The sequence below is a fragment of the Telmatherina bonti genome (genome assembly GCF_933228915.1).
Source record: "Telmatherina bonti genome assembly, chromosome: 1".
Classification (NCBI taxonomy): domain Eukaryota; kingdom Metazoa; phylum Chordata; class Actinopteri; order Atheriniformes; family Telmatherinidae; genus Telmatherina; species Telmatherina bonti.
Genome location: NC_136619.1, coordinates 36,398,071 through 36,470,159, shown reverse-complemented (window position 1 = coordinate 36,470,159; position 72,089 = coordinate 36,398,071). Strand labels below are relative to the sequence as shown.

The 72,089-nt window shown below is 37.3% G+C and overlaps 1 protein-coding gene across 1 annotated transcript; it reads right to left on the bottom strand.

Annotated features, from left to right (window-relative positions):
* Positions 1-28,937: 28,937 nt before the first annotated feature.
* lingo1b (leucine rich repeat and Ig domain containing 1b) lies at positions 28,938-45,691 on the bottom strand (the record flags this gene model as incomplete). Its single annotated transcript, XM_079238564.1, has 2 exons — positions 45,607-45,691; positions 28,938-30,797 (listed from the first exon to the last, which is right to left on the bottom strand). Exons 1-2 carry the CDS (start codon positions 45,616-45,618, stop codon positions 28,938-28,940), a joined length of 1,872 nt encoding a protein of 623 aa, XP_079094690.1. The 5' UTR covers positions 45,619-45,691.
* Between the last annotated feature and the right edge of the window lie 26,398 nt (positions 45,692-72,089).

Here is a 72,089-nt window from a genome sequence, read left to right as displayed (position 1 = left end):
TTTTTTTTTCAAATAAATAAAATTAATTCACAGTAAAAAAAGTTTTATTGACCTTTTTACTTGTCCTCTTGGGCATTATAGCAGCAGAATGATGATCTGGCTACGGTGGTGTTTTTTCCTCATTGAAATGAAAAAAAAAAATTAGGAGCAAAAGAAAATTTTACGCATTATTTTATTTTTAGTCTAAAAAAATCAGCAATATCGAAGAATTGTGAGAATGGCAATTTAAATCAAAACGGCCCCCCAAAAAAATCAGAATCGAATGGAATCTGAATGAAAGCATATCGTTACAGCCCTAAAATCTATAATTCTGGACAGCCTTTGGCCTTGATTACAGCATGCGTTTATGGCATAGTATCAAAGATTCTCCAATGTCACAAGATTTAGTTCCATCTAATGTGGCATTGATTTATCATCAAGCTCTTGTATTGATGACGGGAGAGTCTGATCACTGCTCAAAGCCTTCTCCTGCACATCTTAAAGATTCTCACGAGGTTTAAGATCTGGACTCTGGGTGGCCAAACTACTCTTTTATAATTTTATCTTGATGAATAATAATGAGAATAACACAAAAACCCATATTATAGTGTATAACTACATAATGCAGAAACACACAGGCAAAGTAAAACAATAACACAAAAGAGCACCAAAGAATATCAGAGACCACTCTGATATGAGTTTTATAGTTTATGAAATAAACTAGTAAATATGTACAGTATATGGTCTGACAGAGTGGGTTTCCAGTGTATTTATATTCAAAAATAGCAGAAGAGTGTAAAATTGAAATTGGTACACACATAGTGGAAAGTCTTGCCCAGGTTTTAGAAAGATGGCTATAGAGAGATTGTGCAGGTGTAATAGGAGCAATTTTCATGTTCATTGTAGAGTCCTACAACAGCAGGGAGGAAAGACCTGGTATTATCATCTTGGAATATGCCCCTGCCATAAGGGAGGAGAAGTTCCATTGATGGAATAATGTGGTTATTCAGTCTATTCAGGTTGGTGGCTGACCTCTTTCTCTTGGCACATAGTGTTGAACCTACCTGACCAACTGCAGCATGATGTCTTCCTAGTGCCTATTGGGAAGTCACCATGCCTATAGGCACTAGGTGCTCATCACCCTGGAAAAGGGTAAATCTGGACTCATTAGACCACATGACCTTTCTCCATTGCTCCAGCATCCAATTTTTAGCTCCCCAGCAAACTGCAGCCTTTTTCTCCAGTTAGCTTCAGGGATTACAGGTTTTCTTATGGCTACACAGCTGTTCAGGCTTATCCCTTGAATTTTCTTTGCATTGTGTGTGTGGGAATTACCAATCACTTCTTCCTCATAGACTATGGTTCCCCAATTTCATTCCAGTTTTTAACGGTTTGTTTGACAGTTCTTTACCCAATTTTAGTTGTATCTACAATCTCCTTAGATGTAATGCTGATCATTTGACCCTTCTTTAATAGATATAACTGTGTTCCTCAACTACTAGATGTCTTCTTCTACATGGTTGTTTAAGAAATGGGAAGCCATCACATCAGTTGGAGTAAAATAACTTGTTGCTAGCTAAAAGACAATTACCAGTTGAAAAAGCTACTCGACTCCTGAGCAAGTCTGTATCATTGACCATCTTATGTGGTGTGCACATTTAGACACAGGATTCCATGACTTCATTTCACCATTTCACTTGTGGTAGAAAGGTGGTGACTTGGTGGATGATTATGTCTGAAATGATTTCACAAACAAATTAAATACAGCATATTAAGCGATATATTTACATTAACGAATGGAAAGTAAAAAAAGACAACCTACTTCATTAATGCATCCATAAAGGTTAGGGTTGTCATCAGGGAATCAATACATAAACTGAGTATATGAACACAAATAAATAAACACCATGAAACATCAAGGAAAGGTAAATCAATGAAATAGTCCATTTGTTAACTCACAGCAGTTCCTTTGTGGTCTTAGGTTTGGAGGGAAAAGACTGGATTCATTTGATTGGTTGGATTTCATAACTTCCTGGTTTATCCTATTGGCTAACAGGTAATGGTGGGAGTGGTAATATCAGGTAAGGCGGTGGCAAACAACTTGTGATTTAACACCAGTGCGGTAATTATTTATTCGAAAGGAGGTGGCAACTTTTTTTTTTTTTTGGTACAAGAAAAAAAAAACAGATAAAAATAAAAGCAATTTTGATAGAAAACAAAAAATAATTCCAATGATAATGAATCCGATGACATAAAAGACTAATGGAGGAGCAACCGGGTCTTAATTACAAATTAGATGGTGAAGCATCCCACATCAAGGGACCACAGCTTATACAACATATATATAAACATGTGTCATGTCACAAAGGATAAAAGGATTGTGTGAGAGAGTGTGTGTGTCCGTATGTGTGTGTGTTTTCAGAGATTTCAAAGGAGTCAAATTGGTCTCTGCACATTTACTAAAGCAAAAACGAGCTGAGATCTCAAGCAGAAAATAATTGGAGACACCGCATCTTATACGATGTATTTATATGTATGTATGTACGTCTTGATTGTTTCAAAGGATAAAAGGAGTCTGTGTGTGTGTAGACAGAGTTCAAAGGAGTCAGACTGGTCTCTACACATTTGCTGAAAGCAATAAGGGTCCAGAGCTCAAGATAATTGGAAACTTTATCCCTAAAGGTGAACCTGACATGTATGTGACATTTTCCGGGAGACTGCAGAGGTGCAGTGTCAGTGCTAGTGTCACCTGCACAGCAAAATGACCATGTAGCCAAGTAGGTGGCTATCACAAATGTAACCCTTTCATGCACTAATTTTTATACGACATAAAAAAAAAAGAAAAAAATCACTACATCATTTTCTTTTGTGTTTATCATTGAGACAAACACTGTACACAAGGGGATCGTTCACTCCAGGAAATAAGCCTGCTCAGTCTGCAAGGTAATTGTTGTGGTGATTGCCCTTGTCTGGGTGGCTGACTGCAGCATTGCAGCCCCATGACTCGCCTGATCTGGGTGGTTTCCAGTGGCAGCAGTCTCTGTGGTCATGAGTGTGCTGGCTCTTGGTCTGAATGAAATTTCAAGGTTTCATTTCTCACATGAATGTTGTGGGTGTGTGTGTGTGCTGATGAATGCATGTGAAAGAGAAATCATAGTCAAGAGTATGTTTATTTGGTTGTATACTTGGAAGTGTGAAGACTTGTGTTTCTCTCTGTTGAACAAAAGGGTCTTGGCTTCTCTCCTTTTGTTCTCATTTCTTTATCCAAAAACAAACGTAAATTCCATTGCAAGGCATATTCAGACACTTTTTTTTATGTACTTCTTGTCATGTTTTCTATATTTTAAGTCTCTGGAGGGAAGTTAGATCAATTGACCTGCCACATGCAGTTCTGGGAGAAATGAATAAGAGGCTTTTTCTGTTTTTACAAACATACTGAAGCTTTTCAGACACTCTTTCTTCATTTTAGCAGAGTAGATGCCACATCTCTTTTTGTTTCTTTTTATTCAGACAAATATGATAATAAATACTGATAAATGTACACGTACATCATTGCCAAAGTCAGCTTCTGGTCTGTTTAGTTACAAAATGGGAACCAGCACTTTTCTGGCAACACAGTTCAGCAAATAAAGATAAATTTATTCTAGATTAAATCTAGAAAGATTTATTTAATTCTGTAGATTTAAATACCAGCAAATAAGTACTAATACATCATATTATAAAGTGATTAGAAGTCATTTTTAAACTTTTGTTGGTGCATTTTGAATCTTTGTTTAGAAAGCATGATTGCATGCAATAATTTATTCCATTCTGGTGTTTTTTTATTCCGGCCTTGAGCAAAACTTCCAATCCATTTAATATTAGACTTTAACAGGGCATGAAAGCACAGGACTTATTCACTATTCTTCATAAATTATAGTTATTTAAGAGTAAAATCATGCTCTACAATATTATGATTGGCCTGCTTGATTAAAATGTATGATTTCTTAATTACAAGGACATTTAACATTTGTTATGATGAGCAGTTAGGTACTTATTACATGCAAAAGGGAGAACATGACCCATCTTCTACATTTTTATTATTGATGCAGCAGGAAAATTAAATCTTTGTCTTTCTTTTTTTTCTTTCTTGCAGAATGTAGGAACCATTCAAGACACATAGTGAATTATAGTTTTCTTTATTAAAAACATCCTTTACCTAGTTACCGTTGCTATGCAAAAGAAAGAAAAAAAGCTGCTGCAAAGTAGGTGTGTTTAGGTTTAACTTCAGTATCCTCTACCAAATTCTGACTGATTTACAGATTTGTTTTAAATTCTGGGCTGCACAGTATATTTTTCTGTTCTTGACATTTTGTGATATAAAATCATCACAATGTATGATGTAAAATTCTAAGTTTGACATATTGCATGTCAAGCGCCCAGTGTTCTTGGAAAGGTGAAGACATATTTTCTTGCAAAAGAAATGCAACAAAAGAGGGAAGATCATATGAGCAACAGCCGAGCCAACGGTTCTGCCATGCACAGTACCGCCCCTACAAACAGCAGGAGGGAGATGTGACTCGTATGAGCATCGCCACTTTACAGTAGACATCACTCTCAGGCAGAGCTCAAATAACACAAAGGCTTTCGGGCATGCATCCAGCCTTCGGAAGTCATGTGCACATGGATATATATGGCGGTGCTGTCAAAAAACATTCTGTCACTGTATGCATCAGAAACAAATCATACAGAGTTTGAAAAATCCTTTAACAATAAAAAAAAACAAACAAACAAACAAACAAAAAAATCATAAAATGAATTAGTTGCCACCTGGGCTGTCCATGGCATAAGACAAAAGCAATACTGCTGTTCATAGTGCCAAAAGAAATAAAATAAAAAAACATCTTCTTTGTAGGACTTAATACTTTTTTTTTTTTTTTTTTTTACAAAGCTACTGTTACTTTCATGGACATTGATTTCCTTTTTTGATCAAGATCAAGAAAGCTGGTTCTGTGCTTGGAGTAACTCTGGAGCCACTGGAGCTGATTGTCCAAAGAAGAATGCTGCACAAGCTGATGAAGATGATGGAGGATTCTTCACACCCTCTCCACAACACAGTGATGAAACAACAAAGTGTGTTCAGTGAGAGGCTTCTTCAGGTCCGATGCAAGACTGAAAGATACAGAAGATCATTCCTGCCATCAGCCATCAGCCTCCAGAACAAGACCTCCTCAAATTGATTATTATTATATACTACAATATTGAATTTCCCTTTGGGGATTAATAAAGTATTTTTCATTTCATTTCATTTAACAATTCAGTTGCATGTGCTCAAATGCTGACTATAAAACGTTTTGTTTTACAGCCAAAGCTTTTGACATCTCAGTTTTCATGATTCCTGACAGTTTTCTCCAGTGCATGGTAATGCCTTTCGGCTTGTGTAATCCTCTTGCTACCTTTCAGAAGCTTGTGAAGGATGTACTTTGGGTGATGTGCAAAAGGGCAGAAGTGACTTGGATGACATTGTTGTGTATTCTGATGGCTGGGCGAGCCATCTTGCTGCTTTCAGAGAACTTTGGAAGCCCAGACTTCCCTCTCCCCAACCATGTTTGCCAACTTTGCGGGGGATCCCAAAGCTTTCCCAGGCCAACCGAGTGATATAATCCCTCCAGCATGTCCTGGGTCTCCCCCTGGGTCTCCTCCCAGAGAGATGTGTCCAGAACACCTCACCAGGGAGCAACCGGGAGGCATCCTGACCAGATGCCCGAGCCACCTCAACTGGTTCCTCTCAATACGGAGGAGCAGCGGCTCTACTCTGAGCCCCTCCCGGATGACCGAGCTCCTCACCCTATCTCTAAGGGAGAGCCTGGCCACCCTGCAGAGGAAACCCATTTCAGCCGCCTGTATACAAGATCTCGTTCTTTCGGTCACAACCCACAGCTCATGACCATAGGTGAGGGTAGGAACGTAGATCGACTGGTAAATCCAGAGCTTTGCCTTCTGGTTCAGCTCCTTCTTCACCACGACAGACCGGCACAGAGTCCACATTACTGCAGACGCCGCACTGATCCGTCTGTCGATCTCACGCTCTATCCTTACCTCACTCGTGAACAAGACCCCGAGATATTTAAACTCCGGCTGAGGACCATGGTCCTGAGGACCATGGTCTCAGATTTTGAGGTGCTGATTCTCATCCCAGCCGCTTTACACTCAGCTGCAAATCACTCAAGCGAGAGCTGGAGATCACGGCTCACCCAATCCTGAGGGCACCAAGCCGGATCCCCTCAACACTTCTGCTGCGCCTAGAAATTCTGTCCATAAAAGTTATGAACAGAATCGGTGATAAAGGGCAGCCTTGGAAGAGTCCAACCCTCACTGGAAGCAACTTCGACTTACTGCCGGCAATGCGGACCCTGTACGACAGGTGTCACAAAATAAAATATAGAAAATTCTAAAATAATTTTGGATGCTTGATCAGAATTTTTACAGCACTTCTGCAAGCTTACCTTTTCTCTTGTTCAGGAGAGTGACAGGGTAGTTGGGCCTTTTCCATTCTCCTGCCAAATAGTTACTGTTTGGTTTATACATGGATATAGACCTGTATATGGATGGTATGCTTACACACTACCGTCCAACAACTTCTGAGTTTTCTTCCACTTTCAGTCACATTGCTAAAATAGCTGAGAGATCTGTGCTCTCTCTCAGCAACAAGTAATTGGCAGTCAGTGCTATAAGTAGTATAAATATGGTGTGAGCTAGTGGCAAAGAGTTGTGATAATGATAGTTTTGTTTTCAGTCAGCATGCCGGGAACAAAGAGAAGTGGACATCTGGAGTTACTTCAGAGTTAGTCAAAGTAAAAGATTAAGAGAGAAATAAAAGGTCTTTACCTCTACTGAGCCATTAGTAAAAGTCACTAAGAGAAAAATAAGCATGTCTGGTTATGTTTATTTGTCAGGTGACAGAATCAGATCTGGCAGGCAGTTCAGAGAGAGACAGGAGGAGATGGAGAGGCAGGCGGAGAGACAGGTGAGCTGTAGTACACTCTGTTGTGACTTTGGCTATGTAACATATCAGAACTGAATCGGTCAAGTGTTTACTTGACAATTGCATAATATTTTACAGACTTCTGGCATAGTTTGCTGTGAAAAAATAAATAAATAAATAAAATTTTAAGGAGTCAAAAAAATCAAGTATAGATTTTCTTTCTCAATATTATTACAACGCTAGGTTCCCTTTTACAATAATACTGTCGTGATTTGGGTTTTTCCCTTTGCTTTGTTTTCCGGCTTCCTGTTTTATTTTGTAGTTTTTCCTGTTTAGTTCCCTTGGTTCTTATTTAGCTTCTTAGATTTTCTATTGATTTAGTTCACCTGGGTTCATTTAGTTAATTTGTTTCACCTGTGTCTCGTTTTGTTCTGTGTATTTATACCCTTCAGTTTGATTCCTTGGTTGTGGGATCATCTTTGTTACTTAGTTTTTTGGTTTTTTTTGTTCCTATTCTCCTAGGTTAAAATAAATTGGTCTTGAACCTGCATCTCTGTTCCCTCGTCTCTGCATTTGGGTCCACTCCTTCACCATCTCCACTGCCCGTTCCTGACAAATGCCTTTTAAAGTTTATGTTTTCCTTCACAGATTTCATTAGGCTTATGAATCGAAGTAGTAGAAGTAGTAATAGTGGAAGGAGTAGTAGTCGTGCCAGTCCCTGAGTAGAAGATTTGCTCCAGAAGTGCTGCCATTAAATGTTCAGTTGGTGGTTCAAATCCTTCTTATTTGTTAATGCCCTAATTTGCATAGATAAATGCTTAAAATGTGCCAATGAAAGGTGGAAGCTGAAGGGCTGTGGGCACATGGACAAAGACAGTGGTGTGACAGATGAGGAAAAAAAAAATGTAAAAAACAAAAAAAGTAAACATTTAAAAAAAAAGTTTACTGAAAGCTGATTGTTCTCATTTTAAAGCACTGCACAAATAATTCTCTGAGATCCAAACCATATAAAACATGTTTTATGTACACACAGGTTGTTATTGCTTGTAATCTTGGAAGTCAGTCTGCAGTCTGGTTCCATGAACATGTCTGGACACACTTTATTGTGGCGTAGTGGCTAAAAGCAGGGACAGGTACACTGTAGACTACATTTTTAATACAGAGCCCACTGAAACTTTTACAGTTTGTAAAGAAAATTACCTGCTGTGACTTCCTTTCAAGGTGCAATGTGCCAAGTGAGCGGTGAATCAGATAAATGGCAAAGCTATGTTTGCTAGGTGATGCTCTTACACAACACCATGTCAGCCTAACATTGTTGATCAGCTTGGATGATTTCCTTTACTTCACTTTGTACCAAACAACCCAAAAAACAACATGAACTGCTTTCCTAAGGTCTTTTCTCAAAGATTTAGCCTGATTAAGATCAACACTTTGACTTTTATAAAACATTCCAGTTTCTTTCTTAAACATTTTTTGAAGGGAAAAAAGAAAATGTGCAGCATGACCCACTTTCTCCTGAGGTTCAGGATCACGAACAGGTGATGTGACGCTTTCCCTTAGAATAGACTAGTGTAATCCAGAATTCATTCGTCCATTAATGAATGCAAATATGTCATGTCCCAGATGCAACAGAATAATCCAAACCATGTTTACAGAAGAAGGTTAAGGTTTCACTAGCATTAGCTGTTGAACTCTTCTGTATGTTTTTACATTGAAAGACTGATGGACTAATAGACGGCCTGTAGAATCAAAATGTAAGATATGCTTTTAAGTATTATTATTATCTGTACTGAATTTCTAATAAATGGCTATATTCTTCATAAGGCTTATTTAATAATGGGAGAATGGTGAATGGTGGGATGATTAATCTAATCTATTTTCATGACAATGAATGGGTAACTTTAATTTCATGATCTTCTAAATCAAAAATCTGTCTGACTCTGGAGTCCAAACACTTTAAAGATAATATTGCAACCTTTTCCAGCCAGATGAACATCAAATATCTTTCTGTTTTTATTCATTTATTTATTGTGTGTGTGTGTGTGTGTGTGTGTGTGTGTGTGTGTGTGTGTGTGTGTGTGTGTGTGTGTGTGTGTGTACTGATGGTGGTGGTGCCACAATGCACTTTTACAAATATAGTGGAAAGATCAGGCTTTCACTAAGATAAGTGTTAAATTTTAGTTTTATTCACTTCATCTTCTTTTATGTATGTTTGGTTCTTGTCTCAACCTTTATTATATTTTCTGTCGAAATCTAGAAAGTTCTCACAAACTTACAAGCACCTTTAGCTGTCTACGGCAAGCGGAAAGGCATTTTTGCTAAATATGTAAGCATTATATATCTACTTATATTGCATTGTATCATTTATGCATATTGTTGAAACGTTTCATAAAATTGTTTTGAAAAAAGTCAATTCCAAAACAATCAAATTCTGAGCAAAATGCTGCCAGTGGTTAAAGCATGCTTATTTTAATGGCATTCTGAAAACAGTGGCCCTAACTTGAGTCATGCCATTAAGTGAACAAACACCAGAGGTAGGTGCATTTAGGAGAAGGGAAGAAAGTGCCTAGCTTTTTCAGACAGGAGCCACTCAGGACAGAAAAATGAAAGTAACAGAACTGGTGTAAAGGTAGAAGGTTTTCCATTCCAAAATACCCTGAAGCACACAGCTGTCTGCTTAATGCTAGTTATTCTAAACTGTATTAGTTTAGACACAAGACTGAGTCCCAATAAACAAACTTAACATAAATCAATAGCAAAAATGGGTGTTATGCTCCCTCAAGAAAGTAATATTAAGCTTAAGAAATAGGAACCATAACATATAAAAGAGACCACCGCCAACAAGCAACACTTGACAAAAGTTTATTAATAAAAACCACGGCAACAAACAGAGAAGGGAGCCCCAGCCGAAATAAGCAAAAGAAGGAAGCAGTCTCAAACCAGCCACGCAATGGGCCGTAGGATCTGGGCTGCTCCCCAAACAAAAAGATGATCAAACTTAAGAATCAAAACTGAAAACTGGACTACCGGAGACTTCCAACTCAAAACAACCAAAAGGAACCGGTGGTGATCTCTGCCTGAGCACTGCACACTCCTGCTTTTTGTCCATCCCAGCATGCCACTCCAGCCAATCACTGTAGTGGAAATAAAAGACATAATGACACAAAGCTGGAAACGGTAAGGTGAAACGGCTAAACATGGCACGGGCAAAAACGGGCATGACGTCTAAAGTAAAAGTTATGTGATTAGCCACCCTTTATATTATAAATATATCTATACATAAACTTCAGACATGTAATATTTTCTCACCCTGCATGTGTGGTGGTAATATATGCCCATGGTTTATCTCAGAAATGCAGTGAGAGGTTGAGTTTTACCTGCCATTACAGCCCTGCTTCATTTAAAAGCAGGATTTGTTATGTTTTGCAGTTGTGTTGGGCTTTTTCTGAGGTTGCTTGACTTACTAAAGGATCAGATTGTACAGATGTTTCCACTCAAAGAGCTGTTAAATTAAGGTGATTTCATATGCAATACCATCTGCTCTTGACCTCAGTTACCTCACTAGGAAATCTGGTGGGGTGTAATCTCACCGCAGTCTATTCCACTATAAACCTTGATCCAGGGTGTGTTCGTGACGATACAGACCGACGACAGCAAACACAACATTTCTTGTCGATTCTGTACCTTGTTATCAGACCTTTGCAGAAGATTGTGTGTGTTGGTGCGGAGATCGTTGAAAAAACAGCATTTAACCACAACCTTGAAAACACATATTGGCAGCATGACATAAAGGTGAGTGGTTAGGGGGGATCAGTTGGAATTTAATCTAGCATGTACTTACCAATGTGAAACGCTGTATGGGAGTGACAACCGCTACATGAAACTCCACTTAACCACGCTTCAGTTAGAAATAGTAGATTTCGACCTGTTATGTTTTACTCAGGAGGAAAACACTATGGCTGAATGTGAATGAACGTAGCATTTTATAGTGCAACATACTGGAATATGGTCAATGTGATCACAGCCTTTAAACAAATATAGATTGTAGGTCATACAACACAGAAAGCATTAGAGGAAGAGCTTCAGCATTTCTGTTTGCCTAATGGAATGTCATATTTTCCATTTACTTATCTTATATATATTGATAATAAGTCTTGCTATTTGATGTGCTTCTTGTGTTTCCTGTTCATGTGATCTCATCGTAGTGTCTGTGAATTGCATGGTACATTTTGTTTGCATTTTCTGTTTTCTACACATCATTTTAATAATATACCACTTAATTCCATTATTGTTTTTATTGTAAAACAAAACCAAAAAAACTAATGACGACCTTTATTCATCTGCTGTCCCTGTAATATTGACCTAAATACTAAATATATATGTGGTTTACTTTATGTAGTTTATATTTATCTCATTCTGCGTTGATCTCCTGTGCGGTTGTACTTACCCTTAAAATGTCTCCATGTAGCATATCTGCATGCAAGTATCTATATTTTGTAATTATATTAAAAGATGCCATAACATTTTACTCTCTCATCTAGTGATTGTGAGAGTAAACTGCATGTGAAAGATAAAATAATGCTTTTCTATTACATAATACCTTACTGTATGTTACAGCTTTATAGTTAAAGGCCATACATACTGGATTGTTATAGTCATGTTCTTTTGGTTTAGTTTTTTGTAGTCTTGTCATATATATTTCTGGTTTATTGATTTATTTAGTAGTTTTTTCACCATTATGAGTTCTATTTGACTTCCTGCTTCTGGTACATTATTGGCTACACCTGGTTTGATGAGCTCATTGGCTTCACCTGCTCCCTGTTTAGTCACGTGTTTATACATTCTCCATGATTTCTATTTCTCCATGGTGCATTTTCATTTCATGTCTTGTCATGTTGCTGTCCGGTTCCCTGTTTGTTTTTAGTTTTTTGTTTGTTTTTTATTACTATCATATTGTTGAACCAGCCGGACATAGTGATCATGGATAAGCAGCAGAGGAAAGCCATAGTGATCGATGTATCCATCCCCAGTGATGGAAATATCAGGAAAAAGGAACATGAGAAACTGGAGAAGTACCAAGGCCTCAAAGAAGAACTGGAGAAGGTCTGAAGGGTGAAAGCAACAGTATTGCCCATTGTGATGGGAGAACTGGGGGTCATGTCCCCCACACTGGAGAAGTGGCTCCAACAGATACCTGGTGAAACATCAGACATCTCCGTCCAGAAAAGCGCAGTCCTAGGAACAGCTAAGATACTGTGTAGGACCCTCAAGCTCCCAGGAACCTGAGCTTGAGAGATGATAAATACATGAATTATATATTTACGTATATATATATATATATATATATATATATATATATATATATATATATATATATATATATATATATATATATATATGTTAACAATGACCTTTTTGTAATTATATCAATGTCATTATTCTGTAAACCTAATTAGGAGGTGTGAAAAAACGTTTTAGCAAAACATTTTCTTACAATCGCAGGAACATATGTTAGTCACAACCGTATGTCTCAGCAAGCCCTGTGGTTGGAAATGCAGCAATTATCTACTTGATCGACCCACCCCTCCTTTTTCCTTATGAGAAGTCTGTGGCTTGTTAAACAACAGACTTTATAATGACATCTGCTCAACTACATCTATTGAAACACTGTTTTGAGGCGTATTTCACTCATGCCAGACAGCATTAGAGAAATTCTGGGTCAGCTTTATAACTACTAAGGCTATGAACACATCTGACTGTGTCAACTAGAGAATGTTTGTGCCGTTTAGTTGTTTTGTTTCCCTTTTTCTAAATCCCAGATTGAAAAAAAATTCAGAAGCTGGCTTTGAAAAATGGAATTTTAGCTCCACATGACCTTGATGTAAACAAGCAAAGCAAAAGATAAAAATAAGAAATGTTGATACATGGTCCACACTGGACAAACTCAGGGCGATTTCAAACTTGATCGAGAGTCATTATTTCATTCATTCATTCATTCATTCATTAATTAATTCATTCATTCATTCATTCTCTGAACCGTTTAATCCATTCAAGGGTCGCAGAGAAGATGAAACCTATACCAGGAGCCCTTCGGGTGACAGCCATGGTACACCCTGGACAGGACGCAAGTCCATCACAGGACCCTGACTGAGATTGTAGCTGATCAATCTTGGTATCTTGGATTTCTGGGTGTATCTTAGCTGGTGTGTAGACGCTGAGTATGATTGTAACATCATACTGACTATTGTTTGTATTAAAAAGCCAGCTTCCTTACCAGAGTCAATAACATCTATGGTATGCAGTCAATAACAAAGCTCACGCCAGTCCAAGCTCTCCATGCAAGAACCAGGCAGGAGCCCTCCCTGCCAGAACCAAAGTCCATACACACATGTTGCCTATTCCCAACTGGGAGTCCATAGGTGGTGCAAGACAATGCCCTATTCCTGTTCTGGAGTCTCATCACCTCAGATAAAAAAAAAAAAAAACATGATCTCTGAGCAAGTCAATACGTTACTGTGGTTATTTTATTCTGGTTTGGTTGATACATGTCATAACCTTAAAAATAAGAAAGGCTTTTCTCCTGGTATGAAAACTTTCTTTTGTGTACATTGTAATATGGAGGCTTCTCTTCCATGCTGTGGCCCCAAGTGCATTTTGAGTGTGAGTAGGCTTTAAGCTTTAGAACAGCTTGATCTTTTACAGGGTTGTGTTGGGGCTGGACCCCAGGTTCTATTGGATGAGAGGTGGAGCCCACACTGGACAGGTTGTCAGTCCATTACAGAGCTGACAATCATGCACACTCACCCCTGATCCAATTTATGCCCTTTTTCCTCCCAAAGCTACTTGGCTCCACTTTGTATGACTTAGCTCTACCCTTCTCAGTTTAGGTGATATTAGATATTAAATAGTTGTAAGTCATGTAGATAATACAGTAGCTAATTTAACTCAGAACAGCTCAATCTCTCCTGCTCCTGGTGGGTACCTGAGGGATACTCCATGAAAGTCTCTCAGCAAAGAGAGACTTGCCAGTAAAATTCAGACTCAAACTAGAACCATCTCCTAATTGAGTATAAATGTGTTTCATGAATGCAGCTCAACCTTATTTAATGAAGTTTATTCAAAGCAGACATGCATCGTCTCGCTTTAGTGCATGCACCTGGAATACCTTTACAAGCTCTAATGAATGCTGAATGAAAGGTGTCTGAAATGAGTGAGACTAAAGGAAAAGTCGGAGCACTGTTGTTGTTATCAACAGATCAAACGTTGCTAATGGATCTGTGTGAAGAAAGCAAACAAATTTTCACCAAAACCAGCCAGAAGTGCGGCTATTCACAGAGAGGAGAGGTGATGTGGGATTTTCCGACAGACCAGATGTATTGCTCTTGTAAGTTTCCATGCTCAGATTTATTCCATTTGTAATTTCCATACATGAGTGGTAGAGCAGTGGTTATAGTAATGGCTTTGAACTTGGTAGGACCAGGTTCAAACATGTGGATGATCAAACATTGCAACTCATAATGATATTAATTATTTTTCTTTGATCCTCTAAAGTTATTAAAATTTTATATGAAATGTTTTACATAAATAATCTTTTATTTCCATTTCACTGATGAGTAAACTTTAAAAATGACCATGTGAATACAGTAAGTTAGTTCTGCTGAGTTAGGTCCAAGTGAACCTCACTGACCTAGTAACCATTGAACTAAACATAATTTTCTGTCATGATATTAAAATTCAATTAAACTGTAACATTTTATATAGAATAATAATCAAAATCTGTACAATCAATTTGACCTCAGTACAATGAGTCGATAATGACAAATGTGGCACCAAGTGAAAGTAATATAAGTATTTTCCTTGAGGGTTAGTAACATAATTTGATAATCACAACTGTCTTCAAAATGTTTTAGCTAGTAGCTTATTAGCTAGTAGCTTATTAGCTTACAAATAAATTGACACATTTTGTTTCAAAGCTCTCTCAAATGGTATTTGTCACCTCTCTTTGTTTGAATTAAGGATAGACTTTTCCTCTAAATGTATTGTATGCAAAGTTCCAGAATTTATACAGTGACGTGGGGGTTAGCACAGTGGCCTTACGGCAAGAGGGTCATTGCTTTGAGCCTTCGCTAGAGGACAGGGTTAAACAGGGACCTTTCTGTGTGGAATTTGCATGTTGTTGGTACTCCAGACAGGGACCTTTCTGTGTGGAATTTGCATGTTGTTGGTACTCCAGCTTCCGCCAACGACCAAAAAACAAGCATGTTCAGTTAATTGGTTACTCTGAATTCTCAGTGAGTGTAAATGGTAGTTTGTCTCTCTGTTGGCCTTGGAAAAGACTGACAGGGTGTACTCTGCCTCTTGTCTGGCAATTGCTGGGATATGCTCCTGCTGGAATGAATTGGAAAAAGCAGTATAGAAAATAAATGACAACAGAACATGATTCCATCTTCACCACCACCACCTGCAATCCAAATATTTCCTTAAGTATTGTTTCTTCTAGTAAAACATGTATGCTTCCCTAAAATGTTCACAGATCCATCTTGGCCACGCAACTGAAAATGGTCTAGCTCTTGGTAGACCAAGAGCTAGACCATTTTTTTTTCTTTTTTCTTGGGTGGGGGGGTATCACAGAGATAGTTTCTGTGTGCCAGGTGCGACAGACATTAAAGCACAAATGACATGGTCTACTTCTTCTGGTGTTTAGCAGCGGCTAGTAAACAACCATACAGGTACACAGTATCGGTTGTCAGCTTTTTAAAAGTGGTGGGGGCATGGAATTGCTCAGATGACTCTTCCAGGGAGGTCAAGCTATTGCCAATCAGTGACCTGCAGTCTGTAAGTGTCATGTTTTCAGCCTGACTTTTTGTTTGGAACATTGGTGGAGTAAGTGTCAAGAAAGTATGTGTTAGGCCAGAGAAACACCTATTGGAATTCCCACAAACCAAGTGGGGTAGAGCCTGTAGGTATTAAGCTGGATTAAATATCATGCAGCGTCCGGTAGGGTCAGTTACAGTGTCACTGCCTTCCACTTTTTATAGGTCTGCAGAGGCTTGACGTACACCTCTTCCAGACCTAACACACACCCCTGCTTGCAGTGCAGCTCTGCTGAAGTACTTTTGGATCCAAGTACGTTGGATCTTCTGACTGAACTTGTGTGGTAAGTGTGAAGTAAAACTGCAACACAACAATGTAACCCTACACTTAAGTGTACGGGCACATATCACCTGTGTAAACCATGCCTGCCTTACCCCACGCACACACCTTGCTAGTACAAAAATCCAGCTGTAGTTTAAAAAAAAAAAAAGGCCATTAGCCTCAGTAATGAAACTACCATGCATGTTTTAGAACTGTAGAAGAGTCCAGTAGTTCCACAGTGTCACACTGATGGCAAGAACTACCAAACTTCATACAGAAAACAAGGTCTGCCTATTAATGGATGTCTAGATTTACTGATTTCGAGTGAATGATGAATATCTGACTATTTATTGAGATCCTGCACAAAATTTATGTTGCTGGCCAATAATTAAGACAAATTCAACATTGGAGTTTTACTCTGCCATTCCAATTCAATACATTTAATTGGAAGAGTTCCTGGAAGATTTTTAACTTTCCAAACTGCCTTCTTGCACTGAGGATATTATAAGCCCACACTCTCTGTGCTGGAGTACATCTCATCTTCTTCAGCGGTAAAAGTAATGCCAGGGCCTTCCTCAGAGAGTTTGACAGATACATCCTGCATCCAAGTCTGCAACTGGAAAAAGTAGCTCCTTTCAGGATATCTATCCAGCCGCTTGGCAACTGATGCTAAACTTCAGTGTAATTTGCATGTTTGCACAGCAGACCCTCCTGTCTTACATTGTGCTCTATCCCTGTGGCATGCACAGTGCATGCTGCACATAAAAGTAGCTTTATTCTTGTATTTATTTAGTTTTTCTCTTGCTTTGGAACCAACACTAACACTTCTGTAGCTTTTTAAACACTTTCATTGTTTTCAACAAACTCAGTTTGTCTTGGAGAACCTTTCAATCATTTTAAATGCAGTTTAGTTATTCTGAAAGCTAAAGGGACCCTTTGCTTTGTTTTCTATGGCTGATGCACAGAAGCATAACAACAAAAGAAAGGGAGGGATGTGTTCTACCCAGAATGCATTTTAATCACTTCTAATTCATTTTCTTCAAGAAAAAAAAAAATAGAAATGTCAAATGTTATGCAAGTGTGAGCTAATAAGCTTCACTCACAGGATTTCTACTTAATTAAAAAAAAAAAAAAAAAAAGAGCTCAAATGAAGTATCCCCACCCCCAATGTCTGTGTTTAATAATTTCTTATCATTCTTAATTATGATGCCTGCTTGAGGCCAAGTTGGTTTCATATAAATTCTTTCTCTCCACTTGGACCTTGCTCTGCCACTCATTTTATACATTTTGCCACACATTGCCATGCGCCAAAGGGAAATGAAGGCTGGCACGTTGACGCAGCATAGGTGGATCAGACTGAGAAAAGAAAAAGGCTGGAGATGTGCAAAACTAATAATACATTTTTTTTTCCAGTTGGAAGATCTATGTTTGTATAACCCAATAATTTCTGCATCCATGTGTAAAGGCATCAGTTAACTGGTTCAGTTTAACAGGCTTCACAGCAGGCATATTGGGTGTGGGTCAGATGCCTGCTGGTGTTTAGTGATTGATGGATCCCATCACTATCATTCTGGGACCGTGGTCCTACAAACGGAAGCTGTCAGTCAACTTCAGACGGATCATCTTCCTGAGGAATTAAATGTAAATATGCTTTCAAGGTTCTATGCAGGAATACCCAGCAAAGCAGAGAAAAAAATGTTGAATTGAATTGCAACCCTCTAGTCCTAATTAAGATAAAAATAAACTGAAGCAGCGTGCAGCTCACCTCTTCATGAAATTCCACCATCAATGCTTTGATTTTCTAACTTCCACTTGAGAAACTGAATCTTATCTTTTATTATCTTTCTCCATCAGGCAATGCTAATCCAGTTTTAACAGCGTAACAGTTACAGCCTTTTGTTTTTGTTTTTTTTTTTTTCTGTTGCCCTCACAGTGGATCAAAAATAATAAAATAAAGCTGCCAATGTTGTGTCTTAAAGTTAGATGAAGTTATTATTTTATTAATGTTATTTTTATAAACAGATGTTAGTCTCGGCTTTATTATGCAGCCTAGAAACTGGGTCTTGACATAAATAGGTACTTACCCAGGGTCTTTTGGATTCCTTTGTGAAGACTTTTTTTTTTTTGCTCAGGTTCTAACTTTTTCAAACAGTGAATAAAGTGGGAGAAAATAGCATGGCACAAAGGCACTATAACAGCCCCTGGCTAATAAATATAGCAGCGGATGAATGGAACACAAAGTGATCACTTTGATCTCACAATAAGCCCATGACTGATATGATCATTGACGTATTTTATGTCAGTTATGAGATGTTTAAAAAGCTAAACACTATAGCAGATTTTGCCATCGGGCCGTTACATTCATTATGTGATGAAGAAACAACGTAGAGCTGTAAACACATCTGAGATAACAGCCCATGATTAGTTCAGTCTCATTAGCAGCCACTGGGTGATTTAAAACTGTTTGGAAATCTGAAAAACTGTAAAATATCAGTGCCCTACAGAAATGTCAGACACAGCTAGAAGGTCACCAATGTACTGTCGTTGAATGTTAATTAGTTCAGGATCTGCATGTGTTCTGTCTTGTTTTTGGATAAATGCAAAAAAAAAAAAAAAAAACTTTTCCCAAAACTTTTTCCACCCTAATGTTTTACTAAATCTACTATGTTAACTCTCTTTATGTCGGTTTCTGCAGTTATTACGATACAGTGGTGTAGCGGTCCTTATGTTATAATCTGGATTTGTTGCCCTTTTTTAAAAAACAGAAAAAAAGTAGCCCAGAAAATGCTGTTTCAGAAAAAGTCAAATGTAAGACTTTTTAGTTTACCCCAAAAATCCATCAGAATATTTGCTCATTATCACATAGTTTCTGCTCTTTGGTTTCAGGGAGGAAGACTTATGAAATGACCAAACCAATCTTGGCTCACACTGAGAGGCAGGCTCATAGACATATACCTCTGCTATGTCTATGTTTAGGCTAAAGTTATCCCAGCTGAAAGCTAACTGCACCAGTGTAGGCTTAGCTGAGCTGCTGAGCAGGGAGGTTTGTAACTGGAAAAGCAACATCACAGGGGGTTTAGACGTGGGTAAACTCAATGCTAACTGAAAAAGAAGTGGGTATACTCCGTATACCCAGAACTACACCACTGCTATGATATCTTAATTCTAATTGTACATTTAAGTTTGACCAAACTGCTCCAAGCCATTTGCATCTTAGCAGAGCTGCAGTCAAATATAACGGACTCTGCCAGGAAACGGCATTATCCACATTTATCTCAGTAAATAGATCAAACAAGCAAAAACGGAGCTTGAACAAATCTTACTCCTGTGCCATATTATTATGCTTTACCAGAAAGAGGTGTGAAAGGAAAGTAACCGGAGACAGCCATTCCCATGTCATAACAGATTAGTCCACATGCAGCCCGGCCTCCTCAAACACCCACACACGCTCTGCTTCTCTCAGATCAAATTTTCATTCCCCGCTTTCTTATATGCAGTGGATTTGTACTTCAGGAGTTCAACAAACATAAGACTGTGGTAAAACCATGAACCTGAGAAATATGTTTTAAAATATTGGGTTCTCCTGAAAATGAATAACCTAACCATTCGGATGCAATTTGGGCATGAATTAGTTACAAGTGCTACATTTACACCGTTTTACTAAAGATAAATGCTTTTGGCTGAAACAGCATTGCATGCAGCACTGTTAAAGCTGCTGCTTTCACAAGCAGACAGCAAAGTCTCAGATTATACTGTGTTTACTCGAACACAGGCTCAGATTCAAACACACTGTGTGCTTTGATGTAAGTGCACATTTGCGTGAGTAAAAATCATGGTTGATTAGAGACAAAAGACAGCTGCAGTATACCTTTTGATGAGTGCAAAAAGGTGAGGTACTTAATAGCATTTCTTTTTGAGGTCTGTATGAGGCAGAATTGCCTGACTGACCTTCTCACATATTTCATGTAAAAGGAAACCTGCATCAGATGTTATGACAAAGATGAATTAGCATAGCTTTAAATTCTGAGGGATTCTCTTTGAATGTTTCCGTCGTTTGATGTTGGTATCTGAAAATAAAAGGAAAATATTGCACACTCGAACTCCATGCTTATCACTTCAACTTAGGAATTACCATGGAGCCTCAGAGTGCATTTCTGTATTATAAATAAATTAAAATACTGAAACTGAACAAGCTTTGCACATGTTGAGACTAGCAAATATAAAGGCTACACCGCAGTAGAACTGTATGATCTATAATATTTTATTAGCAGTAGATATCTAAATACTAATGGGTTAAATGTTAAGATTTCATTATCATTCAACTATTTATTTTAAAAATTCCTACATGAAAAACCTTTTTTTTTTTTTTTAAACCTTTTTTAAATTATTACTTGCAATTATTAAGTGCTTATTTTAAAGAGGGTGTTTGTGGCATATAATTCATGCTTAAGGCCCATTCCTTGATGATCAGAAAAGGGTCAATCCTTGGCTTGGCAGAGCCTTTGGTTATCAGGCCCCTCTCTTATGGAATAAGCTCCCAGTTAGTGTTAGGGAAGCAGACACCCTCCCCACCTTTAAGACTAGGCTGAAGACTTATCTTTTTGATAAGTCCTACAGCTAGGGATGGTTAGCATCCCTTAGTTATGCTGCTATAGGTTTAGACTGCTGAGGGACATTTCCTGATACACTGAGCTTCTTTCTTTTTCTCTTTATCTCTTTCTTTTACCCCCCCCCCCCCCCCCCCCCCCCCCATAACAGTGTTGCATCATTAACATGTATGTCTCCTGTCTCAGCAGGTCTCCCTGGCCGGGAGTAGCAGTTCCTGTTGTCTGTTGTCTTTCTGTCCTCTTCCCCCCACACAGCAGAGGCAGATGGCTGCCTGTCCTGAGCCGGGTTCTGCCGGAGGTTTCCTTCCTGTTAAAAGGGAGTTTTTTCCTTCCCACTGTTGCCAGTGTGCTTGCTCAGGATGGGAGATTGAGTTGGACTCAACTCAATCTGTTGGTTTCCTTATATAGGCTGTTATGAATTGGCCTTCATTATGTTTTCCCCTCTGTCTGTAAAGCGTCTTGAGATGGCATTGCCGTGATTTGACGCTATATAAATAAAGTTGAATTAAAAACATGGCATTACCGACATACTCCCAAGTCTTCTTTACTTGGGCATGGTTATCAGGCAATGCATCCTTTAGTTTCAGACAAAAGGAAACATGGTGAGGGTGGAAGAGATCATGATAATGCACATTCTCAAAAAGAGAGATACAAAAAGGCAACACAGTAGATGGTGCTGGTCTTTGGGGTCACATGGCAGCTTCTTCTTCTTTGATCTTTTTTGCTTTTCACACCCCAGCTTTACCCACCAACCACATATGGGGTTGTGTTATGGTTTCCATAGGAACTGCTTGGTTTGCAACATAAATCTACGCGTCTACAAATGGACCAAAATACAAAAGATGGATGGAGGGCTCCAGGGCATGCATGTGCACATTTTATGTAGAGCATAAATGAACCAAGCTGAATACTAAGACGACATTTTTTCTTGAGATAGAATGGGTTCGTGAGAAAATGCTGTATAGGACTTTTACCAAAAGTGACTATTAGATAATAGAAAAAGCTGGCATTTAAGAGGTACAAGCAGTCCAGTTAATTAATAATAATCTAAAGAGTTGCATGACGTCTGCTCTCAAAGACAGTTTTAGCATTTATTTTAAATCAGTTGATGTTAAAGGGTCGCCCTCCATTGTATAGTCCAACATAACGCAGTAACATTTGTATAGTATTTCATTTAATTCCTGCAAACTGTATATCACGACTTTATTTTTTGTGTCAGATGTTTGAAAGCAGCTTACCATTATGTAGTGTGGTAACTCTGCAACTTAACTGGTCCAAGGTTGGAGTATAATCCGTTAGTGATATACCAAGACATTGCATGGGATTAGTTTGCACAATTTGCCTGCAGTTCAGTCATTTGTCACTTCATTAGAATCTCTGTCATCCATATTTAGATGCAACTTAGCATTATTAGTAGAGGCATAAAGGCTAGAATGTTTAAACATCTTTTCGACAGGTACTCGGAAAGCATGACTGCTTCTTGTATTCAAGTAGTAGATATATGGTTTAGAGAAAATGGGACGCTTTTATGTTATGAAGGCGTTCCATAGTGTATGCTCATAGCTTGGAATCCAGCTAATTCCAATTTAAACACGCTCATCTTTTCATCAAAGAAAATCCAAGTAACTAAATGATTCAGGCCATTGGACAAAAAGAGAATAGATTGCTTTGAACTCATATGTGGAGCTGTCTGGTCAGTCTGCAGCCACAGTTGTGCGAGACACATTCGTGTGTGACGTGTGGCCCGAGCACAGCTGTAACATTTATAATTGTTAGACTTGCTTGACTTGCTTCAGGTTTATCCTTTGCGGTAGGTGACGCAGCTGTGGAAAACACAGCTACTTCACTTAACAAACAGCAGAGGAGGAAATGTAAAGGAAGTACAAAGTGAAGGCAGATGTTTTGAGCACAACTCCCCAACTTCCCCTGCTATTGCAGCAATCCCCCTGCATCCAGGACCATCTGGGTCCTTATGCTGCCACATTGATGGATCGTACAGATGCCTGTACAGAGGGACGTGCTCCAGCTGGGCCATATTGCAAATGCCAGCAATTCTGATGTCACATTGAGTGTGGTAACAGCAATCATAAATTTAGCTTCAGCCCTCCACCTGCAGATGACCAGTTTATATATCAACATTTTGCATGTTTTCACATACATTTTGAAATTGGTTCCTTTTAAAAGATAACCTCATTAACCCAGTCAACTTCCTCTTGGCTATATTTTAAGTAAAACTTGAAACATTTCTACCATTTACATAAAAGCAACAGCTAACCTTACTCAGGTCATGTGTAATTTGATGGCTCCTTACAGATGCACCAACTCATGCTGTGTGCAGCTTCATGAAATGCACTCTCTACCTCTTATGCATAAAATCTGGCCAAGGTCAATGCCCTATCTCAAAGAATAAAGTAAATGTCCTCTCTTTCTTGGTGCACATTAATAGTAACCAACTCTTTGGGGTGATGTTTCATTAAATCTCATTATGATTGGTTTTGTGTCTTTATAGGAACTTGTGATAACTGCAGCCGTTTTACTTTGATGTGTGACCTAATTCTGTCACATTTCCCCTATAAACAGTTATGTGTAGTAACAATAATTATTATTTTTTCCTTTCATGCAATTTATTTTCTTTGCAAAGCCTCTTCAAATTCATTTTAGTGGTGCTACAGTGTCATGGTTCATAATTTTGCATTCTTAGACTATAGCTAATGATTGTGCTTTGAATATCTTCTATTATCAGATTTAATATTTACCAAGTAAAAAAAAATGCTTTTGAATATCTAATTTAAAGTCATTGAGGGACCAGAATCACAGTGGACTGGTTAAAAACTCATAATGATCCTTGGCTGCTAAGCTGTTTGAAAAACATAGTAGTTTGATGTACCCTACAACCTTAGCTTCCCACAGAGTACATGCCTAAGTGATGCGTGGGAGAAGCAGCTTTCAGGGCCACGGCCTTAATGGCAGTTTTTAAATAATGGAATGACTGAAATTATTCATCTACAGTATATGCACATATACAAGAAGTGCGTCTGCTTTGGTGTTGGTGCTTATGGTTGGTCTGTGTGAATCAGGCTGACTGAGTGAGTGCCTGGGAGGTGAAGAATACACTGCCTCCCTTCTAGTCCATCTCTGTGAATCACCTGTGACTCCATCCATGTGAGTTGGTTCGTAGCCAGCAAGTTTAGATTTCCCTAAATCGTAATATCCAAAAATATTAAGCAGCTTCTGGCTTTTTTTTTTTTTTTTTCTTTTTAGATCTGCAGTTGTATTCACTATCTTCTTATGCCAAAAAGTTGATTTGTTTTGGGCACGTCAGTAATAAGTAATAGTTTCCTTTTTCAGCAAAGGTTAAGGTAGAATATATATGTTTTTTATTTTTTTACATTGACCTGTTTGTACTGGTGACTCAGTCTTCCTCAGCAGCACCCGCTCCTTGGAAGTGGACTCTTCTGAGGAGCTTACACTTCTGAGAAAGACTGCTGCCGCCATTTGAAACAAATCAAGGTAAAATAAACAAATGGGATTCATCTTAACCTTTAATAAAAATAAACTATTCAGATAGAACTAAAACGTTTTGTAGATACTAAAAGTACTTTTTCTTGAGTATAGACATCTCTGTACAATACACTCAGCTGAAAAAATGAATGCGTAAAAATTCCACATGTGGAGTATTGTATGGGTTTAAATAAATAGATTGAAAATTACGGTGGCCCTGAAGTGTCACAGCAAAACAAAAGCCAAAGCACAACACAACACAATTAGCCACAATGGAAGTGATTTTTTTTTATTTTTTTTTATTTTTTTTATTATTATTTCTCGGGACCACCGCAATGCAATTTACATCATCTGAAGTGAGCAGCGGCATACGTAACATCACGGGAAGTCAGCTGTTTTCAGTTCTTACAGATTATAAACGGTAGATCATTTGAAACAGTCACTGATGGTAAAAAGAAATGAAAATGAATAAAAATATTTAAAACGTTTATTAATGTAAGTATTACCTATCTTTATTGTTTCAACTGTGATATGTAAGCTAATCCCTGAAAATATTTTATTTCTCTGTATTGCATTTTATTATTTCTGCGTTGCTATTCAATAAAACAATTATTAAAAATAAAGTAGGCTATCTATAGTTTGTCGCTGTCTTCATTGCGGCATTTAAAGCTCCTGTCTCCAATTTATTGATCTATTTTGACCCGTCTAGGCCAGCGATGCTCACTAATTTCAGTATGCAGTGTCATCAACACTTACAGTATTTTACTCTGCATCGGATGAGGCTGACATAGTGCAAAATTCCAGTAGATTTTTACATTCCAGTCAAACTCTTATTTAAGCTATCAAAAATAAGACAGGTAAAAGAGTACTTCTGGTCACCCTGAAATCAGCAAAGGTTTGTTTTTTGCTTTGTTTTTGTGCATCCCCGTCTTTTCCACAGCCAGTTTTCCGTTTCTGGGACTTTATCACGGCAACAGGGTGAGACAGTCGGTTTGGTCTATGTAAATAGCAACATACCACGAACATACAATAAATCCTGATTTACACAATTGAAACAATAATTATAACGTATACTGACATTATTTTATTTTATTTTATTTTTTTTATTTTTTTACCATCAGTGTTTTCTTTTCTTCTCTGACTTTTTCAAACAATCTCCCGTTTATCATCTGTAAGGACTGAAAACAGCTGACTTCCCGTGATGTTACGTACATCGCTGCTCACTCAGATGATGTAAATTCCATTACGGTGGTCCCGAGAAATTTAAAAAAAAAAAAAAATCACTTCCGTTGTGGCTAATTGTGTTGTGCTGTGTTGTGGCTTTTGTTTTGCTGTGACATTTCAGGGCCACCGTAGAAAACCCAGTCTTTAACAAATGAAAACGATATGTTATGAATCCATGGGGAGATTCTTCAATACCTTGACTATGTCTGTAGTTTTGCAGTTCTGTATTCCCAATGCCTGCTCTGTACTTTATGTCTGTGATGTACCTCAAGCTCTGTTTAAATTTCTCCTAATTCATAATTTACCCTTGGCATACCTTTTGTGTTTCCCCCTTAGGTTATTTCTGAGCTCTGTTATTCATCTTAATCTTTTCCCCCACCAGCTATGGAAAACAGAAAAAAAAAATAATAATAATGTTTTGCATTAATAAAACGCTTCTTGACAGCAGCAGTACATCTCAATACAACTGCTTCCATAACCTCCAATAGAACATCATCATCAGCGTGTTATCACACAAGTTAAGACTGCCCTAAAAAAATGACACTATAGCCTTCCTTTTGTTTGTTTGTTAGTTTTAAAGCAGAATAGTTATATAGTGTTTGTCTTCACAAAGGTATGACTCACACAAACCTCACTCTCCCTTAACACGTTTCTTATTGACACCAAATAAATACAATACATTTATCAATGTTATTCTTTTTTTGTCATTGTTTATCTACTCTGCTTTCATTAGGAAATCAATATGAAAGTTTCTGTGATTACTTGGTTCAGCAGTATCTGGCTATTTACTGCTTGTCTCTTTTCATAAGCCGAAATACAGTCGTAATTCTGTGCAGCCAGCAGATTTCTCTTGCTTGAAATTGGAGTATCAAATTTGAGCCTTCAAAACACTGGTGAAAACTAGCTACTGGATGTTTTCCAGTAGCTGCCATGCTTCTGGTGTAGCTGCTGCAAACAATGGAATAGAACTAAAATTCTCATCAGTCAAAGCACATGTCCAGCTTTGATATCTGCTCACTGTTGTAAAGCAGTGTTGAACAGCTGGGAAACATTTGCTTTTGTAGAAAGAAGTGGGGGATTTTTTTTTTTCTGCAGATATCAGCAATTCATTAACTCAACTATTTTATATTCATTTATTATGCTAGATTAACCCTCTGATGCATGAACTATTACCACAGTTTTTCACATACAATATTTTACTTTTGCAGACATGTAAAGAGACTTTTCTTTTTTAATATTATTTGACTTTTTGTTTAATTTATTTGATTTATTCTATAGAAATGTTTTGAAAATAATGTATTGTCATATTTATGATAGAAATATTCCATAAAAATGACCAGTATCATTTTCTTGTCCCGTTTACATGTACAGGTATATATGACATTTTATATTAAATTACTTTATTCTTTAGTGAGTGGCGGTGTGTGTTGGATGACTTTACTAATGTCCACTGAAGTGGCAAAACTGCAAATATACCCTCTTCACTTCAGAGTATACTGGAAAACACACTTTAAACAGATGTCCACTGAAGTGGACATGATGCATCAAAGGGTTAAAATCATTTTCCTTTAGTCTTAATGCTTTCTTTGCTTTTGTAACTAATATGACATAATTATAAAGCCTGTACTGATGGTTTAAGCTCTGTGTTCATAGTCAGGCCAGTTTGAGCTTTACTATTTTGTGACAGGGGTAGATTAATGATCACATATTTAGTGCAATAAAGACACAGTTCTGACAATAATAAGTAAGAGTACAAGCATACAAAGCTGTACAGAAAGGCTGATTTACTCTGGAAATCTGACTGCTATGTCATGAGTTGTTTTGAAAGCACCAAATGTCTGTAGTATTATTGACATGTTCAAGTACAGCAATTATTTGTTTAAGATTACATCCAGCACAAGAGATCATTCATTTCCATTCATTTTGCATAAAATAAATACCCTGTAGTATAAAATGTTCTTTATTTCAATAGACTTTCCATTTGCCCATCCCTTTTTAAACAAGTGTTTTAGGAGTTAATGAACACACTATCTTCAGAGCAGACCTTGACTGTGAAATTAATTGGACAAGAAAAAATCCTTATGAGGAATAATACTCCATCTTACACATAAATATTGAGTATTGCTCAGCAGAAAGCTGGAAATTGGATACATAAGGCAACAAATTAATAGTCACTGCTTTCTAAATGTTAAGTGACATAACTTGAGGACTTGACAGAGTGCTCACACTTACTGAGCTGCCGAATATGTAACCAAATGAACTCAGTTGTACTTGGTAAGTTGTTACTCAGTTGTTATTCTCCATGACATGCAGTAACACGCTTCTTCAGTTTAGTTTCATCAAAACCATGTTAACTAGATAGTGTTAATCTGCTCTTTGGATTGCAGTATGTTCAAAACCCACAGCCATCAAAAGCATTACTATTGTGCCATAGCGTAATGTACAAGGAAGAATAAAATACAGAAAATTATGTAATATCGCAACATTTCAATACACTTAATGACAAATGTCCTCTGCTGGCTGAAAAGAGCACAAACTGTGGCTTTTTTTTCTCTTATTCAGTGTGTTAACATGCACACTTCTAATTTAGCCATTTGTAGATTGAGGACATAATCCTAATTTCTTACTTGTATACAACAAACTTGAAATTGAGTTGAAAAATTGATTTTTCAGAGGCGCCTAAGCATACAGAGGCTAATCTGGTTTTGGATACGTGAAGACAACAGCATCAGAGTGCTTCATGGAAATGTGTAATACTGATTATAATCCTGGAAAACGGACATAGCTTTTGCTTAGTGTGGCGAGGTAGCCTAGATCTCCTATATATTATTCATTGTCAAAATTCAACAATCCTTCATTATCCCTCCAAATATGAGCTCTCCTATTATTGCCTTCTTTTATTTCTTATCTTTGGAGTTGTTATCTTTTGTTTGTTAAAATTACACCTTTATTCTGTGGTAATATGACTGTGCTTCCTGTTATCAATTGTTGAAAAGTTATCATACTTGTCAATTCCACATGATAGAACAGAAGAAAAGTGCTTTTATCTTAGGTTTTTAGGCACCAGAACATGGGCACTTACATTAGATCCTTGTGCTTTGTATGCCCACCAGAGCAAAAACATAACCAAACAGCCACAATCCTAATGACAAAATCATCCTCTCCAAGTAGAAATCTTACACCTTAACCTCTTGAAAACCCTGTAAATATGAACCCATTTACTGTGTAAAACTGTGCTTTATTTACCCCTTATTTGGTCCCATAGACTAATTGGGTTGTTGAGTGCATGTTAACATACTGAGTATTGCCAATACAAATTTACATAAATCTGAATATTTGAAATTCAACATTTGTTTTGAAAGTTTCAGTCCCTGAAGTTAAAAAAAAGCGGGGGAAAAAAAGTCAAGAGTATGGTGTCAAGATGCCTTTGTTGCTGTGCAATTTCTATCACTCATAAGTGAGTACATATTGTAAGCAAGGACAGAATGCACAGCAGTTTGTAAGCTCACAAGGACTCCTTTTGGGCTTCACATGATTTTCATGTTGAATTGTACAGGTGCTTCAGTTGGACTGGCCTCCTCTGTTTCCTCTTTGCGTGGCACATATTCAACCTCTATACTTGACTTGGTGTTGTCTTTCCCTCTACTCCAGAGAAATAATATTACAAGACAGAAGAGGACCACTCCGAGGAAAGATATAAATCCCATGGTTGTTGCAATGATAAGCGTCTTTACGTCAAATGGAAATGGTACTGAGGCCCGGGTCACATTAGAACCCTCATCACTTGGCTGGTTGGAAATGAAAGCAAATGTCTTGTTTGGCTGGTGGGGCCAATTCGGGGAGTAACTATGCACAAAAAGGTGAGCAGCTTTGGTGTCATTGCCTGCTGCGTTACTTGCAATACACAAGTAGGTGCCGTTGTCCTGGATTTGTGCGTAGCGCACTTCCAGTGTACCGTCGCTAGACACAGAAAGTCTTGACCCCAGGGTCTTAGCAGTGATATATTCCTTTTTGGGGGACAACCACATTATCACAGGGACTGGATCACCCTCAGCCTGACAGGCGAACTGAACTGTTGTCCCTTCATCTACATGGCTTTCTTGAACTTTATAATCCATGATTTTGGATTTCTGACAGGTGAAATAGTCAGGAGGGAGTGTATCTGGGAAATCTTTAAACTCTTTTCCTTGCACAATTTCAGGTGAAGCACACACAGGCTGTTGCTTGTTAAAGTTAAGCCTCCAGCGACGGCGGAAAACCCACAGCAAACGGCAGTCACAGGCCAAAGGGTTGTCAAACAAAGCCAGGGTTTCCAGATTTCCCACTGAGTGAAAGACAGACTCCTCAAGGGTGTTCAAGCTATTGCTTGATACATTGAGTATACGGAGGTGGTTGAGTCCTCGGAAAGAGTAAGGCTCAATGGCCACCAATCTACCACCGGCCAAATGTAATGCCTGGAGTTTCTGGAGATTAAATAGTTGGTTCCCTTCCACAGTGTGAATGGGATTAAAAGACAGATTCAAAAACCGAAGATGTCTGAGGTGACTGATGGCTTGATAAGGAATAGCACTGAGATTACAGTTAGTGATGGATAAAGATGTGAGATTGAGTCCAAACAAACATTTTGGGGTCATGGTATCTAGGGCAGGCATGTGAGAAATTTCCAGAACTCTCAGTCGATACAGCCTCTTGAACGAATAATCCCTTATGACAGTAACGTTAAGATAGCGTAATCGAAGTGACAACAGGTTATGCAGATGGCTAAGGGCATCAGTTGGCACTGAGGCTAGTTTGTAGCCCTCAATGTTGAGGCTTTCAAGGTTGCTGAGGCCATGAAATGATCGGGGTGAAATGAAGACTAAGTCATTGTCACCAACTTCCAAAGCCCTCAGGTTGTACAGCTCTTGGAACATATAGTCAAGCAGAATGACAATTTTGTTCTCACTTATATCCAGCTGTGTGAGGTTGGTCAAGCCTGTGAATACCCCCAGCTGAATGAGCTTCAGCTGGTTGGTGCGCAAACCGAGAATCCGAAGGTTCATAAGGTTGCCAAAGGCCCCAGGCTCAATGGATGAAATAGTGTTTTCATTGAGTTGGAGCTCCTCCAGCTGAGGGTAGTTAATGAACTCCTCTGGCCCGAGAATCTTCAGACGGTTCTTGCTAAGGTCTAATAGCTTTGTCTCAGTTGGGATGCCCTCGGGAAGGGCTGCCAGTCTCCGTCGATGGCACACAACTGAACGCTCCTGAGCATTGCAGTCGCATCGGGAGGGGCAGCCAGTGGTGGAACCAGAGAGGACGGTGCCGAGCATCAGGATCAGGATGGGCTGCCAGCACGCCACCAAGTAGCTGTGCCCCCCTGCCTCTCCAAACACCATCCTAGTGTTTACCTGGGGAGACATGAAAAATATAGCATTTGGAAGATTAATAGATTTCAGCAAACAAAGGTTAAAATGTGTAAGAAAATTTACTGAATTAAATAAGTAAATAAAATGTGTAAACAGAGCAAAAACATGTTGTGAAGAACAATTTAATTACACAGTGTGGAGGTATGTACATAGAGGTACATACCTCGACACAATTTTAAATATAACAAACTAAATGTATTCCTTCAATCATTAGACCTTAGCAAAAATCTCAAGTCTTATGTCTGTAAAAAAAACACCACTGTGCTTGCATGTCCACGCCTTTACAAAGATGCAAGCTGCATTCCCCTTTTGCCTGCATAGAATTTCATTATGGTGACTTTCCTCAGAAGTAATGGAATCAACCAATCAATAAAAGGGCTTGGTCACACAATGTAACCATCCTGCTGTGCTTCTGACATCAGAGCATGCTGAAAACAATTACTGTCAATACTGCTGACACATTGTGTCTGCTTGTACAAACCCAATTTTAATTGGCAGTCAAAAATGCCACAACACATCTTTATATGGCTTCCTTAGCATCTAAAAACTTAAAACATCCCAGACCACTGCTTAGCTGTTGACCTTGCAGTGATATAATACACTGTTCGCTGCCAAAGGTGATAGATGAGGGGAGAGAGAGATTGTCAGAGTACTTGGAACCTTGATTTGATTTTGACTCAGGGGCACTTTAACTGGGTAAAACACTCAAGCTCAGATTCTTACATCAGGCTTACTATTGGAGTTACATCTGTTTAAACATGTATTTCTCAAAAAAAAAACAAAAAAAAAAACAACAACAACAACAACTAGCTTGATGAGTGTTTTGATTGGCATTTTCAGACCAGTCATTAGTTTGTAAAAGCCTGGGTTACCTAATTCAGTGTCATGCTAAAATCAGTTTATTTGCTACACATTTTTCAGTTATCAGAGGGGAAAAATGCATAATGAGATGTTCATAGACATTCTATCTAAATATACACCATGGTGTCAGAATGTGTGGGAACTGAACAGGGTCTTCTAGCGGTGTAAAAAAAAAAGTTTTTCTAAGAGTGCTTTAGAAATGAGTGCAGTGCCGTGTAGAACACCATGTGGCTGTCTGTAGTTGCAGCTTTGAAAAAGAGAAAATAAAATAAGATAAACCTGATAGTGATAGTTTGAGTTATTCTTAGTTTTTGTTTTTGTTTTTGTTTTTTTTGTTTTTTTTTACTGCTGCACTGCAAATTACACACTGAGTGCATTAAAGTTGGTCCTTGGATTGAGGCTTGAGTGGTCACAATGGAACGATAATGGCAGCTTGCATTTTCACTTCGTCCAGAGTGTGTGTGTCTGTTGGCTGCTTATGTCAGACACTGATGGCATCAGTTCACTGTGTATTCCGAAATCATATTGACAGAATGAAAGCTAGAACTGGTCTTTATAAACACAGATTACTACATCAATATAAACAAGTTTTTCTAAATTTTATTCAACCAGATGTATTAAATCTGACAGGAAAAACTCACATTTTTCACAGATCAGCTCTAAAATCTTTGGCAGGTAGTAACACTCCTCTTTTGATTGTGCAATGTTCTAACAAGGAAATGTGCAGCCTATCATCCACATACATGTCATTTTCAGACTTGTTATGAACAAGTCAATACTTTTGGAAACCATTCACTCGCTCCACATATGGGAGAAGCCTCACCCAGCTGGTGTGTAGAGGACCCTGTAACATGCACACACAACACAGTCACAGGTGTTTATCTGACCTCTAAGCTCTTAAAATGCCTATTTGATAAGATCTCATGACATCTGTAGGAAGCAAGCCCAATCCACAAAGACCCCATCTGACAGTCCACACAACATAAAGAAATAGTACCAGAAACACCAGAGCACCCTCAGATGTTCTTTAGCAATGTCCTGACAGGTCTGAGCTATTTTGTGTGTGTGTGTGTGTGTGTGTGTGTGTGTGTGTGTGTGTGTGTTTGTGTGTGTGTAAGAAGGGGCATATTCAATATTAAAACGTCCGTGTTATGACTTGCTGTATAAATGCACCTCAAAACACTTAAAATAGGTGTTTAATTCACAGCGTAAGGACAATATGTATGCACACAACAGATTCTGAATGTCACAATGGTGAAATATTATCAAGATACAAAATGTAGAAGGCAGGTGACATTATCTGATACAATGATGATTTTATCTAATCAATTCAGGAAAATGAATTTTGATTTATTCTATTGTCACTGATAATCCCTACAAAACGTGATGGAATTTTTTTTTTTCATTAATATTTATTTACCATGCATAATTTATGGTAGAGTGTAGTAAAAGACACGCTACTATGTTTTGTTTTGGTTTTTTTTCCTGCGCTTATAATGCATGCCTTCTCATTTTAGTGCAGTTTTGTCCCGACCCTGAGCTAAAATCAAAAGAAATACTAATGGGCAGACCATCTAACAATAGAAACACATCAGGTACATGCCACTGAGCTCTCACACCACAGCCTTTCTTAAAAAATATTACGTTGTAACGTGGGGTTGTACCACGTCCGTGTTCTGGCACAATCTTCCTTTTTGAACTTCACACGGACTCTCAAGGTGAAAACAACACCAGCTATGGCAGCAGGTACCAGACTGTCAACTACAGGACTGTCCTCATATACAATTTATAATCTTTACATGAGAGGTGTGAAATGCTTTTGTCTGTCAAAGAATACTTGCCTTGATCTATTTCACCACATATTAAGTGTGCCCACTCTGATTTTTTTTTTTTCTCTTTCATCTTTTGATTGCATTGTGCAGGGGAACAATATGCCGTTTCTCCTCTGCCCTTTTATGACTGCTTGCAACGTCTCTGCGGACCTCTCACCCTGTCATAGTCCTCTCTCAAAAGAAAGTCTGTACCCAACATTAGTCTTTTCTTGCCCTGACTGGCTGCTCAGTTCTGTGGTTTGATAGTGGTCAAATTGAGACAAAGGTGTGCACTTAATGGGTCACAGAATGTCTGCAGCGACCATACAGACGAATGAGCTTCATACATCAGTGCATATATGCCCCTCAGCTGTTTTGAGTTATTAAACACCTTTTGTTGCGCAGCTGAAAATTGGAAAGACTATTACAATACTTACATCGGAAGGGAAATAGGGCCCCTAAAGAATGATTATTGAACCTTTTCTCCTGGAGGCAAGAGAAAATAATTTATGGAAATGAACTGTAAACTAACAACTGTTGGGTAAGCTTTGTCATTTAATGCGCTGAAGTGTTATTTGACATTTCTATAAACCCTATACTGTCCTCATGCCTTCATTTGACACTACTGCTATCTGGATGTACGTGTTTAATCATTTTGCATTGTGATTTTAGATGCATACAGCTGAACAATTCTGCATTAGTGTAAAAATTCTCTATTTTAATTGTTTTTGGTTGCCTATTATGTCTCATTTTGACTTCACTGTACTAATGATAGTTGTTGATCCTTGGAAATGAACATTTAGTAAAGTAATTTGTTCATTTTGATTTTGCATCATACAGTCAAAAAAAATTGAATCAAGTCTTAATGTCTTTTGCACATCCTACACATTTCATTAACTCATAATTGTTTATATTTCTTAAAGCATTTTCTCAGTGGCCTTCTTTAGTTTCAGATTTATTCATTATTGATGTGATCAATGTTCTCATTACCACCTTTCTTAAACATAACTTGTTGTTCAGTGGCAAATATATCCCAAGCAAGCTTTGATTAGGCTGCAGCTGTTTAGGGAAAAGCAGGGATGAAAGGAAATGAGGCTACAGCTGCAGAGTACAGAGTAAATATGTAAAGGATTTAAGTGATGATGATTGCTTCCACTGGCATGTTTGTGCTCAAAGAACAAATTTAATTGAGCTTTTCAAAACTCAAAAAGCAAACAATAGAGTGCTGTGGGTTGCATTGATGTGAAGTGGACAAGTCTTAAAATATTTAAAGTCTGATCTAAACCTGCATTGTGCCAAACTGTTTCTGCCTTTATCAACAGCATGCACTGAACCTGCTGCACAAATCTAGACAGTGGCGTCGTTACAAATATATAATGACCAGATTTCACAGAGTAAATGCTTGTTAAGTAGAAACACTTCCAATCTGCATTGCAAATATAATTTCTAGCTAATCATCACCCCCCCCAGCAAAATTAGACTTAGAAATAGAAATCCCATGAAAGTCAGTCTTCTATGGGAGTCAAAGGTAAGGGTAACGGCCTCTGCAAGTCTAAAAGAAAACTGCCTACCAGATAATCCATCATATCAGGTGCATATGTTTCGAAGGGATGGGATTGCTCAGCATATGGAAGTTACCTATTTCGACATGCAAAAACACACTTACATGGAGTCATCAAGCACTCAATCTTTCTCTTTTATACAGAAATATGCTCCAGACACACAGGCTCTAAGCCAAAGAGGACCACACTGTTATCTAAAAAATCTACATTGAATATACAATCCATGTTTATTTTAGACAGACAAGGATACAGGAAGGAAGAGTCAGGGTAATTGTAGTGATGATTGTGGGGGGCGATGATGCATGATGAGGTAGAGATGATGCTTTTTTAAGGAATTTGTCACGCAATAATTAGTGTTTAATTGCTTGTGATGGTTTGCATGTGTCTATAGCACGAAGTAAAACCCTCACACTGTAACTCTCTTATAACCTATATTGAGTGTAAAAAAGAAGCCAGAAACAACAAACAAAAGAAACAGAAGTTTCAGCAGAGTTTTTCAAAAAACATGACAGCCCAAAATAAATGAAAATAAGGAAAGCATCTTCGTTTCTAGAACTAGAAAACATACTTTTGTTGTTGTTTTTAATCATTATATTGGCAGAAAAGCAGGAAAATGGGACAGTATGGGAGTATCCAAATAAAGCTGTCATAGTGTGGGGAAATAAGATTTCCACAAAATGAGCTCAAATCTGTAAGGACCGATTCTAAAGAGTATGTTTGTTTGTTTATTTATAGCATATATATATATATATATATATATATATATATATATATATGTATATACATATATATATATATATATATATATATATATATATATATATATATATATATATATGTATATATATATATATATATATATATATATATGTATATATATATATATATATATATATATATATATATGTATATACATATATGTATATATATATATATATATATATATATATATATATATATATATAGTTTTATATATATATATATATATATATATATATATATATATATATATATATATATATATATATATATATAAATATATATATGTATATATATATATATATATGTGTGTATATATATATATATGTGTGTATATATATATATATATATATATATATATATATGTATATATATATATATGTGTGTATATATATATATATATATATATATATATATATATATATATATATATATATATATGTATATATATATATATATGTGTGTATATATATATATATATATATATATATATATATATATATATATATATATATATATATATATATATAATTTAAAGGGAACTAAGATTTAACTGTTTTTAAAACAAGATTGTAAAAACAATGAAGCTTTAGTATTCATACTGAACAGTTCTCAGCTTGACAGGTGACAATTAAGATGAATGGCCTTGAAAATGGCAAGGGACACAAAGTGATCATAGCTACTTGTTCTTTACCCAAACATTGCCAGCAACTATGGTTAGTGGAACAAAGAGGAATGAATTCACATTTTCCTTTTCCATCTCTGAAAGCCTTTAAGTTTGACTAACAAAGAATTTATTCAGTCATGAGGAATTGAAGCGGCTAGTAATGGAAGCTGGCCTACTTTAGCCTTTTGGATGTAATATTTATTTCATCCTTAATCCATATACAATTGCAAACATGGCTGCCATTGTCTGTAAAGCTGCTGTAACTACAAAATAAAACTATTTTATCTTCTCTATAGTATACCCTATTAATAAAAGATCACACTGAGCCTTGCATTGCATCTCACTGTTCAGCCTGATGCATACGGTTTGGGATCTTGAGAATTAATTGTTCATGCTTTATTGCTGCAAGGGAATGCCCCCTCATCCTGAGGTTGCAGACATTGTACACTCCTCCACAAGATCAGAGCTTTGTTCAAAAGTATCCCGAGGGGTCTCGCAAATAGCAAGTCAGTAATAATTGGATCAATCTCACTTACTCATCTCTTTTACTGCTGGTTTGAAAATAATCTGATTCGACATCAAGGCATCTCATCCCTTGTTTGGTCACAGGAGATGAAGACCTCTGATCTTCGATTGTAAACCTAAAATGTCATCATTGGATGAACTTCTCATCTCGTCAAAAACTAAAGAAAACATCAGTTCAGTATTTCTATTTCTTTCAAAATTTGAGAAAAATTGGGAAGCTGCAACTTGCCATATTAGTAGTCAAGGCAATTTTATTTGAGGAACATTGAGGCGTTACTAAAACATGTGATGTCAAAAGTAATTCAAATTGACTTTCTTGATCAAGACATTTTGACATGTGGCTGCATAAAGGTCAACCTCCTGAGTCATGTCAACTTATTTCTATTTAGAAGTTGGTCTTTGTAGGGTTAAAATTTGAGCAAAAACACAACAGTACTAAAAAAAAGCACACTAATGTTGCCTTTCCTTGAATATCCCTTCTGAATTGTGTGGGAATGGTAGCACACCAAGCTATTTACCAGCCATGACAAAAGAAGGATGATTGCCTGTTTAGTAAAATGTGTGTGGTGCTGTGAGCTTAGACACTAATGGCGTACAAGGAAGACAAACATGTAAAGCCAAAGACAACAGCTGTCAGAAGGTATTGTGTTGAACTCTTTCGAACTAAAACAAGCTCTTATGCAAGCTGTGTGCCATTAAACTGGCAAACCCTAAGTGTGTCAACCACAATTGTGTTGTCATTTAAGAGTGAAGTAACACTGGTGCACTTTGAAATTGTTACTTTTACTTTCTGCTCTATATTATAATTAGAAACTTCACATCTCTAGAGAAAGTGTTAGCAAACCAGACAAATGGCGTGAAAAGCAGTACTAACTCTCCAGCTATCTGGAAGAAAATTGCTTCAATCCTGTGGGTTTCCTGAAAAACTTCCCAGAACTGTTTCTATCCACTAATGCCTTTTAACAGTTCACAAAGGAACAATTGATAATGAAGTTATTTGAAAGAGTAAACCTTCTGCCTTTGTTATGATTTATTAGCGTTACCCCTCAGCTTTTTGGTATCAACCACAGCAACATGATAGGTAAAGTCAGCCAAAGCTTGCTCCTGTTATGAATATTTTGAAAAACAAAGGTTTTCCTCCTACCTAAACATAAATAAATAAATAATTGAATAAATAAGAATAAGAATAAATAACAAAATAAATTGATAGGCATTTTTTTCCAAACTATTTCAGTTAAAAATGCACAGACACATATGGAGTACATGGAACATTCTTAACCTCAGGGTTACATCTCTGTATCCATGCTAGCCAACCAGAAAGCTGACAAAGAAACAAACGAACAAAAAAAAACATTATCAATCCAAAGACCTGAAGTAGTGTGGATATTTATGTTTATGTCAGTTTCCTCAGTAACTGGATTATAATGCTTTCGTTCTTCAATATATCCATTTACTAACTGTATATTTAAATGCAAATGTTGGGGTTCCCGTTAAGAAGATAAATGCCAATACAATCTTGAAAGAGTCTGCCATTGCCATGTAAACAAGTTAGTCAATGGTGCATAGTGTGATGCAAACTACATGTAGAAACACTGGTTATCCTGTCCATGCATACAGGGGAAGCTGAATTACCGTAATTGTATGTGCCCACATACATGTGGAAAGGACACTTCTGTGAAAAGAAGAAAGCTCTTCCTCTGCCTGTGCTCTAACTCTCCATCTGTAACTAACGCAGTAAACAGAAAGGCATACTGTTGTCGTCTTGCATGCAACAAACTCAATAAAGGCTGCTATAGGCCTTAATTTGTTTAAGATCTTATAGACAAAAACACTTATAGAAAATTCACATGCAATGCTCCTCCATTAAGCAACCAAATAGAACCAGACAGCAGACTTGAAAACAACACAATAGCTCAAGAGCCTTCAAGTACGATGGTGTTCTTGTGAGTAATGAGAGCCAATAGAACATGGCCCAAGGCTGACTGGTGGTTACTTACTCATTCACTATGCATTTGGATTCTACAGATGAATTCTTCTGGACTCTGAACTGCCAAGTTGCGTGAGAAATGGTCTGGTAATTACTTTCATTTCAGAGCTTGTTCGGCCTTTTATTTATTGTCTCTTTGGGTACCTATATGTTTGACTGTCTTTACCAGACTCTCAACTCCTGAGACGATTTTAGTTCCTGCTCTGCTGTTTCACACTGTTCAAGCAGCATACTAACAGCGTGTTGATACGTTTAAGTTAGAAGCTTTTGAGCTGGGAGCTGTTATCCACAGCTTTTTATGTGGGGTCAGTAAGAGCCATAGGGGCTATACCAGACTGGTGAACCAAAACATTTACCTTGAGATGGCTGAAGGCTGCACAAAGCCGAGGCTCTTGTCTCTCCTTCTGTGAAAAATTATTTCTTTTTTTTTCTTCAGATCTCAAAAAAGGCAAGGTGAAATCTAATCTGTCATCATTAAATGTGTTTCTGTGTTTTCCTTTGTTACTATTGAATTAAATTGAGCTGTGATTTAAGACACACAGATACATTTGTGTGCTGCTAAATGTGCTGTGTTTAAAAATACTGTCAAATTCCAAATCCAATAAGTAAATCTGAATAGATCTTGGAAAGGAAATAATTCTTGCAGTTCCTTTAGACTTGTTGCAGAATTACCATGTTAATCTGTTTCTTAGTTCACTGACAGTCTAACAGTAATATTACAAATGCTTTTTCCCCCTCTATTAACACCTCTTCATCCTAAAAGTCAAGCAGGATAAGCTGGAAATTACACAAACCTTTATCCCCTACTCAAAATTAGGGGATATAAGATGTTTTGGGCTGAAATTGAAAAGAAAAGACTGAATGCCAACAGAATTTTAACTCTGATAAATGTAACCTGCATTGTGTTCTGCTGTAAATAAGGAGCTGAGATTTAGTACTGGATCTGTCTCTTCAGTCAGCAGACGCCCCATGACAGAAGTGCAGAGAACACCGACTTCTGTGTGTACCATGTCTGCCATGCTGGGCTTATCTTTGACCTTGGAAAAGCTTTGACCTCTGCTTGTAACTCTACCATCTTTTCATTTTCTTAACTATAACAAGTCATCGCAGTTCGTCCTTCCCACTGTCAACATGTATCACATGGTTTGAGCACAGAACAATATCTCTATACTTGCAGGAATAGTTGACATATTTCTGAACTTTGAGTTCCGTGTTTGCTGATAAAACATCATTCCTGAAGAATGACCAAACGTCCCCTCACTCATTCCCCTTTAGTGAGCTAACATGCCATAACAGTTTCCTGCCAGTTTTTACATTCTGTGATGCTCATTTTTACATCTGTTAGACATTTAAAATGCTCATAAAGAGAAGTTGAAGGATAATTTACAACCAGAGGTTTTAAAACAGAAAAACAATTTTAGTTCTACATGTCTGAATGATGTCCAACAGTTTTACCGGTTTACTTTCCTATCCTTTCCAGTTCATTATGGTGAGGCATAAAAAGACAGCTCTTCTCAAAACAAACAGCCAAAAACATTTAGTCAGGCCTACATATAGATGCATTGCAGTTAGACTTTGTGTCCTGGATTTTGCTCAGAAAGTAAGGGAAAACATTACCATTTCGCAGTCTTTGATGATTTACTATTGGATACATGGTAAAAACATATCTATTACACGTTTCCTAACGAAACCCAGCTACCAACAAAGTACAGATATATACCTCTTTAGAAAAAAGTGTAGAAAACAGAGCAGTTGTAGAATTATCCAGGCAAACAAAAGAATGACATGAAACAATGTGAATGGAAAGACATGGCCTTTGCCAAATTTCCACTGTGATCATTCCATTTCATATAATTGTAAGCCATGCTGTGTTGACTTTGAAGCCATCCGAGCGCATGAAGATGAGGCCCCCTCAGTTCTCATTGCTTCTACTGCTGCCTCTGACTGTCTCATATTTTGCATAAAGCTGTTATTATTAAATTTAAATGAGGAGGGCTGCTGCAGAGCAGCAGGACTGTGACCTTCTGAATACATTTGTTGAACGCAAATTTGAGTATCGTGTGACAGATCCGCCTTCGTCTGTCACCTTTCCATCCTGCAGACGTTGTCTGAGAGCCTTCACCACAATCCCGTTCACATATCTTTTGATGTTACCCATTATGTTGCTGCATCTTTATCCAAGATGGATCTTGTTACAGAAAAATGCTTTTATAGTAACATCATAGATGTTTCCTGGCTAGTTTACCCATTTCTCATTTCTGGGCCATCACAAATGAACTGTTATGTGCAGAAGTGCCATGGTTTAAGCTGTAAATAAAGTGGGCTATAATTAGAACCCAATATCACACTTGATGGAAATGAAACATTAGTGACCATACAGGAGCTTTAGATGAAAGTACCATTATTCATCCTATAACAATTTCCCCTCACACAGGATGTACAGCTGACTCTGTAGCCGAGTGAACCACTCTCACAACTTTTGTTGTTCATTTTTTTCTCTAAATGTACATTTTTCATTAATAAATTTCATCACGACAATCGCTGCTTCTAACTTCCACTGCTACAACTTGTCAGTTCCCCCACTTTTTTTTTTTTAACTACTTTGATGATCCCCAAATTACTGTGAGGAAATTGGCAATATTTTTGTTATTATGTAAACTACTGCATCACAAAATATTAAGCATATGGTAGAAGCATGGAGCAAAGCACTGTGAAGAAATGAACAGCTCCATTTTGCTTATGCCTACCTTCTTCTTTGAAATGAGACAGACTGAGATGTGGGTGCTACAGCTTTGTACATTGTAACTTATTTCTGAAGAATTTGTATATTAATTTAGCTTCATTTCCAATCCTATAATCCTCATAGTATATAGATCATGATATATAAGGTCACATAGGTTTCTAATTAAAAGCTGCAGTATTGATTTTAAAGAGAATAATGCACACCGGGATGCAACCTGCACTGATATAATGAACAAACTGAAGTATTTGTCACTTCTTTAAGTCAGACTGTTTGTTTTCCCACAGTGTTAGAGAAAAATGCGCGCTCTGTTCCAAATGGCCGCATTATTTTAGAGCCTTTGGTTTTTAACAAGATCACTGTAATTGTTTGATACTGTAAAGGGCATCTGTGAATTTTCTTCAAATACATTTCTTAACTGTAACCAGATGAATTCAGCTGTCCAAATATTTAGAATGGATTTAATGATTGGAAAAAAGCTTTGTACAATCCTGAGGCGCCATAGCGAGGGGAGTTTATAATCCACTCTGTTCATTAACATTGTTTGATGAATACTGTCACTGAAAAACCGAAAGAATAGGAAATACACAGTGACTGAGAAGAAACATCTTTCTGACACATAGACACACTGACTCCATGAACTCTCACAAAAATCTGATAATAGATGGGGCCATGGAGGCAGCAATTGTCACTGGCTGGGTTTTCAATAATGCTTTTAATTATGCCTTCCTACTTAAGTGAACTTGTATTTATGTCTGTGTCTATTATGAATTCCACCTGGTATTTAATTGTCATCCTAATAGCTGCAGTTTGATAGTGTAGATGCCATTTTCTGTTCATTTAATCCTATGATTGGTTTGAGGTTAATGGCACTGGGGATTTAGTCTGGCATCTTTTCCATGAAGTCTGTCACTTCCTCAACCTCACCTCGTCCAAGTTTCAAAGTCCTCGTTCTGTCATTTGGTTCACAGGCTTAAACGTGCCAACAGCTGTGCTGGGGTGTTCATTTATGCAACAAAATTCATGGTGTTAATGTAAATAGATCCACACTCACATGCAAGCTAAAGAATGTTAGAAAATAGGCAAGTTGTAACTAACAGGTGGTCTTTCACACAGGAGCAGGGGACATGATTGGAAAACAACAAAGACACATGACATTTAGTTCTTTCCTGTTTTTTCCCTATGGATGATGGTAGACACTTCTGGCTATAAAGGTAAGACTCATTCTGTTCAAATAAGGGTGATTAGTGCATAACTATAATATTGCCAAGCTGATGTGTGTGTTAATAGGATCTTTGCACAAATTTCCAGGACACAATTTCAGTTCTTAAAATCCTTCATGGAATATTTTATGTTCACGATCATCATTCATCTAAAAGGGAAAAAAAAAAAAGATTCTTGACATTTTGTTTTAATAAGTATCTTTTTTTCTCTTGATGACCAATGCTATGATGTTTTCTTTTAATTAACTCATATTTAATTTGACTTGATAGGAAATCCCCACAGTTTGGGGACTTTTATTCATTGTCTTGGCTTTACTGCTCCCAATATACTGTGCTTTGTTCAGTCTCACTGTGCACTTTGTTGTGGCGTAAAGCTGCAGTAGGCAGCTGTTACTCACTCAAGAAAAGCACAAATAAAGCCACAGTAATCAGCTTGTTTAGCAGAGGGTGGCCTGCAGGCTCAAAACACACACCTATATGTATGTATGCATGTATGTATGTATATATATATATATATATATATACATATATATATATATATATATATATATATATATATATATATATATATATATATATATATATATATATATATATATATATATATATATATTTAGCCCATGCGTTAGATTGTTGACCACTATCTGAGACTCAAAGATTGACATATTGCTTACATTGCACTGAGTTGTCATATTGCAATTTTTTTAGGCTTTGTCCCATCACAAAAACATCCATTTGCTAAAGTTACATGTCTTTGTTTTGTTGTTATTTGTCCCTGCTGCTATTAATCTAAAGTGTTTGTTTAGCAAAGCTGACAAGTAAAGGTGCCTCCAAATTAACAGCTGATGTTGTTACCATGACTCCAGGGATCTTTTCCTAGCGAGAACTAGTGCTCAAGCCAGGAGGGGTTTTGAAGCAGCAGAGTAAGCACACGTCATGCTTGTGTGATTTTCAATTCCACAAATATAAAAAATGAGAAAAGAAAAGCTAAATGTGAGTGTTACTTACCCTTAAATTACATTACACAAAGGGGCAAAATATAAAATGAAATTTAGCAGCTAAGAATGCAGATGTTCAAGAAGTGAAGTACCAAATTGGAACTTCAAAAACAGGGACTATTTAATATGTCTTCTCCAGCTTAATTTGAGAAATGGTAATATGGATTTGTTGAAGGTATAAAATGGTAGGTAATTGTTTTCTTCTTCTTCTTTTCTTTTTCTTTTTAAATTGTGGAATATTAAATATAATACTTAAATGCAAATTTCTTTGACACACAGGGAGATATAAAGCATCTTCCAATACAGCCCTATAGGCATAAAAGGAATCGCTGTGTAATTAGTAGCTTTAGTTGATATTGTATTCACAGTCATACCCACCAGAATACTTGGATATGCAAACCAGGCAAACGGTATAAACTGGTCCTGACAGTATGTAATGTATATTTTAGCAATGATTGCAGTGTAGATTGCTGAAAAACAGTTTGCCAAGTAACAATGACAGTTTCAATTACTCAATCATTCACGGGCTATAATCACACATTCAAGTAATAAACATGGCTTACTAATTCCAGTTCACAGAATTTTGTTGACAATTTCAGAGAAGCAGCCGTGCTCACGGTGACATGCATAAATAACAAGGCAAGAGAAAAGACTCTACTCAGCCATCATAACCTGATTAGTGATTTCCAATTAAAAGCTTTGTCTAGTTCATAAAACCTCGATGTGAAAAGCAACATCTTTCCTCTGAGACTCTTGGTGGGTCTGTGGCTTGCAGTGTTTGTTACTGCACTGTTAAAAACGGAGAGGACCCCCCCCCCCCCCCATCGATGTCTGCCTGCTGGAGCATTGCAGCCATGATTATGAGGATGCAAACACAGGAAGCAATAAAAACTGACGCTGTGATAAATTGTTCATTTGGACTGCATAATTAAAGTCCCATACCCTCCACCTTCCCAAATCCTCCCCCTCTCACACCCACCCTCACCATTAACAACACCCCCATCCATCGATCTAACCTGTGGCAAATCAAACACCTGCAACAGAATCTTTTATAGCCACTAGAAATGGCAAACAGTAAACGCTTGAGGAGAATGAGTGACAGTCTAAATGAGTTTATTGTCATCTGAAGGAACATGAATGTTAATGAGCAGATTAAGAAGCAACAACAAACCACACTGGTAAAACATTTGGGAGAAAAAACAGAGAACAGACACTATTGCACTCAGTTTTACACCTATAGCTGTGTATAAAAGGGGGGGGTATGAAAGTCTTTTTGCATGGTTCACTGCAAACACATACAATATAGTAGTTATAACACACAGGAATTTATTTAAGCAGTGTGGAAAATGTTTAACCTATTTAGAGTACATTCAGATGTCACATGCTCGCACCGTTTATATGTGGTCCCTCAGTAATAAACCCAGATTGGAGAGCCGAACAGCATAATGAAACCCATCTGGATGACAAAGCACAATAAGATCTGGAGGTCTCATCTGTGAATAATTCTTCTTCACATCCCCTCCATTTGCCTACGGTACACAATCTTATTCCTGACATTAATTTGCTCCCTGGCGATCCCCTGGCCCCACCACTGCACCATAATAAATCTGATCCAGTGACTCAGTGCTCAAAGCCCACCATAGAGACAGAGTACTTACCAGGACTGTCATGCAGAGAATTCTAATTCAGGTAGCTCCATGTTGCCAAGGAAATTCAAAATGCCTCCGAAAGCATGGGAGTCAGGGATGCAGGATTCGGGACAGGCTAGATTCGGATGTGTAAGAGGGATATACGCAGAGATGAGAATCCCTTGTCCGAGGGGCATTTGAGAAATGCCTTCGTCCTCTCCAGATGCGCTAAATCCGGCAGCACTGATAGGCTGACATGTAAACACACAGGCGGCTCTGCTGGCTCACACACGCTCACATACATGCTGCACCTAGCAGAGAAAGAGAGGAAGAGGGAGGGGCAGCTGATGCGAGGCGGAGGGAGGAGCTGCAGTGCTCTGGGAGAATGAGAGGACTAAGGGAATGAGAGGCACAGAGCACACGCTGCAAGGGGAGTTGAAAAAGAAATGGAGAGAAATGTTCTGTGATTGCACTGGCAGCATCTTCTTTTGATATCTGCTCACTGTACTTTTCCCGTTTTATGGACTGATTTGAATGGTCTGGTTAACTTGGAGACAGGCTGCAGCAGAACAGGGAATAGATGCTGACAGAAGAGGAGGCCAAAGAGGGAGAAACTAAACAGAGAGAGGCAAAAGAAAGCATTTTGTTGCTAAGTGTCTTAAAATGTTCAGAAACATAAACAAAGCGCACAGATGCCTGCTCTCTAGCAAAGCCCAGGGAGTGCTCAGATTTCTCAAAACACTCAAGACTGCATCAACTGAAAGCAGATGTTTTGGTTTTTGTTTTTGTTTTTTTTCTATGTCAACAAGACAAAATAGGAATACAATGTTTTGGAAGATACTGATGTATTTGTAAATGCACTTTAAGGTATGAAAGACAGAAAGAAAAAAGTGCAAGAACAACACATTAAAGCAAACATCACTCTGCAAAAGTCTTTTGTTTCTATATAATTGAGATCAGAGGTCAATTAACACAGAGCAACGAATCTTTCAAACATCATAACTCATGGGATGTATCCACACACTGCTGACAACTTAGTAAAGAGACTATTTAAAAATGTATCCTGAAGCTCTAACAAGTAGCCTGCAGAAGACAGAGGCATGTCTGTTTGGTTTTTTTTTCCTTTTTTTTTAGGTAGCGGCAGCGATGGAAAAACTTCAATGATAACATAGCTTGACAGACATAAAGCACAACTTTTTCACAAAAAGTCATTCCTAAAGAACCACTAGCTTGAAAACTTCTCATTTCTGAGCAGTACATCATTAAAAAAAAAGTGGACAAATGGAACGAGAGACTAAAGAAGTGGCAGGCCTAAAAGAAGCAGAAGAAGAAAACATTTGCAATATGCGCAGCTTTTTCTGCTAATGACAGGCAACTGTGCAAAGCTGTGGATATGGATATGGATGGATTACTTTTCTGTATTTAAGATTTATTGCCAGAGTCCAGGATTATCTCTTCCCACGGTGAAAAGTAAGGTAATAATCAGGCAAACTCACCTTTGCTGTGAGGAGTTGGGTTTGAGAAGATGCAGCTTAACGGTGCTAACGGGTAAATGGAGCTGGTAGTCACATGCTGGCTCTGCCAAGGAGGCTCCACACTCAGGAAGTGTTTACGGGAGATTAGAGCGCTGAGGATTTAGTGGAATGGTGTTGGACATGAAGGGCTCCTGGCAGCTGACTGATATGTGACAAAAGCTCTCCATGGCACAAAAATACATCCATACTCTGTTTAATATATGCTTGCATATTCTTTAGTAGATACTGAAGTGATATTTTTTCTATTTATCTCACTTTATAGAAGTTATGGCATCTACCTTGAACAGGAGAGTCCATCTTACTTTTGTACTAAATCTATTCGACAAACAGCAGCATACAGAGCAAAAGACAGCCTGTACTGGCACATCTCTGCTGAACAATAAAACATACAGGGTGCAGAGAGTTATTTAGACAGTTGGAAAAGGCGACATACTCTGCTCCACCACAGCATAAAATAAATTTATAGCTCATTTTGCCAACTACAAGCTAATCTAAAGGAAATGAGTAATGCACCCTTGTAAGAAATAAAACTAGATGAAAGGTAGTGCTGAAGGAATCTGGATGACGTTTGGGAATAAAAAAAACCACCAGACATGTTGACTGGTGTATAGCATCTAATTCTTTTTCTTCATATTTCTTTGTTTTAAATATCACTCCACACTACGATGATCATTAATATATAAATATACATATACATATATATATATATATATATATATATATATATATATATATATATATATATATTATATATATATATATATATATATATATATATATATATATATATATATATATATATATATATATATATATATATGTATGTATATATATATATGTATGTACATATATATATATATATATATATATATATATATATATATATATATATGTATGTATATATATATATGTATGTACATATATATATATATATATATATATATATATATATATATATATATGTATGTATATATATATATGTATGTATATATATATATGTATATATATATATATATATATATATATATATATATATATATATATATATATATATATATATATATATATATATATATATGTATGTATGTATGTATGTATATTTATATATTAATGATCATCGTAGTGTGGAGTGATATTTGATATATATATATATATATATATATATATATATATATATATATATATATATATATATATATATATATATATATATATATATATATATGTATATATGTATATATGTATATGTATATATGTATATGTATATGTATATATGTATGTATATATATATATATATATATATATATATATATATATATATATATATATATATATATATATATATATATATATATATATATATATATATATATTATGTATATAGATATATATACATATATATATATATATATATGGATATATATACATATAGATATATAGATATATAGATATAATATATGAAAATATATTTTCATAGAGCAAAACTATGTGACTCAGCCTATGATAAGAGAGTAAATTTGTTCCCAAGACATTTGATAAAGTGAGTGCGCCTTTATTCTAATTAAAATACAAGTGCTCTCGCTCTCTCTCCCCTATAATTACTGCCTGTACATATGCAATTGCCTTCTAACAAGATACAGTATTTTTTTTTTAGAATTTTGAAGCGCTTGCACATAGATATGAGTTTCTGAAATGAGTCTGTTTACAGCGGCTGTAATAAGTTGGCTGGCCACTCAGTCATGCATTGTTACTGGCAAAAGAGAAATGTTTACTTTTTACCGCTAATTCTTTTGAAGGCGTCTGTCTGTGGCTTTGCTTTGATGGCCTGGTCATGTCCCAAAAGGGGGATGAGGCAAAACATGTTTACTGTTCTCAGGTGAACCTTGTTTGAACATTATTGGTGTGGCCTTAAAGACAAGAAGGCAAACAAAAGCAGCTTACATATTTCTTGGAAGCAAGCACTGACTCCCCTGTTAGAAAAGTTGATAGCAGACTTCATCTGCTGCAGCTGGCTCACTAATGAAGCCAGTTTCATGTGTTTATTAAAACGTCTCTAGCTGACTGTTTCCAGCTGCTCATTCTGATAAGAGAATCCTGTGAAATGGGGGTTTTGAGATGTGTGTTAGAGTCGACGACTGAGCTGTCCAATAGGCCGGGGTCTGGGCTGGCTTGGTTGGGGGGAAGTGCTGCTGGCTTTGGGGGGGGTGCTAGGCAGGCTGCATTTGGAGGGCAGTGGTGAGACACTGGAGTGGTGGACCTTCCTGTCCTCTGTCTTCTGTCCTCGTTGGGCGTCTCACATGAGACATTTTGGAAAGAAAAGAGGAGATAAGGGTGTGTGGGAGAGAATGGGGTGAAGTTGTGAATGAAAGAAGCGAGGAGGGGGGTGGGGGTAAGAGGAGAAATCAGGGTGAAAAAATGTACGTAGGGCTGAGTTTATGCAGTTGGGTGGGGGTGTGTATGTGGGGGGTATGTTGATGGGCTGGGGGCGTGATGGTTTGGATGTGTGTATGATTTAGTGTACTTGTGTATAAGGAGGACTGAATGTCAATGGGGGGGGGGGGGGGGTGTAGGGGTGTGTGTGTGTTTCTGTAGAGTGGAGTGTGTGAATGGGAATGGTGTGTGGGATTGTGTGTGTGTGTGTGAATAAAGGGGGAGTATGTAAGTGAGGTGGGGTAAGGGGGTGTTGATGGGGCGTGTGTGAGTGTGTGTATAAGTGGGGAGATGGTGTGGGAGGTGTGAGCACGTAAATGGAGTAGTGTTTGAGTGGATACGGAAGGGTGGATTGGGGTTTTTGTGTGGTGAGGAGTGGGTAATTTTGAGGTGGGATGGTGATGTGTGTGGATAAAGAAAGGAGTGTGTGAGTGGGGGGTGTAGGGGGGCGCGTGTTGAGGTGTGTGGAGGGGGAGCTTGTGAGGATGGTTGTGTTATGGGGTATGTATGTGTGGGGGGGGGTATGTGACTGGTGCACTAGGGTGCAGCCTGGGTGCTGCTCGGTCGGTGTGTGCTGGGCCTTCTGCCTGCGGGGGTGGGGTGTTGCCTTCGGGCTCTTGAGGCCCTGGAGCCCGCATTCTGTCTGCCCTGGTCGGCCGGTGCCTGGCGGGGCCAGCCCTTGCTGGTCTGGGCCCCGCTGGGGTCTGTTCCCCCCTGACTGTGGGGGACTCTGGCTGGGCCCCCCCTCCGCCACCTTCTGGGCGGACGCATGGCTGGCTCCGGAGTGGGGTGGTTGGGGTCTGTGGTTGGGGGCGGCTGCCGGTTGTCCAGGTCTTGGGGGTCCTCCTGGCCTGCCTCTTTCCTTTGTGTGGGCGGGGCCACATTGGCACAATCACTCTTCTCTGAACACGTTCCACTCTGTGTGTTCTGCATGTGACACAGTCACTGAGTCGCCTGCAGGTTTATCCACTAACAGCAGCTAGTTTTCTATCTGGGTTTCTGATTTAACTTGTTAGTTTCTGGTGACAGTTGATGGCTTTGTCTGCCCGCAGAGGGACAATTAATCTATGGTTGGCTTGTACATGTATATGTGTGTGTGTATTTGTATATATTGGTGGGTGCGTATGTGGGTAGATGCGCATGTGTATGCATATGTATTTATTTTTTTCTCTTTCTTAATCTCTCTCTTCTTCTCTCTCTACAAGGTGTTTTTGGTTTTTTTTTTTTGGTTTTTTTCCAGTTCTCTATTTGTCCCTTTTCTGTTTTCTCCGGTCTGGTCCTGCAGTACAAATTCTGTAATACGAACAAATATGCAAAATAATAAAACAAAACAAAACAAAAAAAGAATATCAAGGGGATCATTATATTTATAAGGCTCCCCATGGCAAAGTAAAATTGCTTCGCAGAACACAGCATCCAGACCATTATTCCGCTTGCTTAAATGATTATCAAGACATAAAAAAAAGAAAGAAGTTGACAACTGAGTACTAAACCGTTTGTTCAAGGAAGAAAGTAAAAGTGATGTCCCACACACCCCAAATTTTATCCAGAAGCAAGCTACTAGCTTCCACATTTAAAAGGTAAAAACAACACATTTCTTCATATAAACAATACATACATGGCTGTATTCTGTCAGTCAGCCTGAATAGCAACATTTCGGGCCGTGTAATGATCTTCATTTTTCCCTTTTCACATTTATGATCCAATAATGTTCATATGTGTCAACTGAATTAATCATATTTGTCATTTGCTCTTGCAGTTTAATGATTTTTTATCCTGTAAAGTGCTACCAGTCAGGATAAATGACAGAAGCATGGGTTTCCTCTTTTGTCTAAACATAAATATCATGTCTACCAGATAACAAGCCATAAAGTCTGCATATATGAAGTACAGATGGGGGGTGACTGAAACAACTGCAGGTGACCATGTATGATTTAGAGATATGGAAGGCAGGTAGAATTACAAAGTGACTATAGTGTAAGCTAAAATGCCTTATTTTTCTGTTGCAAATGTCACTGCATGTATGCCTCTTTACAGGTTTCCATAGTTACATAATAAACAAGACATCACAAGAGAAAAACCTTACTAGCCTTAAAAATGTGACATTTCTTTGCTAAAATGATGATTTTTTTTTTTTTTTTTTTACAAAAAATAAGAACAAATAAATACTTTTTTCTTGTTTCTAATTCTTCAACATCTAATGTGTCTCTACTTTATACAGTTTAGGAGACCATATTGCGTCACTTTGTGCTAAAAATGGAGCTAAAAGCCTGTCGTATACAATCTGATGCTCATCCTCTCTCCTTGTGTACCTTTTGTACTACAAGAATTTTGACATCACATGGTAATAAACTGTATTCATAAAAAAATCAATTTGTTGAAGAGGCAAATAAAACTTCAGATATAAAGAGAACAAACAAACAGAAAAAACAAGATTATACCCCGCCTTATCTCATAGCTGATAGGATAGGTTGTAGTTCTGAAATGACTCAGCAATGAAAAAAGTGGGTGGATGGATGGATGGATGGATGGATGGATAGATAGATTCTTGGTTTATTCAAGAGAACAGCCTGAGGATACATTGCCATATTATAATTGTTGACCATAGATTGTGACTCTGCTGCTCTTTGAACATGTGGACAAACATAACACATTTTTAGTGAGAGCTGAGTGATGGAAAAGAGGACTTGGCAAGACAGCTGTCACATTAGCTCAATGTTCCCATATGTTGCAGAGAAAACTGCATGTCATCATCTGGAGAGCTCCCCTGTCTCCATTATCCTCAGCAAGCCCCTGGACTTCAGAAATTATTAGTGAAAGATGTACAGGAATCATATCTGAGATGTATGTTGTGACACAGGAAATGCTTTTTGGGTGAGGTTGTAGTTTGCCTTTTAAAGGTATGCATGTGAGCGGCAACATTGTTGGCAAAGTGGATGTATCATCATTTCTAAATTCATTGTATGATATTTATGGGTAATATGAATAGGTTAATGGTACTTATTTTTGGTTGAAAGTAAATTATATTAAAGTTTTGAATCCATTGTTTAATGACTAAATGAGTAAACAAACATTTCCAACATATTAGTTCAACATATATATATATATATATATATATATATATATATATATATATATTAATCTATTGTAATTTCTGTAAAACGTCAATGTGGTTTATTTACATGTAAACAGATATTTACAGATGTAAAGTAACCTACTAACTTTTTACATCAGGATGGTGAAAAGAAGATATTATAGTACATGCGTGATGTGCTCTGCAGCTGATGTTTCCATTACCATCCATCCCGACCAGTGTGCTTTCAGACTTACAGTTGGCATTAGGAGTCTGTCAGCAGCTAACACGATTGGGTTTTCTTAAAATATAATCAGCATTACCTAAAGTCTTTTTTCTTCAGGAAATGTGACACATGCAATTTAGGAATTCACAACACAAGAGGTCAGTCATTCAGAGGATTCTGCTGTTTGCACTTACCTCTTCATTTGTTGGCCTGAATACCTTTAGAGTCATTTTGACTTATGCCTTGTCATGCATGATGGTGAAGAAGAGATTACACCCAAGTTAACTGTGTTAGAAAACAAGAAGTTGATTCTTAGAACTCACAACAACGTTTTCTTACAGGCTTCAAAATCGATTTCTTTAATAGAAATAAAACGAGAAAAAAATGAGTCATTATGCAAGATTCATGAAATGAACAATATAAATAAAATGCACTCATATATATGCATCATGAGGTCTATTTATGTATTATATTGACTGGAGGAACAGAGTCTTACAACAACAAAGACATTTTCACCAGCTTTAATGAAAGCAAGTTGGAGGCTGTCATGCTGAGCCTCTCCACATCCATCCCTGCGCCTTGAGCCATTTACCAAAAAAAAAAAAAAACAACACAAAAATATACAAATCTGGTACAATCATTCACACAATCTTTCTTGAATGTTTTCCTATTCTTTCTTTTTTTTTTAAGCCAAAGACTAAATTTTGATCACCAGATGGTTTATTATGCAAAAACATCTGGGAAGCCGAGCTTCCAAGCTGCTAATCACATAAAGTGCAGGCACTTTAAAAGTCTTGGTAGAGATTGGATTCAACTCTTCCAAAGTGGAACAAAATATGTCTCTATTACCAAGACAGCCTTCAGTGTTCTTTTACACTTCTTTCACTGACAAAATTGGCCCTAAATCTCATATAACTGTGGCGATGACAGGTTCTCTGTTTATCTTACAAGAAAGCTACAATTGGTAAGTGTCATCACTCCTAAAACCCAACACTAGCAGCCTGTATTGGATGCTGATTGGCCCAATACACTGTCCCTTGGCAACAAACACGAAGACTGCATCTTGGCAATGTGGTTTATAGCAAGGTAAGTTTATTGCAACATGCATATGTTATTCAGGAGGATTTTAAAAAGGAATGATGCCCTTTTATGTTCGTACATGAATGAATTTTATTATAGCTTGATTAACAGATGTTAAATGTTATATTGTATTATTGAGGTAAACAGTTTATATCAGTTGCAGTAGTTTTCTTTAAAGATTTTCAAACTTTAATGATTGATAGTGTGCAACAAGGTCTTCCACAATAAAAGGGAGTTTGAATATCTCTCTAATCCACTGAATCTCAAACCAACATGCAATGCGGACAATCCATATGAATGCTCCAGAATTTGTAGAACTCATGCTGATCAATCCATCAGCCGTACACTTTGCAATCTATAACGCTCAAATTCTGACATGGTAATGACGTTCTGTGCTAAAACCAGCAGCTGAGTGCACTCACAAAGGTTGACATTATTCACACAGTCACATTTTTTGCAGCAGTGTCAAGCAGGCTGGTTAATTAGCACAACTTTTCCCTAAAGACAAGCATGAACAAAATGTCTTGAGGAACATTTGAATGTATTGGATCAATGCTGGCATGCAGAGCTGCAAACTAAGAACTAGAGGGGAGCGTTAAATATTCATCAGAGAATCTAAATTCATAAATGGGGTTAGTTTCTTTTGCTGTGTTTGATATTATGGCCTGATAAGAAAAAAAATTAAATAAACAAACAAACAAAATCACAAAGATGGGCCTCACAAGACTTTGTCAGTGTCAGGGTGAAGCAAATGTTAGTCTTGGTCCTTTTATTCAGTTTTTGACAGATGGTGACTGTGAAGAATGGCAACGGCACAGCAGGATAAAATGATGATTGGCAATCAGATGTCTGGAATAAAAAGCTTTTTTTGGGGGGGTTTCTTTTGTTTTTTTTTTGTTTTTTTGTTTTGTTTTTTTGTTAGTGTTAATTAACTGCATCTCAAGACAAGCAACAAGGCCGCGAGTGTTTAAGTGTAAACTGTCTCACTGAAGCGCTAAGGTTTTTGTGGCATGTAAGAACTCCCACAATGTGGTGTTAAACATTTTATAGTCCTGACAGATTTTCTGCTTTGATGGAGCCGTGGGTCCCCAGTTGGTCTGTCAAATTTATATTTAATGTGTTTTTACAGTTTTTGCAATAAAAACCATCTCAGTAAACCTTGTATTAGCCGACACCTGGGATCAGAGAGACAGATATTTTTTTATTTGGTCAGAAGAAATGCACGTGTACAGGTTATAAATTCACCCTTTTTAGTATTAAATTGGCATGAAATCAAACTAGTCAGGATTTTAATTGGAAAAAAACCTAATTATTTTAAAAATCTGGCTTTGACCTCATCCTTTATCATCGATGGTGAAATGTACTGTGACTCACTGAGGAAAGGACCATTTGTCAGGTAAGTTACAGTATAATTTTATCAATTGTTCCTTCCTCATTAAAAGTTAAAAAAAAAATCCAAAAAATTAATTCTAGTAAATATGAGAGTAGAACCTGTCTTTTATTCTACTAAATTCATATTGGGATCTTAAAGCTTTTTTTTTTAAATATATATATATACTCATTACATGTAGTTAATTTATTTAAGCAGTTTATGTTTGAAGTTATCTTTTAGGACAAAAAATCAATCTGAATGGTGATTATTTGATTAAATAATGAGTCACAACGTTTGCCGAAAACTGATAAAAGAGCACCACCATGTGGATTGAAGCAGTAATGACAACTATAACGCATACTTTTCTTTTTTCAACGTTCTTTTTAAAACATATTTTGTTTATTTGGTCTCGTCTGCAGTTACAGGTGCGTAGCAGTGCAAAAACTATTCCAGTTATATGAATAGTACTGCCTGTAATGTACTGGTGTTTGCACACATATGTTAAATGTAGTAAAAGAGTACTCTGATCAGAGGACATTTGGAGGGGAAGATTTTATTTAGACATCCTTAACAGAAGCAATCATGGCAGCTGCACAGTCAAACACAGAACTGAAAGGCACATCACCGCCGTGATCACATGCCACTTTAAAAATACTTGCAGGGACACGTGCAGTGTATGTCAGTGGAAAAAAAACCTCCAAAGCAGCAAAAAACAAACCAATTCCCCTGGCATGATGCTGACTATGCTGGGAGCATGTCAAAGAACCGTGGATGTGTGTTGCTGCCTGAGCATGATGTATCTGCTGAAGACTTTATTTTTTTTTCTCATTTTCTGCTGCAGTGAGGCAATATAAAGAACAAAGAGAACACGTGTCGCTAAAATTACATAGAATGTCAGTGAGCATTCATTGTCTGGAGAGCATAATTGTGTTACCCATGAAGCATGTCCACCTTCCATGCTTGGCAGTCATGCACCATTTCCTGTGACCTTGCTTTGCAGGAAAGAATCCATTTTATGTAGGTTTAGTCACTGCAGTCTCTTACACTGAGCATGTGTTATGGATTGCTTCAACTTTGCTTTAATTTGTCTTATTGAGAGTCTAAAGAACTTAAGATTTGTTTCCAACTTCAAGGAAGCAGTGGAACAAAAACATTGGGGGAAGTGTGAAAGGCAGTAGGTGTTTTTGTCTTTGCCTAAAATGACTCTGACATGCTGAACAGCGTTTCTTTTTAAAACAGACATTGAACAAAATAAAATTTATAAAAGTGTCTGTTATCTAAGATATCTCAGCTATGAGTCAATAAAGCCAGATATACATAATAAAGTCAATAAAATTAACCAAAGAAGCATTTATATAATGTCAACATTCATTGAGAATTGTCAAATATATGAATCATAAGAGCTGTTCTAAAACACATAGGTCGACCACATTTGTGGAAACTGAAATAAAACACAACAAACTGAATATTAATCCACTTCAATGTGAGTTTCCTGTTTAAGCAGAGTCTGTAGAAATGCAGAGGCTTGTGTCAGGAAGGCCACCGACTCAAAACATGCTAAATTAATATGTGGCTCAGTTTAATGTTTAGGGAAGGATAGCAGATAATTTGCCAAAAGGGAACAGCCAGAAGGAATAGAAGGAAAAAGAACGGATATCCATTTTAGCTATGCAAGTAATAAGCAACCACATCTCCAAAGTTTTATATAAAATGGCATTGGGTGTGTTTCCATGAAATAAGTGACTTGCTTGACTTCTTGGAGAAATTGTTTTGTCAAAAACAAAGAAAATACATCTTTATTTACCTTTTTTTATGGTGAAGCGGGCAGCAGTGGGCAATCCAATGCAAACTCACTCACATATACATATACATGTATATGTATATGTATATGTGTATATGTATATGTATATATATATATATATATATATATATATATATATATATATATATATATTATATGTATGTGTGTGTGTGTATGTGTGTGTGTGTATATAAATACTTTCCCATTGGATTTAATGAGAAAGGGAATGTGTGTCCAGACTTTTGACTGGTACTGTTTATATGTCATAATAAATAGAAAATAATGTTATCTTATAAATATTTTGTAGAAATTATATAAATAGATACATATTTTACAAATCTTCAAATCCAGGTCTGTAGAATAAAGTCATTTCCTGCTTTTACTAAACATTTTGACCCCCCCCCCCCCCCCCCCCCCCCCCCCACACACACACACACACACCAGCTTATATGTATTGGGGAGAAGGTCCATGCAGTTTTGTTTGTGTGTATGCATCATTCATTGCCATTCATAAACAGAATGAGGAAATCACAAACCTTGAAATAGGATTTTAAACTGTCCTCATGCTTCTGTTGTTCAGGGTGACTCCCTCTCACTCAACTGCATTGACAGCAATAAAGTCTTCTTTAGCAAGGAGCCCAGACTGATATTTGAATTTAGCTTACCTTTTTTCTTCTTGCAAAAGCATAGATTACTGAAGGAAAAATAATACAACTAATTAATTAAAAAGCTAAGTGAAAAAACACATTTTCACGGCACCGTTTGTCGTCCAGTACATTCTGTTTGGCAGGTCTATAGTCACAGAGACGTTTGTCAACTGCTGTAATGTAATCATGTATTTAATACTTTTTGACACTTGTAGAAAAAAACAAAAACAAAGCAAAACAAACTAACTAACAAACAAACCATAAGTTTATCATATGAAAAAGGCAGATGCCCCCGGCTAAAATTTGCCCCACATCGAGCCTGGCTCTTTTACAACATTCTCTCAGTCTTCAGCTATTAGATGAGCGTTCCAAGTAATCAGAGACGTAATGATTCCCATTAGTCTCCTCGACAGTGTGATCTGAGTTTGAAAAGGATATTATTACATCTTTGTCCTCTATGGAGACAAGGGTAGCCAGACAGGAGGATCAAGTTATTTTACATCAAATATACCAATTTTAAAGAAATAGGAAAATGGTAGAAACTGCATGAACAGACATAAAATTAAGATGCAGTGTCAAGTCTTCATCTTAAATAAATAAAAATATCTAGAACATTGGATTATTTATGTTTAAATGATCACTATTTTAAAGACAGCAGTACAGTACAGGACAGTAAGAATACAGATGTGAAGTTTACTGCATGCCATAATGACAGTTGTTATAATACACAGTAAACAATGTCACAGATTTACATGTAAAAGCTTCTGATCAGTCAAGTGGTGGTGCATAAATATTTGCTCCTAACATTACGCATTCTGGTAGTATGTGTGAAAAACTGTCCAGTCTTTGGTAATATGGCTGATTCTATTAGAATGTCATTTATTTATTTATTTGTGGCCGTTTACCCTGTAAAATCATCCCAACTGTACTATTTCTAAATTTATATCCACCTGTTTGGCCTGATAGCATTGTCACAAGGTAATCAACCCACTATTAATGATAATCTTCTGTAGCTGTTACATGTTTCATTTAATTTAATGCATATGTTGATCTTCAAGGCATGAACCTTACTGTCTAATAAACCACAGAGACAGCAAAAGGTTTGAATCACAAAGGTTACTGTGATTAAATAAATCAGGAAAAAGGATTTGCAGATCATTCCCAAACAATTGAAAGTGTACAGATAAAGGTACTCCACTGCAAAGACCCCCTTTCAAATATATACTACTCCAGGCGACAGACAATGTGTTTGAAGATTGAAGAGGAGACACTTGAATAAAAAAGAGGCCTGCCAATCAGGTTGCCAGGAAAAGAAAAGCTATTATTGCGGCTTTGCCTCAAACCAGCACACTTATAACTCTGCAACCAGCACTTCTTGAAAAATTTCAAAACCTTTGGAACAAAGTCATTTGAAATGCAGGAACCAAAATTAACCTTTTATGCTCAAGTTCTGGAGTCAACAAGGCCTTCAATAAAAAGCGAATGATTGCGTGTGTGAAGCATGGTGCAGGCTTTAATGATTTGGTGTGAGTTGCATCAGCACAAAGAATTAGTAAGAACTGACAACAGGATGAATGAAGCATGCTTTTAGAAGACAGTATGAGTAAAAAATAAGTCATCTCATCTGTGCATGTGACGCACTTGGACTTGCCAACATGACAATGATCTGATAGAAAAAAGGGAAGGCTGTGAAGAGGACATCAGACTGCTGACTTCAATATCACTGAAACACGGCGAAGAGATTGAAAATTTGAAGTTTATGCGAAAAAAAAAGCTCAGAAATGTCAAACCCTGGAAGATTAGTTTTTTTTCCTCTTTCAAGCAGAGACTGTACTTCTGTCTAACATAGTACAGCTAGTCCACTCTACAAGTCAGCAGTGACACTTTAAAGGAAAATAAGGATTAACAATTCTTTCATGTCTCTATTACTATTTACTAAAACAAGAATTTACTGTGTTTCCCTATAAAATCTAATTGCTCAATTTAAATACCATTAGAATAAAGGCAATCTTTGTTGTCTGATCATAAAAGCGCATTTAAAGGTTATAACATCAACGTTGCAGTCCTATCAGTGACTTCAGACAAACTGGCAAACTGAGCTACATATAACTTTAACTATTTTTATGAGTTCAGTATCACAGCAACCTGTCTCATATGATTCTATTCTATTCTGCAGTCATTTGAGATGCTTTTTTCCAAAGCGACTTACATGCGATAAGTGATCAAATTATCATGGCAGTAGACCTAACATGCATGTCCTGTGGGTGGGAGTAAGGCCATGGATACATGGGGACAACATGAAAACTGCACACACAAAGGCCACTGTTCAAACCTCCCTTCAGCCGAGGCTCAAGCCAGCAACCTTCTTTGTGAGAGTCTGCAGTGCTAACCACTACACAACTGTGCAGCAAACGGTCTGAAGACACAGAAATATAACAAAAAAAAAAAAAAAAAAAAAACTACATACAAAGCTTATCAACAGAGGTTATGTTGCCGCTGCAGGGAAAGGTGCCTTATCCGATATTTCAGCCTATATTTGATCTTTAAATGACAGTCTGAATAGCACAAATAAGATTTTTCTTTAATCAGGTCAAGGCCACTGTCATGCCAACTCACATACACATATCCAGTCTCATTCAAAGTAATGAACACGTCACATTTCATCTGACTTTTATGTCTCTAAATGAGACAGACATCAAAATTCCGGTGGCATGCAGCAAAACAAATGTAAACAACGGATGAAAAATATTATATCCATTTCACAATAATTTTAAAGCTGACACACACACACCGGCAAGAGAAATAACCACATTAACTTCTGCAAAAACATCATGTTGTGTGTTGGTACAGCTTCGTCTGTGCATTTGGTCACGTTAGGGAGGTAGACTGTTCACACTGGTGTCTGGCGAAGGTTGCATTAACTTGTAATCCCAACAACTACATGAAAAAGTCTGATTACAAAAGATTTGAACAAGGAGTGGAGACCTGCATTCTGAATAATAATAGCTTGTATTGATGGTCACACATTGTGGCAGATGAGCTGATGTGAATGAATGATGCAAAAATTACAATGTTTTATGTAAACGTATTAATCTGTGGAAAAGATTTCAACTTTTATGTTATCTAGACATCTAAGCAGCAAAACACAATCCCATCAGGGAAGCATGAGATGTGTCCAAATGTATTCTGTCACATGGCAACAACCTTAGATATGAAGTCAGAGTTATTAAGAGATATATTTAGCAACAAAAAACAAGGAGTCTGGCAACAGATGGTGTGGGTCCTTGCTGTAGCTCTGATGTCAACATTATGTCAGAGTTGTCTGAACAGCCTAAAACCTCAGAACTGTGGCAAGCTCTCATAAGTGGCTGAAACAGCCTGACAAAAACAGCTGAGAATCAAAATGTTATTCTTCAGCTTTAAAAAAAAAAAAAGAGAGATGGCTTTTATGGGTATTATGATTAAATCCGCTCACATTGCAGAATATGTTAAACACACTGTGTTTATGTGACTGTCATTTACGTTTTCTGAATAGCAGATGATTAACCTCTCCAGCTGCAGACAATGTTTTCAGTGAGAGAAGAAACCCAACACAAAGCTTTCCAGGACCTCCCACACTCAGCAGACTGCTGGCTGATGATCCATGAGCTGACTTAAGATTTAACATAGTTGAGCAGGCTGATGAAAAGGGCAGGATTGCTGACTTCCTCTGTTCTGTCTACTTAGTTGAAACAAAGGATGTGTGTAATGGCTCATTGTGCTAAGAAAATGGCATGACTGAATATTGCTCACACACCATCAGCCAAATCTGACGCCAGTTGAATTTCATGACAACTGCTTCAGGCTACTTGGTTAAAGTGTTACTTTCCCCACATCAGCAAATGAGGCCTTGAATGCGAAAGGAAGGTAAAGTAGAGGCCGGCCAGGCTTCAGAGTGGTCAGACTGTAAACCCTGAAGGGCCACGAGCAGATTTACAGGGACCTGTCAGAGCAGCAGGACAGCAGCAGGTTGTCAGGACGGCCGCAGCCATGCTGGAACGTCCTCCACATTTCTTTAATAAGAAAATGGATTTTTCTCCCTTTGGCGTGACGCTTTCAGGAACAGGATGAACAAGCAGTTTTTACATGCAATAAAGCTTTGAGTTGGAGATAACTAAATATTTCTTTTTCAAAAGAATGCAAGGCAGTAGGCAGTTTTTTAATTACATGATTTATTTAGGTTGACACAAAAATAATTCGATTAAATTTAATTTAATTAAAAAAAAAAAAAAAAACTATCATAACCACACTAACAACATTCTGATTTTTTTGGAAATGAAGCATTTAAGGTCACAATTCATTTTTAGTATTGAATGACTAATAATTACATCATGTAGTAAAAGATTTTTTGCCATCAAAACGATGCAAAACTATTAACTTTACATCTAAGTGTAACATTTGATTAAATGTTTTAAAATTATAGTGGGATGGAAAGAACACATCCCTCTACAATAACAAGAAATATTTATTATTTAGATAATTTACTTGCAACCCAATCAGAAAAATGTTCTTACACATAATAAAGATGTATGATGTCGACATTTAGAAAAAAAAAAAGACTCAAACGTTAGTTTGGTTTCCCCCAACTTTTCCTACTGAATGTACAAATCACTGGAGAGTGAGCAGTTTACTGTACATAAGGATGCATTTGACCAGGATTATTTTCAAAGTGTGGCAAAAACATATTAATATCTCTTCACAATGGAGATTTGTGCAGGTTGTGCACCAACTCTCGCCTGCTAATTGATGGGATGTGAATAAATGAATGAATTATTATTTATGCATTTATTGAGGATTAGATTGGAGCTTTAATTTCCATTCGCACACAGCTCTGCTAACAACCTCTATCACTGGCCCAGCTACAGGTTATTTAGCATCCAACAGATAATGTTATATTAGACCCCGAGCTGTGATTAGGTTGTGGAAAAAGTTATCTGGCAGTAAACCCTCTTCTTCCCAGAAGCCCTTTTTCTCTCAGCTGTCTTTGAAGAAAGCTCACGCTAGACACACTTGGCATTCCCTTCATGCTATTGACAGATAATCTGACAAAATCAATCACCAGTTAAAATCACTGTAGCATATTAACTTGGTTCTGCTGGTTATAAGTGTTGGCTGCTATCAGCTGAGTCTTTTATCTTCCTTGCTGGCAGTGCAGCTGCACTTTGTCAGTCTTTATCATTTTGTCAAGCTTTGCAGCTGCCTCGGAGATGCACAGATAAACCTGCATGTTTGTGTCCTCCTGGCTTGTGTCGTAGTTGACTGGATGGAGGCACGTGTGTATGTTGCATCCTGAGCTCTACTCAGTTATTTATGTGAATCCCTCATTAATTGTGTACCATGTGTTACCTGTATGTCCTGTTTATAGCAGCTGCTGGGTTGCCTTTTATGACCCCTGGATTCCTCATTTGCTTTCTTCACTGTTCACTCTATTCATAGATTCTTAATCTGAACATCCAAACGTAATTCAAACTAATCTTCTCATTAGGGTTTGTATGTAATGGCATGTAATGATGCGTCTAAATTGCAAATTGAGATTTAAACAACTGATATGAACAGTTTTTTTTGGGATGTTCCAGTTTCTAATCATATGTTTTATTTTCTACAGTATGACTCTTTTTCAGGATGAGTCTCCAAAAATAAAAAAATAAAAAAAATTAAAAAATACAATTTTCTTTTATAGCATCTTCAAATAATACATCTTAAGTCTCAGTTTGATGGCTATGACTAGTTTATTTTGAGTCAGCAAATGTTTTTGAGATCTGAAACATTTGTTTGAATGTAAAATAATTGTATCTTAAGCTTTTGTCTTTTGCAGAGGGTCTGACATAACTGCATGCTGTAACTGCCGTTGTTTGCAGCATCTTGTTTATCCAGGTCAGGCAGCAGCTGTGGAACAGAGGCAACATTGTGAGGTCTTAAAGATGCCTTGCTTCCAACCTGACTTGGATCTGCAGTTTCAGGATAAAAATAAGCAAGAAGACAAAGAATATTCCTAAAATACACAAATGGTTTTGGGCATATCATATGTTTGTCAAAGACAAAACATAGCATTTCAGTTCCAGTGTTAAAACATCCTGATATATTGTAGGACTATAACAGAATAATGTTGATGAGGTTCATTTATGTGCTTCACTTTGACATGTCCTGCAGTTGAATCTATGGCCTGAAGGTGGCAGTAAAAATCCACCAGTGAGTTGGAAACTGCAGCTCCTCTCTGTGTTATGAGCATTGTTAATCCAACAGCACCAGACATTTCAGTTTGTGTTCTTACAATACTTCACCATTCCCTCCCCTGTAGAGTGCTGTATTTGGACGCCCACCCATGTCATAGTGCGGCAGTATGAAAATACCATTACTTACTGTTTCTTTTGGGATTGTAAAATAATTCTACCATCACAGGTGCCCCCTGTTCAGTGCATCGTAGGAGTCAAGATCAGTATTTGCATTCAGGATGCAGTTTTGCACAGTTTTGAATTAATCCAGTTTGTATTTTAATGCAGAAAATGAGAATTCAAGTTGTTGTTTGTATTTTAATGGGGTTTTTTTTTCTTCATTTTCAAACTAAAACTCAAAGCTATGTGAATGATAATGTATAATGCAAAATAAAAAGCCAACATCCATAAAACAAACAGGGATTACAGAAATGAGGTCATGTTTTGATGGATGCAACATTTAAAAACTATCAAGGTGAGTGCTGGATGGTATGTCAATTTTGTAAACTGAATAGAAAAGTATTACACCCAGAAAATATACAGTTCAACTGCTTTAACATTCTTGATACCTTTTGTGAAACCTCAGTAGAATGTGTCAGAATGTAAATTACCGGCATTTCAGGACAATGGTTTTTGTGAAGAGTAATGCTTTCCAGCCCTCATCACCCGCTGGTTTTTACTGATGTTTTCATGTAAAAGTTAGATCCACTGAGAGCTAGAGCTGGTAAAAGGGTGAAATCCATCTCAGAAATGGTCATTTAATGGCACAACACCAATTGGACATGGAACACAAAGATGGTAGAACATAAACCGCAGGTGACCACATGGCAGGGATGGTGATGTTAGAGAAGCTGGAAATGTATATTTTTACAAGGCAGTAGATGAACAGAAACAGTCCCTGAAGCTATACAGGTGTAAACAGAGGAGCAAGAAAGTCCATAGTCTTCTCTGGGCCAAAAGGCATGAGATGTGGAAGGAATGAGGGACAGTGAGGGGAGTTTTTGTTTTTTTTTATACTCAATGAAACCCACATTTTCTATATCTCTAAAGTCCTCTAAAAATGTATATGTGTGTGTGTGTGTATATATATATATATATATATACACATATAAATATATATATATATATACACACATATATATATATATATATATATATATATATATATATATATATATATATATACATATATATATATACACATATAAATATATATATATGTATATATATATATATATATATATATATATATATATATATACATATATATATATATATATATATATATATATATATATATATATATATATATATATATATATATATATATATATATATATATATATATATATATATACATAACTCACATAAAACACATCTGACCTCCAAGTCAAACAATATAATGTACTGTTTCAGTAAGTTTCTGAGAACAGGAGTACCATCCCACCTTCCTGCTTTCTTGTGGCATGCTCACACATAGGCCTACAGGTTAAGTATTCTGTTTCTTTTTGCATTCTGCTCCTGTTCCTGTCTAATCTCCAGGACTCCTTTGGCAAGATAACTCCCCCCTTGAACACAGAAGTATTGGATACATCTGTTATCTTCAAGATTTGGCCACAAGACTTTCACTCCTAAAAATGAGATGCATATAAAGTTGCTGATGTAGGACTTCCTCAACTGTTTTGCTTTAAGTAAGATTACCAACTGCAACTCCAAATGCAAAGTAGAGTCTTATCAAGTATAATTAAGTCTGCACTTAATTATACTTGATAATACCTAATTTACTTAATTAATAACTGTGTTCTTACAGTAATCACATGGATATTTAATCTGTAGAAAAATGCTTTTGAGAAGTTTTCACCAGTACTCTGGGGACAAAGGATGAGCAGCTCACTGGCTAACAACCTCACAGAGTCACAATAAACTGAGACACAATCCCTCACAAATGCTCATCTCCAGTGGCAGCATCACTATGGTTTACAGCCAAGGCTGTGCTCCGAGGGTCTTGCTGGAACATCACAATGCATCGGAGTGAACAAAGCTGGACCACAGCAGCTGAGGTTGTCCGTATGGCTCTGAACTGAGCATGCTTTTAAAATGCCCTCGATTGTCATCATTGTCATGCTGCAATTATACAAATCCTGAGCTGCTTGTCTGTATAAAGTCTTGGCATCCTACTGCTATTTCACATGAATGCCACACAATTTAATTGCTTTAAACGTGAGTGTGTGTCCTGGCAGTTTGCCTTTGATTGTGAGTATGTTGCAGTTGACTTTAGTAACTCTAGTCCCCCTGGTCAGACAGCTATGTTTAGTTGACCTTGAGTCATTGGCACTGATGTTTAATGAACAAAAGACTATCCGCTGAAGATGCATTTGCTTTTCAATAAAAGGTTTTGTGGGGTTTTTACCATCAACTGTATTTCTTCAGTGGCGGCTGTAGCTCAGGTGGAAGAGATGAGGTTTACTAACCAGGAGGTCAGTGGATTTATGCCTGGCTTCCCTGACTTAATATTAAAGTGTTCTTTAATAGGACACCAAACCCCACATTGCCCCCAATGCGTCCATGGGGGTGTGTATGGCAAGCCAAAAGAATGCAAGAGTGTGAGTGCTATTCTGTGGAAATGACATGCTGTGTTTAAGTGCTTTGTGTGGTCAACACATGATTATAAAAGGCTGTATAAGCATTGTCCATTCAGTGAAATCCTTTTTCTAAGCTTTTCTGTAAAAGAAGTATTCCCTCTAAATATTTCACATCCTAGAAGTGATACATTTACATGCCTATATCAGTTTTATTATCTGCTATGGTTCTGGTTGTTTATCAGTTTGATGACCAGTGATGTCGCAAGTGCTAGATAGGCAGTACTGATTGGCTTTGATGTTGAACTACAAGCCTCATTGTTATTTATTTTTCCCATCTATTTAGCTTTTTTTCTGTACATTTGGTTCATTTTTGTCCAGTACTCTAAACCGAAACACAGAAATGACTCACTCTTTCTTCTCTCCATCTCTAATATCATTAGTACACAAGCAAGGCTCTGAAGTGTATATTCTTCGTATACTCAAGTAGCTCTCGGCAGCTCTGAAGCCCATCTATCATTGGGTGAATGCAGTTGATAATTCCTGCACAACTGCACCATGCACTCATTTGTGCTGGTCATGCACAATAGCCTGACTAAATTAGGTAAAAGAACACTGTGGCAGAGCTCTCGCACTTGGAACATGTGATTGAATGCATTATTTTCTGTGGCAGACACTGGTCACATATGTGCTCTGATAAAAATCACCAAAACATTAATTAATTAAAGGAGTCATAACCTGGTCTTTTCATGTCTCCATTGTCCTCTAGGTGTTTTTAAATAGCTGTTTAAAAATTTATTAAACCAATTAATGTCTTAAAAAGTGCTTGACTGGACCATTTATTCATAATAAAAGTTTTCTCGCGAGATTTCATGAGAGATTTTGACAAACATAGACGTTAGTTTAAATAATGTTAAGGAGGTGCGCGCTGATTGATTGTTGGAAGGGAGGGCGGGGTCCAGTAGGGAAGGCGGGGCCCAGTAGGGAGGGTGGGGCCCAGTAGTCAGATGCTAAAAACAGCAGCAAGTGATTGCAGCTAACCTGAAAGCAGCAGCTTTCTGAATTCAACTATGTATGTTTGAACCTGACTCCGAGTCTGAGAGGGAAGATACCAAGATGGTGAAAGGAGCATGTTTACAACAAACTGTCTCTGAATGGTAAAGTTGTAATTTTAATGTCTGCTCACCTTGTTGTGAAGTCAGATAGCATGTTGACAAAGAGGCATGTCGTTGATGTAAATACGTCTCAATTTCATTCTGTGTTGGACCATTTTTTTAAAATATGAATGTATCTTTTTTTTAAAAAAATCTGCAGTTAGAGATGTAAAAAATGAAGTAATGTTGACCGCTGCATCATATTTCCCTACCAAACTTACACACATGCCACACAGAACTTACCGGCAGCTAGATATGCACACACACATTTAAACGACACGGAACTGCACAAAGTAACGCGTTTACTTTAGGTTTTATTTACTGTTTATTTTAATTAATTCACCTATTTAGATGTTCTGTTTTAGCCAGGAGTCTGGAAAATGTTGGGATTTCCACATGACAAATCTCTGGTTGATTTAGCCAGCATGTGGCCATGTTACTGTACAGATAAATAACATGAAGTCAAATATCTTGCATAAATGAAGCTCACAGTGTGGCTGAAAAGGCTTCCTGCTGACCTATGTAGACCCATGTTTTATATATGCAGCATCACCATCTTTTATGTTGTTCTAATTATCGTCTCTGTTAAGCTGCACATGTGGAAATTTTGCTAATAGAAATAGAATAAGCACACAGCAAGATATTACTTACTAATGTGCTTGGAAAATAAAATGTCTCTTTTTCATTTCTCAGGTGCTCAGAAGGAAGGATGAAGCTCCAAACTCCCCCGTGTCTGATCCGACATCCTGGCATGGAACCTGTCGGTTTAAATGCTTTTTCATTAAAAAATGCAATAAACATTTATAAGCAGGATTGGTTACATTTAACCATTAGAGGAAATGGGAGCTAATTAAAAGACAGCTGTAAAAGATAATATGTTTTTGCAATTTTATAAAAACAAATAGTAACTTTGCTGCAGTCACTTAGGACAAACATAATTTAACTGAAGTAAATAAACAACTTTACCATATACACATTTTTTTATCTGACTTTTGAATGTAAAATGTAAAGCTGATGCAAAAAATAACAGCTCATCAAAACACAATGTTATTATTACTGTACAGAAATAAAATCAATGCTCATTTTTAATGTATTAAAATATAATGATACATTTCACTCTTTGTTATTGATTCTGTGAACACACTAGCATTTTCTGGGTTAAATATGGTTAAATGTGTTGTCTCGTGGTTCTGGAGCCAATGAGCAAGCCTCCAAAGTAATCTTCCTCTTCCTCCAGACTGAGTGGAGGGTTTTTCAGGGATGGCTGTTAGGACCAGGGAAGGCTGGAACCACGGTATCAAGAGATGTGCAAACTCCTACATCATCTTCACTGCTGTCACCTGGGTTCCTTTTCGGCAGAGTCAGATACTGACATCAAAACAAGCAAGAAAAGTGCCTTTTAGCTTCCATTAAGAATGTACATGTGTTTGATTAATTATCAACTGCTGTACATAAAATTTATTAAAAAGACAACAAACCTGTACTTCTGAAGTGAGGTGGAAAGTCTATCAGCCAACATCTACCTGTAGACCGCTGGTGCTGCGCATGGCATGAGATGTGCTGGACTAAAACTTGCAAATAGAAGTTAGAAAAATATCAGATCATCTTGTGAATAGATTGTAGATGTAAATACCAGCATTTTATGAGTCATCAAAATATTGCAATACCAATAGATAAAATCAAATAAAGCTCTTTCATGCCAAAGGCATCTCAAAGTTTTTGCATACTTTTTAAAAAAGATATTAAATAAAACAGGTTTTCACACACCAAAATATGCAACATAGAATATTAAAAACACACTTTTATTTCACACACTGATATACACAGACAATGTCCCCCCTCCCCCCTCCCCCACAAACTTCATGTAGATAAAAATACATAAAAATAAAAGTAATATCTGGCTTGATGTGAACGTGACAAAACATATATTTCAGATCAATACACGCCAGAAGTCATCGTATCCACAGAGACTGTTGGCATAGCAACCACCCAGATAAAAGCAGGTGGGGGTCCACACCTCAGCCATAACATGTAGGACCCTCCACCACCACACTTTGCAGGAGCAATAAAGTAAACAGTGACTACAAACACTACAGCCCCTGGAACACAAACAGTTCACCAGCTTCAGCCTCGGGGAGGCTCATTTCTGCCCAGTGTTACCAATAAAATTTATCCGCAAATGTTACGTCCTGGACAGCTTCTCTTTTTACATACATTACGTGAAAATGTCAGAAATAAAAAGTTTGCGTTCTGGTTCAGTGATAAAATCTGATGCTATTGGAAATAAAGAGGCAGTAAGATGTCACCTTTTATCCTCCCTGATGAAATGATGCCAGCATCAGACTACATGATGGTCACCATGTTAGATGAAATGATAACAACTGCCATGTCGTGGTCAGCCACCAGCATGCTGACAAACCAACCATCATGAATACTGTACTTAATAATAAGAAATAGAGAAGTCTTTTACAAACATTTACGATGAAGAGCATAAGATAGATATAAGACAGAGCAGGAGGTTAAACCTTTAAGCTTGTCCTGTTAGCATTAGCGTTAGCATTATCTGCATCAGGTTAAATCACGCCTCAGTCACAACAAAAAATAACTTTATATCAGCAGCAAAACCTACCGACTGCATTGATGAAGAGCCGCTTAAAAGTCTCAAATGCCCCTATTTCCAGCAGCAGCAATGTTGATGTCCTCTTCACCTATATTTTTCCCAAATGTTTGCAAAATGCACAAGCAGGCCGCAGCCGGCAGAGATGCAAGTGCATCACAAAAAATAAGGTAATCCATCTATCCCTGGTAGTTTGGTCCGCTGATGAAGGGAGAGAAAAACCATTCCTGTGTTGGTTTTAGCAACAGACAACCAAGCAGTGGACATGGGATCACTGTTTCCACATCTTCTCACATCTTGTTGATAACTTCGACTGTGGCAGGCCCAGCAGGTGTATTGAGGCATAGAAGAGGGGTGGGTTTAGGTCTAGAACAGGGGTGGGTTTATGTAATTTGCTATCCAGATTGACAAAATCCCAGGGGCAAATGAAAAAACAAAAAAAAAACAAGACTTCAGCCCTGAGGACGGTTTTGCTGCGAACAAAGCGCCCAGACGAAAAAACCTGACCGTCTTCAAAAGAAAGGCTTCCGGGAATGTTACCACTTCCAGTCAACGCCAATACACACGTTTTAACTTGAAAAAGTGATGACCGGGTGATGACCCCTTTAAGTCTTTGGCCCACTGCAATTAATGCAGGGAAATGTACTGTAGATGCTCCACGGCATCTTTTGATGTATGTCTGTATATATGTATGTAAGTATGTATATATATATATATATATATAAAAGCTTGCCAAGTGACATGTGATATACACACAAGATGTGTTGTGCCATGAAATGACCATTGGTCGGTCAGTTTTAATACTCAATATTTTCTGCATTAGGGCCTGCATGGAACCATAACATTCTGTGATGCTCCTGCACAGTTAGTTCACTCGGCACAGCAGGGATTAAGACTCCACAATTTTATCATGTAAAAACAAATCATCTGCACTCAATGTACATTGAGTACCATAATGTACAATGTTTCTGTTGTGTGGAGTATGCCCTGTAGATTTCCTTTATGCAGTGGTACATTTATGTACTTCTCTACTCAAAACCAACTTTTCTTTTCCAAGTTTACCTTATGTTATTCCAACAGTCTATATTAGTTGTATTGACTAAAGCAAAGGTAAATCATAATGCATATGGTGTTACATACAATGGACTATGTATTGTGAGTGTGAGCTTTAGCCTTATAATTCAGACATTTTTTATCACACATTATGAAGGATATTCACAAGGCAGTGTCCCTTGCTTCTTTTTGTTCATCACCTTCTTTTCCTAATTTCTTGGCTTGGTTTTTACTATAAACAACATGCATGTTCATTTTTTGCTGCTAAACAGAAAAAGATGCCTAAATGAATTGTGACATTCCTAAAACTGGCTAAAAGCACATCAATGAACTGTCATCATGGGTGTTTGTGTTGTATCTCATTTAGCCTGTTGCGGCTTCTCGTGGTTCAAACAAGTTGACTATAATTGTGTGTGTCCGCATAGTGATTTCTCCAGGCAGAAAAATGCTGGCAGGCACTGGAATAAACAAATAATGTTCATCAAAACAAAAAAAAAAAAAAAAGAAAAAAAAGAAGCAAAAGAAGCTTCCCTCTCACCAAGGTTGACTACAACAAGCTTGCAATTGGAACAAGGATGAAAGAACAACATTCAACATTGTCCAGGCACATGTGCCTACAGATGGGCATTTGTTGCCTGAAAAGTGTGAAGAGTGATGACTCCAGCACCTCTTTGAAAACTTCTGAGATTTTCAAC